Consider the following 72,089-nt stretch of genomic DNA (forward strand, 5'->3'; position numbering starts at 1 on the left):
AGTGTTGGATTCAAAGACTATTATCATCATCAAACCACTCTGGAACAACAACAAAAACGGTCAAGAGGAAACCAACATCTAACCAAGAAAATATCTACATTAGTCTCTACAACAGAAGACTGGAAAGAGAGCTGCTGTACTTGTAAAGACAGGACAGAGACTGTTTCATCGTTATTATTCACCAGCCCAGTAACTGACCATCATGACACATCAGGCCAGCCGCTCTCCATTCCTCAAGCCCTTCTACACCAGGACCCCGGTTGGTGGGGTCATTCCGCGAACCCAGAGACGCCACACGCTCCCCGCCAGCGAGTTCAGGAACCTGACCCCACAGGACGCCATCAGCGTGTTCGAGATCGAGAGAGAAGGTAAGAATATCTCCAGATTCTACTGGTTACTCAGAAAATGTTGATTGTATAGGATTTGTTGGACTAGAGAGGCTTTTGGGTCTTAACAAAATGTTATCATTTCTAACACATAGCTGTCAGTCTCTACTATATAAATAGCTCAGGAAACTAAACAATGCCATAATACCACCAAATGTGTGTTTATCACAGATTTTTGTCCCAAAAAAATGGATTGTGAATGACATCAATACACTGTGAAAAGAGAACAAGCAGCCTGTAATCCCTGGTTGGTTCATCTTCCAAGATGATTCATCTGCTCACTGACTGACCGTGTGTCTCGTCTCTCCTCCCACCAGCATTCGTCTCTGTGTCTGGTGAGTGTCCTCTCACTCTTGACGAGGTGCTGAACTTCCTAAGTCAGTGTCCGGAGCTCTCCCTGGGCTGGTTTGAAGAGGGCCAGCTGGTGGCGTTCATCATCGGCTCAGGCTGGGGCAAAGAGAGACTGGGGCAGGTGAGACAGACACCACAATTTCCAGTAGCTACCTCCATTGTATATTTGGAATTGTTTTGCCCCCCAAAAAACAGACATATTTTTTTCATAATCTGAAAGGTAACCATCAATAAAATACATCTTTTTACTCTGATCATACCTGGTCATTAACCCTACCTTTGCCTTTCCCTACCCCAGGAGGCCATGACCCAACATATCCCAGAAACCTCGGCAGTGCACATCCATGTACTGTCTGTACACCGCCACGCTCGCCAGCAGGGTAAAGGTTCCATCCTGCTGTGGCGCTACCTGCAGTACCTGCGATGTGTGCCAGGCCTCCGGAGGGCCCTGCTGGTCTGTGAGGAGTTCCTGGTGCCCTTCTACCAGAAGGCAGGCTTCAAGGAGAAGGGGCCTTCTGCCATCACTGTGCCCAACCTCACCTTTCAGGAGATGGAGTACCATATCGGCGGAGCGGCCTACGCACGGCGGAACAGCGGCTGCTAGTCACTGCCGGCCGTCACCACCCCACTCATAATCACATCAACCCTAGCACTGGAACTCATCCACCATGTAAACATAGACTCTGGTCATCACAGGTGACCGTCCAGACCACACTATAGCATACAGACAGATCCACGCACCAACCTGGTCTCAGAGCATTTCATAATATTCTGTACGTAAATTCGAGACACTCCATTTAGTATGATAGGTTACATTTGGTGTGGTTACATAAGACAGATGGTTACTTAAGGAGGGTGGGCATGTAAAACGAACATCTAGCAAAGATTGCGAGTTCAAATCTCCTCACGGACAACATTAGCGACTTTTCAACGACTTACTACTTTTTAGCTACTTTGCAACTACTTAGCATGCTATCCAAAACTTCCCCTAAGCCTAACCTTAACCCTTTATGCAAACCCTTCACGTTTAGCTAACCTTTCACGTAACTCTAACCTTAAACCTTTTAGCTAATCTTCCCCTAAACCTAACCCTAACCTTAACACTTTAACTTAACTCATAAACTTAACCCTAACCCCTAACCTAGCTAATGTTAGCAAGCTAGCTAACATTAGCCACCTAGCTAGAATTTGCAACATATTACACGTTTTGTAAAATCCTAATATATTGTATGTTTTGCAAATTCTGAACATATAATACGAATTGTAAATCGTAATATCATACTAAATGGATTATCTCAGATTTACATACAGAATCATATGAAATGCTCTGAGACCAGGTTGCAACCACAGGTGCTCCATGAGAGAAGGCACTGCCCCATCAATCTCAGCTGCAGCACCAGCAGGCTCCGAGACACCATCTTTCAGTACCTCACAGACAGCATCCCGACCCCCTGCAACATAGAGAGGGGACATGCACCATCGCATGAAGGGGACAAGAATGGGTTTTCTTAGAAAACAGCAACAGAAAGAAAAACCAATTGTTCGTGATAGAAGACAGAATCAGAATGTTTGAGATGCAATGTCGAGTTTCTGCATACTTTGTGTATACGTCATTGAATTATCAACAGTTCGAATTTTGCAGTCCCAAAATTCTTCATTGTAATTATGCTTCGTTTTGAGAGTATTTAAATGAAATGTTCCTTGCCACAAATCGTACTTTGTAGTACTATTCTTGTTTGAGGTTTGTATTACTACTAATACTACTATTAATACTACTATACTATTAATACTACTAATACTACTATTGTTATTGAGATACTAACTCTACTATTGTTATTGAGATACTGTTACTGAGATACTACTATTATTGAGTTCTCTGAGTGTGATGTAAATACCATTTTATTTTTCTAAACCCTATTAGTCCTCTAGTGTGTTGAACTCTTTGGCTGTTGCTCATCTTTTCGTATTAACACTATGATGTACTAAGGCAACAAAGGGAAACGATGCCACTGATTTTATAGCTCCTCATACTCCCTTTAACATTGACATACATCACGAAAACAGTGGTGCCTTCAACAAAGCTGATGGTTAGCGAACGGTAACTAATGTTCATGTCTGAAAGTAAAGGGCAGCATCAGTCACCACAGAAAATCAGACAGACTTCACTGACGGATTTCTTTTCGAAATTTTTTTTTTTTTACTGTTGTATTCAATTACATATGAGTAGATAGGTAGCTAAAACACTACCTTGTTTCAATCAATCATTACTTCTTAAGAAGCAACAAACCAATAAAAGGATAGCATTTGAGTGCTCAACGTATTTGTAACAAAAATATGGCAGTAGTTGGTACATTTATCAGCAAGGCACCAAAGGTATTAATGTCTGATTTGTTTGTCCCTGGTTGTTTTGAGAGGTTGCCTGAATAATTACAAAACCTACTCCTGGATTGTGAGTGTTAAAAACATGAAAATAAAAATTAAAAAATTTGAAAAACATACAGAAATATTTCCTTCTGTCTATTGTACCAGTGATGACTCCTCCAAACCCTGCCTTATACGTGAAGAGAGAGAGAAATGTGTGAAGGGCTTAGATAAGGGGATAGACCATACCCTTCTCTCATTGGTCAGTGAAGGAGAGAAGATGGTGTGTGTGGGGGGGGGTGAAAAGAATGTGATTAATGCAAGTCCTCATGACGAGTGCAGTGGCATTCCTACTTATTCATACAGACAGACCGAGTAAAAAACACAAGCATATTGTCATCAGAGTTCAGTTCACAGAGCCAGAGGAGAGGGAGCTCCGCACAGGACCCCCCCCCTCCTCTTTAGCCACACGATAGGGCAGAACAGAGACAAGGATTGGTTGATAACACCTGCCAATCGATGCCTCTTGACCTGACGCCCCTCCTCTGGCGCTACCTTCCCACTCCTCAGTGGAGGTGGGCGTTGAGGTCATACTTCTCACAGAACTTGTCTGTGAAGGGGATGCAGGTGAGCAGTTCACACCAGTCACACTTGATGGGGTAGACATAGAAAAGCACCACGAGGCCGGCGAACAGCCCCAAGAACACCACCAGGAAGACGATGATCTGCAGCCGCTTGCGGTACATGTCCATGCGTCCGAAGCTGATGTAGGGCAGGAAGGCGAAGGACAAGAAGAAGCCAGAGATGAAGCCAAAGATGTGGGCAAAGTTGTCGATCCAGGGCAGCAGGCCGAAGGCGAAGAGGAAGAGCACCACACACAGCAGCTTGATGAAGGCCCGCCACGGCTGGGCCAGGATCTGCCAGCTCTGGAACAGCTCCACAAACAGGCAGGCCAGGATGCCAAACTGGGAGCCTGCCGGACCCACCTGACGGAGGGAGGGGGAGAGAGAGGGACCGGTCAGTCAGTGGAAAAGGTCAACATAGAAATACTCAGCACCTAGACACATTCTATTAGACACATTCTATGAGCTGCACAAAACAATGAAAGACCCCCCCCCCAGTCTGAACCATACATCTAGTCTGTCTCATCTGACACTATTACCAGTCATGTGTTCTGAGCTGTCCAAATTGAAGCCTACATATTGAGGTGTGTGTGTTAGTGTGTGTTATGGGGGAGACCTCTGCTCTGTAGGGCAGGAAGATGGCGCTGGCTAGGTTGCCGGTGATGCCAGACAGGATGTATACGATGGAGATCCTCAGCCAGCCTGCCAGCTTCTCCAGGTCTCTCAAGATGGTCATCTGGAAGCACACTGACACCATGCAGTGAAGGATCCTACAGGGGGACAGAAAGACACGTTACACCACGCAGTGAAGGATCCTACAGGGGGACAGAAAGACACGTTACACCACGCAGTGAAGGATCCTACAGGGGGACAGAAAGACACGTTACACCACGCAGTGAAGGATCCTACAGGGGGACAGAAAGACACATTACACCACGCAGTGAAGGATCCTACAGGGGGACAGAAAGACACACTACACCATGATGTGAAGGATCCTACAGGCAGTGAAGGATCCTACAGGGGACAGAAAGACACGTTACACCATGCAGTGAAGGATCCTACAGGGGGACAGAAAGACACACTACACCATGATGTTAAGGATCCTACAGGGGGACAGAAAGACACGTTACACCACGCAGTGAAGGATCCTACAGGGGGACAGAAAGACACATTACACCACGCAGTGAAGGATCCTACAGGGGGACAGAAAGACACACTACACCATGCAGTGAAGGATCCTACAGGGGGACAGAAAGACACACTACACCATGATGTGAAGGATCCTACAGGGGGACAGAAAGACATGTTACACCACGCAGTGAAGGATCCTACAGGGGGACAGAAAGACACGTTACACCACGCAGTGAAGGATCCTACAGGGGGACAGAAAGACACGTTACACCATGCAGTGAAGGATCCTACAGGGGGACAGAAAGACACACTACACCATGATGTTAAGGATCCTACAGGGGGACAGAAAGACACGTTACACCACGCAGTGAAGGATCCTACAGGGGGACAGAAAGACACGTTACACCACGCAGTGAAGGATCCTACAGGGGGACAGAAAGACACGTTACACCATGCAGTGAAGGATCGTACAGGGGGACAGAAAGACACGTTACACCACGCAGTGAAGGATCCTACAGGGGGACAGAAAGACACATTACACCATGATGTGAAGGATCCTACAGGGGGACAGAAAGACACGTTACACCACGCAGTGAAGGATCCTACAGGGGGAACAGAAAGACACGTTACACCATGCAGTGAAGGATCGTACAGGGGGACAGAAAGACACGTTACACCACGCAGTGAAGGATCCTACAGGGGGACAGAAAGACACACTACACCATGATGTGAAGGATCCTACAGGGGGACAGAAAGACACGTTACACCACGCAGTGAAGGATCCTACAGGGGGACAGAAAGACACACTACACCATGATGTGAAGGATCCTACAGGGGGACAGAAAGACACGTTACACCATGCAGTGAAGGATCGTACAGGGGGACAGAAAGACACGTTACACCACGCAGTGAAGGATCCTACAGGGGGACAGAAAGACACGTTACACCACGCAGTGAAGGATCCTACAGGGGGACAGAAAGACACGCTACACCATGATGTGAAGGATCCTACAGGGGGACAGAAAGACACGTTACACCATGATGCGAAGGATCCTACAGGGGGACAGAAAGACACGCTACACCATGATGTGAAGGATCCTACAGGGGGACAGAAAGACACGTTACACCATGATGCGAAGGATCCTACAGCGTGTATGCGTGTGAATGTAAGAGTATGTCCTCTGCATGTGATGGAGGGATCCAGCTAATCCGGCTGCTGTGAGAAGACACCTCCACAGCCAGCCAACCAGAGATCTCTAGTTTATCCAGCATCGATATGTCACTGCTGTCTGTCTATCTCCTCAGGCCTAATGAGGGCTACTGCCTGCAGAGAGGACATTTCCTTCAATTACCCCGGGGAGGAGAGAGGAGAGAGGAGAGAGAGAGAGAGAGAGAGGAGAGAGAGAGAGAAGAGAGAGGAGAGAGAGAGAGAGAGGAGAGAGAGAAGAGAGAGAGGAGATAGAGAGGAGAGAGAGAGGAGATAGACAGAGGAGAGAGAGACAGAGGAGCGAGAGAGAGGAGAGAGAGACAGAGAGAGAGAGAGAGAGAGAGAGAAAGAGAGAGGAGATAGAGAGGAGAGAGAGAGAGAGGAGAGAGGAGATAGAGAGAGAGGAGATAGAGAGGAGAGAGGAGAGAGAGAGGAGATAGAGACAGAGAAGAGAGAGGAGAGAGAGGAGAGAGAGAGAGGAGAGAGAGAGGAGAGAGAGAGGAGAGAGAGAGAGGAGAGAGAGGAGAGAGAGAGGAGACAGAGGAGAGAGAGGAGAGAGAGGAGACAGGCAGCAGAGAGATGGAGGACTGCTACTCTGCTCCCTCCTCTTCCTCCGGGTGGCACGTTAGTGTACACACTCAGCTTCTTCTACTAATATAAGCTCATGACATCTGCGCTGTGGGACCACTGACATTCTGACTGAAGAAGTCAAAGACATTAATGAGGTGCTTGAAGAAGGAGTTATTGGAGAAAGTGTACATGACACATAATGAATCAGTGAGAGGACACATAATTGGTCACCCAATGGAACGAATCGTAGGCCACCCTTCTGCCTCATTATAATACAGCTGCTCCAGGGATGTCTAACAGTACAGTCCCGGTCGAATGTATTAAATGCTGCTAAGATGGACAGAGGATTTGTGATGAAATGGCAGAGGCAGGCAGCCACTTACCCAGCGTGCAGGAAGAGAGAGAGCCACAGTCTGTAGAACTGGTCTGGGATCTCTGGGTTGAGGAAAGGCAGCAGGCCACACACATCATCCATGCAGTGAACCTGGGGGAGAAAGACACGGGGAGTAGGTAGACTACATCACATACAGGACACCATCTCTCTCTTTGTCTCTGTACACACACACACACACACACACACACACACACACACACACACACACACACACACACACACACATAGCATACAGATACCCACCGGATTTACAATAACTTATTTTACTGCCATGCTGTTCTAAGACAAACATGTCGCTGCAAGTACCAGTAGTAGAGGATGGATTTTCATTTGACACATATTGTGGAATGAATACATCCTGTTTATAATGAAGAGCCTTCTGTGTGAATATATTTACTTGTGCCCTGGATATTCTGTAGCTCAGAGCAGAGGGGATTACAGTGAGGACAGTTTGCCTACTCAGTAGGGTATTGTGTGGCACCCTGGTGGGTGATTAAACACTATCCACTCTGACAGCTTAGATCTTCCTCTGCTCCTCAACGGCTGCCTCCGACTCAGCCTGTCTCATTAACCTAGTCGGAACGGGGCCGGGGTTATGGTCCGCGTTATGTATTTTGTAGGACTCGGGCTATCGTATCCATCATACTAGCTAGCCACTGAAGATGACTTGGCAATATCCTAACGCAACGTAATAGTCCGATATTCATGGGGTAGAGAGATGCTTACTTACTTGGGAGCAGAGAGTAGCCTCCTCGTGGAAGTAGCCCTTCATGAAGTCACAATACTCCCTGGACGTGATCTCACACCTGAGGAACGGGAGAACCACAGCATGACCTCGAGGCCACACACTCCCTTGACTCCTCCCCTTCATGTGCACTGACAGGTCATGAACAAGACACATGGTGACCACTACACTGCTTACATATTGCTGCTTTACCAGATCAGTGCAGATGAAGGCAAGAGGGGAGAGGAAGTCCATGTAGATTATTGAGATGCAGCCCCCTGCCTTGTTTAAGCATCCATCTACATGTACCACAGACACAGGCAAATCAACACCACAGTGTCTATAGTAAATAGACCCCCAGGAATGTGTGTGTGGTGTCTGGCGTGACTGTTTGCATGTTTGGTTTTGTATGTAGGCTCTCCTCACCTCCCTTTTGTGCCGATGCAGCAGGGCCGGCCTGTGATGGTGCAGTCTATGTGAGGCAGGTTGGTGTGGTTCCCTGTGTTGTACCTGGTGCAAACCTAAAAACACAGCCAGAGGTAACAAGGAGACACTGACTGATTGACAGGTCCTCTGACCTCTCACCCTCTCATCGTGACCAACGGGGTTACACAATACTCACTGGCCACATGGTGATGTCGTCAGGCCATTCATGCGGTGCCACCGATGCTGGCTCGAGACAAATCCTGTTGTGGGGTGAAAAATATTGATGAAATATTAGTATGGATACACAGTTCAGTCCGTGGTCCCAATAAGCACACAGTGCAACAACAGTAGCATGAGGAGTGTGACGGCGTACTGCTGAATGTCAGAGTGGTTCTCTCACCGGGGGTCCTGATGGCACACTGAGCCGTACTGCCTGTCTCTGCCCTCCAGCTGAGGGGTGCTGGGATGACCAGGCCACTTCACCCACACGGCCAGAGTACTCTGAGGCAAAACAAAGATCGAAAGGAAAAAATATTGACCCCTAAATAGCTCTTTCGTGGAGGTAGAGTACAAAAGAGTGAGAGAGAGAGAGAGCGAGAGAGAATAGGTCGGCTCAGGGACTCACGACTCACCGAACACTCCTCCTCTGAGGTCTGTAGACAGCCGGAGCGGTCGTTGCGCACACAGCAGGCAGAGTCTCTCTCTATGTCTCTCTTGTCCCGGATCAGGTCGTGCACCTGCTGGTCCTGACGCATGCAGGGAGAGTACTTGGCCCCCAGGTGGATCAGAGCCTCCTAACGAGGGAGACAGATGGCATGCAGACAGTGAGGAATAGACACATAGAACACCATCCCTTTATCAGGCCTAGTTAAAGCGCTCAAATAAGTACCTTCCAAACTGAAAGGATAGGACATATCTGGTCATGGAACAGAATGTTTGAATGAACAAAAGGGGAGCAATGTGAATGTGCTTACTGAACTGGGCCCGACCCAGAAGTTCTCTTGTTGTACAAACTTGACATTTTCATATACACCTTTGTTTCTTAGAACCTGCGGAGGAAAACATTTCACATTTCAAGTTGATCCTGGAAGGATGGAATAGAAGGTCATAACGACTGTAAGGCCATTGTAAAGCTGTAATGATTCGTTCAGACGTTTCTTGATTTTAGTTTAGGATTATTTGATTGAAATTTTACTGCACGGTTAGGAGCTAGTAACACAAGCATCTCACTGCACTGTTAGGTGCTAGTAACACAAGCATCTCACTGCACTATTAGGAGCTAGTAACACAAGCATTTCACTGCACTGTTAGGAGCTAGTAACACAAGCATCTCACTGCACTGTTAGGAGCTAGTAACACAAGCATTTCACTGCACTGTTAGGAGCTAGTAACACAAGCATTTCACTGCACTGTTAGGAGCTAGTAACACAAGCATTTCACTGCACTGTTAGGAGCTAGTAACACAAGCATTTCACTGCACTGTTAGGAGCTAGTAACACAAGCATTTCACTGCACTGTTAGGAGCTAGTAACACAAGCATTTCACTGCACTGTTAGGAGCTAGTAACACAAGCATTTCACTGCACTGTTAGGAGCTAGTAACAGAAGCATCTCACTGCACTGTTAGGAGCTAGTAACACAAGCATTTCACTGCACTGTTAGGAGCTAGTAACACAAGCATTTCACTGCACTGTTAGGAGCTAGTAACACAAGCATTTCACTGCACTGTTAGGCGCTAGTAACACAAGCATCTCACTGCACCCGCAATAACACCTGCTAAACTGCGTACGCGACCAATAAACTTTGATTTGATTTGACTAGGGAAGTGAGGTGGTACTCACAGAATCAACCGTCTCGTGCTGGGAGAAGCCCACGGGGGCGATGCCATAGATGCAGACAGCCAGGATGGTGATCAGCAAGTGGACAACGGTGATCCAGTACGTAAAGAAAGGCCTGATGGAAACACAATGTCCATATTAGAAAACAACGGTTTAAACACAGAAGTGCTCTACTCTACACCGATGGTCTCATGTATTAAACACGCTGAGCCTCAGCATGGTCTTAGAGACCATTACCTATGGTCATCCATGTCCTCTATCTGCCTCTTCACATAGCTGTCGATGCGCTTGCGGTAGGTGCGGTTGGTGAGCTTCCCCACCATGCCCAGCCCGTAGGGCCTCTTCTCCCGAGCGAACAGCTTCTTGACGGGCACAACGATGCGCTGACCCCGTCGCTGTCCGTTCACACTCACCACCTCCTGCCGCAAGGGCACCTTGGGCGGTCCTGGGGTTCCCTCTTTGGCCTTACGCCACCCTCGCTCCAGAGGCCTGGGAGGGGAGGGGAGACAGAGAGGAGGGGTAAAGCCAGTTTAAAGAGGAACCCACCACAGAAACACCCGTGGGGAGAGTGTAGGTTCTCTTTAAACCGAAACACTGTGTCATCACAACTGAATGGTTCACTGAGATGCTCTGGTGTATTGGATATTGGCAACAGGAAACCAAAGATACTCTAGTCATTTCAGATGTTTCGGTGTACTTGTTGTCATGATGAGTGTGCCTGACTCACAGCATGAGATGGCTCCTTTCCAGTTCACTCTTGTCCAGAGCGCTGCCGGTCAGCTCCGTCTCGTCCAGCTTACTGCCCTCCTCCTGCACCACATCCATCACAGCCGCGTCCGACGGAGACTCAAACACCTCGTCAGCGTACGTGGACAACTCCTCCTGCATCAGATAGTCCTGGGGGAGGGATTGGGAGGGGGTAGGCCAGGTCTGAGAACAGTAGTGGGTGGGAACTAGGCACAGGAGAGTTCCCTGGTCAGCTCACACATGGTTTAGGAAGAACTCCTGGTCCTAATGAAAACACACACTAACTGGTCGGCCAATCACAGGCCTTTAGACTCTATCCCAGGTTGCAACTCTGTTAGAGACCTCCAGGGGGTGCTGTATGCCTGAGATGAGTTTCTAACTACAGAGTAGACGAGGACATGTCCTTACTCTGGCGAAGAAGGATGTGTCCAGCTCATCAGGTAAGTCCACCTCGTCCTCCTCCATGAAGCTGGCAGGGGTGAAGCTGCGTCTCTGCATCCGCCGCAGGGTGGCGTTTTCCCGCAGGGAGCGCCCCTGAGATGCACACACACACACTATAAGCTGTCACCTAGCACAGCAGGACGATACGGAGCTGACCGGTACACACACACACACACACACACACACACACACACACACACACACACACTAACATTGAGTTGAGTGTATTTTTGCATGTCAGAAAATGTTGGAGACAGTACCTCATAATTATAACACATGCATAGTAGGCATATCAGAGCTTGAGGAGCCATGTTCGTTCATTCCTCCACGTCACTCTTGCACTTCCAAAACGGTAAGCTCTTTCATAACCGTAGTCCTAAGCACAGCACTGCTGCTCTTGAACATGCAACACAGCACATATCGTGGTCTCCCTCAACACTGAATGACACAACACAACACAGAGATAATGTCTCCTTTAGAAAAGAAATGTGTCCGCCCCCGATGGAACTCGGTGTTGTTCTAGAACGCCGGAGGCCGACTGATTCCACACAACTGATCAGGCCATGCTGTTTCACCGAGGGTACCTTATCGATTAAGGGAAGAGTTTGGTCATAGTGGTACTGGGTGGGTATGGTTTGGATCTGTGTGTACAGTACAGTAGAGGGCTTTAGCAGCTGACAGTCTCTAAAAGAATGAATCACTTCCTTCAATAGAATGTCTCGTCACACAGCAAGCTCACCTTAACCAGAGCTGCTGCTGCCCTGAAGCTCATCTTGGCGACAGACTCCCTCTTGCGTCGCCGCGGCAGCCGGTTGAGGCCTGAGCGGGAGGAGGTGAAGGAGCAGAGGGAGGCGGCGCCGGGGGTGACGGGGGTCTGGGGCACGCTGTAACCGTCCACCTCCTCCACCATACGGAACGCACGCCCCCTCGCCAACGGGTCCACGATCTGAAGATGACAGACACATCGGTTAGGAGCGGGCTATCTAGGACTGAGTGTATATTGTGAAACTGGATTGTGGTCGAATAATCTACCGAGATTTTAATTGAGAAAATACTGTGGGTACCACAGGAGACAAATATTGATACATCCAAACATATGTTGTCAAAGATCCACAATGAAACCCTCACTGAAGTACAAAAGTACTATAGGCATTATGACCCAAATATATAGATGACAGAGGTATCATACCTTCTGCATGCCAAAGGCGTGTGCTGAGGAGGGTACGTAGAGGGGCGGGGGCGTCTCGGTGCTGGTCAGAGAGATGTTGTCCTGACTGGACAGGTCCATCTGCCGGATCACCTGGGGCTTCAGACGGCCATAGCGCATGCTGCAGTGGCGCAGACTCTTCCTCTGCCATTTCTGAGTGGCATCGCCGTCCTTACTGACCCCGAACCAGTCCGCTGTGCCCCTGACACCACAAACACCAGCCACTCAGTCCGCGGGAAGCACACATCTCATCTCATAAACTCCACCCTACCCACAGAACTTTCTCTGGTCAGCTAGTTCCCCAGTACTTCTCTCATAGAGGGAGTCTGTCAACTCCAGCTATCTAACACAGAGTGCATCAGTAAATGGCCAGAGAGATTTAGAGCTGTTATTAGATGTCCCTCCTCAAAGCCCTGTTCGGAAGACTGGGTGGGCAAACATGCAATGGACCGATAACGCCACACTTCTCAGGAAAAGAAAAAATGACTAATTGTTCTTGACTGCACTAGTGATAGACCATCAGCCAGAGAGAGGGAATAAGCCCGGACATGTTCCAGTCCAGGCACACACCCACCCACACACACACACGCACACACACCCACCCACCCACACACACACACACACACACACACCGTCTCTCTCATGGGTCCGGTGTATATTGTATTACTTTGCCTGCCTTTGCAGCATTACAGCACAGTAATAAAGTTAAACATTTGAATCAATGTAAAAGACTGAACTTTCTCGACTCTCAAAGCATGCTGGAGGCATTCTGTTGCTGGAAGAAAATCTGTCCATTTCCTCCAGATGACTAACTTTAGAATAAAGACATTTTTGGAATGGACTATTCTATTACAATTTGAGTTTTACAACTATTTTACAACCTGGTTCCTTGCACTGAAAGTAGTCTATGGGCCAGGATAAACTCATCTACAGTTCAGTTCTCTTTAAATATCCACTACAAACTTCAGCTAACTTTAGCCGCTACGGACTTTTTTCTTTTAACGAGTCGGGCTCCCGACGTGAATGATATACTGCTCTCCCGGGAACAGACCCAGATTCTTCGGAGAATTTGTAGGCGACCGAACTTCTACGAGCAAACGTGCAATCTTTGGAAAATAAAATTGTCGTCCTACGTGGAAGATTAAACTACCAACAGGACATTCAAAGCTGTAATATCTTACGCTTCACGGAGTCGTGGCTGAACGACGACCTTATCAACATACAGGTGGCTGGCTATACGCTTTATCGGCAGGATAGAACAGCGGCGTCTGGTAAGACGGCGGCAGACTATGTCTTTTTGTAAATAATAGCTGTTGCACGATATCTAAGGAAGTCTCACGGTTTTGCACGCCTGAGGTTGAGTATCTCATGATAAGCTGTAGACCACACTATCTACCTAGAGAGTTTTCATCTGTATTTTTTGTAGCTGTCCACATACCACCATAGACTGATGCTGCTACTAAGACGGCACTCAATGAGCTGTATTCAGCCATAAGCAAACAGGAAAACGTTCACCCAGAGGCGGTGCTCCTTGTAGCCGGGGACATTAATGAAGGGAAACTTAAATCTGTCTTACCAAATTTCTAGCAGCATGTTAAATGTGCAACCAGAGGGGGGAAAAAGTCTGGACCACCTTTAGCCACACACAGAGACGCATACAAAGCTCTCCCTCACCCTCCATTTGGCAAATCTGACCATAATTCTATCCCCCTGATTCCTGCTTACAAGTGAAAATAGCAGGAAGTACCCGTTACTCGCTCAATAAGGAAGTGGTCAGATGAAGCAGATGCTAAGCTACAGGACTGTTTTGCTAACACAGACTGGAATAATGTTCCTGGATTCCTCCGATGGTATTGAGGAGTACACCACATCAGTCATTGGCTTCATCAATAAGTGCATCGATGACGTCGTCCCAACAATGACTGTACGTACATACCCCAACCAGAAGCCATGGATTATAGGCAACATCCGCACTGAGCTGAAGGCTTGAGCTGCTGTTTTCAAGGAGTGGGACTCTAGCTTATAAGAAATCCCGCTATGCCCTCCGACGAACCATCAAACGGCAAAGCATCAATACGGGACTAAGATCGAATCGTACTACATCGGCCATGACGGATGTGGCAGAGCTTGCAAACCATTACAGACTACAAAGGGAAGCACAGCTGAGAGCTGGCCAGTGACAGGAGCAGCTAGCAGACTAGCTAAACTACCTCTATGCTCGCTTCGAGGAACATAACACTGAAACATGCATGAGAGCACCAGCTGTTCCGGAAAACTGTGTGACCACGCACTCTGCAGCCGATGTGAGTAAGACCTTTAAACAGGTCAACATTCACAAGGTCAGAGGGATTACCAGGACATGTACTGCGAGCATGCACTGACCAACTGGCAAGTGTCTTCACTGATATTTTCAACCTCTTCCTGTCCGAGTCTGTAATACCAACATGTTTCAAGCAGACTACCATGGTCCCTGTGCCCAAGAACACTAAGGTAACCTGCCTAAATGACTACCGACCCGTAGCACTCACGTCTGTAGCCATGAATTATCCCAGAGACCCACTCCAATTTGCATACCGCTCTAACAGATCCACAGATGATGCAATCTCTATTATACTCCACACTGCCCTGTTCCACCTGGACAAAAGGAACACCTATGTGAGAATGCTATTCATTGACTACAGCTCAGCCTTCAACACCATAGTGCCCTCAAAGCTCATCAATAAGCTAAGGACCCTGGGACTAAACACCTCCCTCTGCAACTGGATCCTGGACTTCCTGACTGGCCACCCCCAGGTGGTAAGGGTAGGTAACAACACATCTGTCACGCTGATCCTCAACACAGGGGCCCCTCGGGGGTGCGTGCTTAGTCCCCTCCTGTACTCCCTGTTCACTCATGACTGCACGGCCAGGCACGACTCCAACACCATCATTAAGTTTGCCAATGACACAACAGCCTGATCACCGACCACAACGAGACGGCCTATATGGAGGAGGTCAGAGACCTGGCCGCGTGGTGCCAGGACAACAACCTCTCCCTCAATGTGATCAAAACAAAAGAGATGATTGTGGACTACAGGAAAAAGAGGACTGAGCACACCCCCATTTTCATCGACGGGGCTGTAGTGGAGCAGGTTGAGAGCTTCATGTTCCTTGGTGTCCACATCACCAACAAACTAGAATGGTCCAAACACACCAAGACATTCGTGAAGAAGGCACGACAAAACCTATTCCCCCTCAGGAAACTAAAAAGATTTGTCATGGGTCCTCAGATCCTCAAAAGGTTCTACAGCTGCACCATCGAGAGCACCACTGCCTGGTTTGGCAACTGCTCGGCCTCCGACCGCAAGGCACTACAGAGGGTAGTAAGGACGGCCCAGTACATCACTGAGGCCAAGCTTCCTGCCATCCAGGACCTCTATAACAGGCGGTGTCAGAGGAAGGCCCTAGAAATTGTCAAAGACTCCAGCCACCCCAGTCATAGACTGTTCTCTCTGCTACCGCACGGCAAGCGGTACCAGAGTCTAGGTCCAAGAGGCTTCTTAACAGCTTCTACCCCCAAACCATAAGACTCCTGAACAGCTAATCAAATGGCTACCCAGACTATTTGCATTACCCCCCCCTCTTTTACGCTGCTGCTACTCTCTGTTATTATCTATGCATAGTCACTTTAACTCTACCTACATGTACATATTACCTCAATTACCTCGACTAACCGGTGCCCCCGGTACCTGTACCCCCCTGTATATATTATCTCGCTATTGTTATTTTACTGCTGCTCTTTAATTACTTGTTACTTTGATTTCTTATTCGTATTTTTTTTTTAACTGCATTGTTGGTTAGGGGCTCGTAAGTAAGCATTTCACAGTAAGGTCTACTCCACCTGTTGTATTTGGCGCATGTGACTAACACAATTTGATTTGATTTGACAAGCTAACAATCAATGGAAGTAATGTTTTTTTTTGTTTTTTTAAATCTCCTTTAAGTAACATCAAACCAAACATGGAGCTGATTTGATTGTATTGTGTTTCGACGTTCCGAACATATTGCTCACCATTTGTCTTCTGCGGAGGTACAAGGGAAAACGAGCTTGGCTCAGTCATGGAGATAAAAGTGCTGAAAACACAAAGTCTCCCTGTTTGAAAAGAAGATGGAGAACCAGCTGTGAAGGACAAATACTTGGAACTTTGGTGTAAAATAATATTGCGATAGTTGATACGATATATCGTCAAAAATGGTATTCCGGTTAGTAACTACAACTGCCCACTGAACTTGTTTTCTCATGGCTCCCTCTTGTCCCTCTGCAGAAGACATATGGTGAGCAATATGTTCGGAACATCGAAACACAACAAAATCACAGTATCAAATTGCAATACATATATTATTGTGAGAATCATGATAATATCGTATCATGAGGTCCCTGGCAATTCCAAGCCCTACTCCCTAGCAACAGTTATTATAGCCCACTATACACCTACTGTACCTGTTGCATGAAGGATTATCCTGGGTAATATGGACAGATCATTTGAAATACTGTGTCCTGTGTTCCTCTGGGTTGTGGATGGATGTACTATCTCTATCAATCTGTTAGTGACATGATTGAATTTCTGGCATTCCAGACCAGCTGCCCTGTCCTCCAGGTCGTGGCGTGTCATCAGAGTGTGTCAGCCTGGCATCCGTGACCTCAGAGGCTATAAATAGACCTCTGCCTGATGGAACATCTGGAGCACCTCTCTCCCTCTCCCCCTCTACCTCTCCGGCTCTCTCTCTCTACCTCTGCCCCTCTCTCTCTCTCTCTCTCTCTCTCTCTCTCTCTCCCCCTCTACCTCTCCGGCTCTCTCTCTCTACCTCTGCCCCTCTCTCTCTCTCTACCTCTGCCCCTCTCTCTCTCTCTCTCTCTCCCCCTCTACCTCTCCGGCTCTCGCTCTCTACCTCTGCCCCTCTCTTGCTCTCTTCCTCTGCCCCTCTCTCGCTCTCTACCTCTGTCCCCCTCTCTCGCTCTCTTTCTCTGCCCCCTCTCTCGCTCTCTACCTCTGCCCCCTCTCTCGCTCTCTACCTCTGTCCCCCTCGCTCGCTCTCTACCTCTGGCCCCCTCTCTCGCTCTCTTCCTCTGCCCCCCTCTCTCGCTCTCTACCTCTGCCTCGCTCTACCTCTGCCTCGCTCTACCTCGGTCTCTCTCTCTCACTTTTTAGTTGCATGGGAAACATATGCTTATCAAATTAGATTTGTTTTCAAATTCTTTGTGGGTCTGTGTAATCTGAAGGAAATGTGTGTCTCTAATATGATCATACATTTGGCAGGAGGTTAGGAAGTGCAGCTCAGTTTCCACCTCATTGTGTGGGCAGTGAGCACATAGTCTGTCTTCTCTTAAGAGCCAAGTCTGCCTTTGGCGGCCTTTCTCAATAAAAGGTCTCTCCCTCTGCCCCTCTCTCTCTCTCTGCCCCCCTCTCTCTCTGCCCCTCTCTCTCTCTCTCTCTCTCTCTCTCTCTCTCTCTCTCTCTCTCTCTCTCTCTGCCTCTCTCTCTCTCTGCCCCTCTCTCTCTCTGCCCCTCTCTCTCTCTGCCCCTCTCTCTCTCTCTCTGCCCCTCTCTCTCTGCCCCTCTCTCTCTCTCTCTCTGCCCCTCTCTCTCTCTCTCTCTCTCTTTACCCCTCTCTCTCTCTCTCTCTCTGCCCTCTCTCTCTCTGCCCCTCTTTCTCTCTCTGCCCCCTCTCTCTCTCTCTCTGCCCCTCCCTCTCTGCCTCTCTCTCTCTCTCTCTCTCTGCCTCTCTCTCTCTCTCTCTCTCTCTCTCTGCCTCTCTCTCTCTCTCTCTCTCTCTCTCTCTCTCTCTCTCTCTCTCTGCCCCTCTCTCTGCCCCTCTCTCTCTCTGCCTCTTTTTTTCCGTGAGCTGTTGTTTTCTATTGAATCATATAATCTGTACATTCAATAAGGATAACAATACAATGTTCTCTGCCTCTGCCAGTCTAATCTAATCAGGTGCTGCAGAAGGCCACGCTAACCCAACCCTGCCGCAATACACAAACTAACCAGAGTGGCTTAGTTTAAAGAGCAGCTCAGGTTATTTTAAGACTCAGTCAAACGCAATTATGGTCTTTTAGTGACTGTAACATCAAATCAGTGGACATGTATTCTATGGTCCCTAACTCAGACAGAGATTCATAAAGTCTGAGGCGACATTATTGTTGCTTAGTCTTTGGCCTGACCACAATGGTGGTTGTTGTGTATTCCAGGAAAATGTCAGGTCCCTGTGTTAGGACCCTTTATTATGACCAATTCCGTGTGAGTCAGATGTGTCAATGTGGTGAGTCATATAACAACACCAGTCATAGCACAGAGAGAAAACAACAGCCCCCCTGAAGAGGCTTATAGCTATAGGCAATGGAAGACAGTTCATTCAAGCTGTGCCTTTATGCCTGATGCAGTATTCTGTCTTACAGAGAGCCTGCACTCTGTTGATAATTCTCTCTGTTCTGAACTTCATACTCTTTGTACTCTCCAGATCTGAGCCACCACCAACATAACCTAGGACACAAACACTGGTGGGGTAAACACTTAGCTAAACCTTCCCTCTCCCCCCCATCACAAGATGTTCTGGCTCCTCATGGTTGCACACTGTATGTTACTGTATGCTACTGTAATGTAATCAGACAGGAAGTGCTGTCCTCATTGGCCAGTGTACTGTGGGCCCAGTCTGACCTCTGACCCCTGACCTCTGGCCTGCAGTACCTGAGCAGGGTTCTGGAGAGAGAGTGATGCTTCCTGGGGCCGTGGCGAGATGCCCGCTGACCCTTAACGGGCACTGTGTTAATCCGCTCAAAGTGCACCCTCCTGCTGCTGGAGACGGGCAGGGGTGGGGGGAGAGGGTAGGGAGGTGAGAGGAGGAGGAGGACAGGGGGAGAGGGTAGGGAGGTGAGAGGAGGACAGGGGAGGAGGGTAGGGAGGTGAGGAGGAGGAGGAGGACAGGGGGGAGGGGTAGGGAGGTGAGAAGAAGAAGAGGAGGACAGGGGAGAGGGTAGAGAGGTGAGAGGAGGAGGAGGACAGGGGAGAGGGTAGGGAGGTGAGAGGAGGAGGAGGACAGGGGGAGAGGGTAGAGAGGTGAGAGGAGGAGGAGGACAGGGGAGAGGGTAGGGAGGTGAGAGGAGGAGGAGGACAGGGGAGAGGGTAGGGAGGTGAGAGGAGGAGGAGGACAGGGGAGAAGGTAGGGAGGTGAGAGGAGGAGGAGGACAGGGGAGAGGGTAGGGAGGTGAGAGGAGGAGGGAGGACAGGGGAGAGGGTAGGAAGGGTGAGAGGAGGAGGAGGAGGACAGGGGAGAGGGTAGGGAGGTGAGAGGGAGGAGGAGGACAGGGGAGAGGGTAGGGAGGTGAGAGGAGGAGGAGGACAGGGGAGAGGGTAGGGAGGTGAGAGGAGGAGGAGGACACGGCAGGGGGTGGGGAGAGCGTAGGAAGGTGAGAGGAGGAGGAGGACAGGACGGGAGAGAGGGTAGGAAGGTGAGAGGAGGAGGAGGACAGGGCGGGGAGAGGGTAGGAAGGTGAGAGGAGGAGGAGGACAGGGCAGGTCGGAGAGGGTAGGGAGGTGAGAGAAGGAGGAGGACAGGGGAGAGGGTAGGGAGGTGAGAGGAGGGAGGAGGACAGGGGGAGAGGGTAGGGAGGTGAGAGGAGGAGGAGGACAGGGGGAGAGGGTAGAAAGGTGAGAGGAGGAGGAGGACAGGGGGGAGAGGGTAGGGAGGTGAGAGGAGGAGGAGGACAGGGGGAGAGGGTAGGGAGGTGAGAGGAGGAGGACAGGGGGAGAGGGTAGGGAGGTGAGAGGAGGACAGGGGAGAGGGTAGGAAGGTGAGAGGAGGAGGAGGACAGGGGGAGAGGGTAGGAAGGTGAGAGGAGGAGGAGGAGGACAGGGGAGAGGGTAGGGAGGTGAGAGGAGGAGGAGGACAGGGGAGAGGGTAGGAAGGTGAGAGGAGGAGGAGGACAGGGGGGGGAGAGGGGTAGGAAGGTGAGAGGAGGAGGAGGACAGGGCAGGTCGGAGAGGGTAGGGAGGTGAGAGAAGGAGGAGGACAAGGCAGGGGGCGGGGGAGAGGGGGTAGGAAGGTGAGAGGAGGAGGAGGACAGGGCAGGGGGTGGGGGAGAGGGTAGGAAGGTGAGAGGAGGAGGAGGAGGACAAGGCAGGGGCGGGGGGAGAGGGTAGGAAGGTGAGAGGAGGAGGAGGACAGGGCAGGGGGGGGGAGAGGGTAGGAAGGTGAGAGGAGGAGGAGGACAAGGCAGGGGGGGGGGGAGAGGGTAGGAAGGTGAGAGGAGGAGGAGGACAGGGCAGGGGCGGGGGAGAGGGTAGGAAGGTGAGAGGAGGAGGAGGACAGGGCAGGGGAGAGGGTAGGATGGTGAGAGGAGGAGGAGGACAGGGGGAGGGGTAGGAAGGTGAGAGGAGGAGGAGGACAGGGGGAGAGGGTAGGGAGGTGAGAGGAGGAGGAGGACAGGGGGAGAGGGTAGGAGGTGAGAGGAGGAGGAGGACAGGGGGAGAGGGTAGGGAGGTGAGAGGAGGAGGAGGACAGGGGAGAGGGTAGGGAGGTGAGAGGAGGAGGAGGACAGGGGAGAGGGGTAGAAAGGTGAGAGGAGGAGGAGGACAGGGGGAGAGGGTAGGGAGGTGAGAGGAGGAGGAGGACAGGGGGGGGAGAGGGTAGGGAGGTGAGAGGAGGAGGACAGGGGAGAGGGTAGGGAGGTGAGAGGAGGACAGGGGAGAGGGTAGGAAGGTGAGAGGAGGAGGAGGACAGGGGAGAGGGTAGGAAGGTGAGAGGAGGAGGAGGAGGACAGGGGGAGAGGGTAGGGAGGTGAGAGGAGGAGGAGGACAGGGGGAGAGGGTAGGAAGGTGAGAGGAGGAGGAGGAGGACAGGGGAGAGGGTAGGGAGGTGAGAGGAGGAGGAGGACACGGCAGGGGTGGGGGGGAGAGCGTAGGAAGGTGAGAGGAGGAGGAGGACAGGACGGGGGAGAGGGTAGGAAGGTGAGAGGAGGAGGAGGACAGGGGCGGGGGAGAGGGTAGGAAGGTGAGAGGAGGAGGAGGACAGGGCAGGTCGGAGAGGGTAGGGAGGTGAGAGAAGGAGGAGGACAGGGGAGAGGGTAGGGAGGTGAGAGGAGGAGGAGGACAGGGGGAGAGGGTAGGGAGGTGAGAGGAGGAGGAGGACAGGGGAGAGGGTAGAAAGGTGAGAGGAGGAGGAGGACAGGGGGAGAGGGTAGGGAGGTGAGAGGAGGAGGAGGACAGGGGGAGAGGGTAGGGAGGTGAGAGGAGGAGGAGGACAGGGGAAGGGTAGGGAGGTGAGAGGAGGACAGGGGGAGAGGGTAGGAAGGTGAGAGGAGGAGGAGGACAGGGGAGAGGGTAGGAAGGTGAGAGGAGGAGGAGGAGGACAGGGGGAGAGGGTAGGGAGGTGAGAGGAGGAGGAGGACAGGGGGAGAGGGTAGGAAGGTGAGAGGAGGAGGAGGACAGGGCGGGGGAGAGGGTAGGAAGGTGAGAGGAGGAGGAGGACAGGGCAGGTCGGAGAGGGTAGGGAGGTGAGAGAAGGAGGAGGACAAGGCAGGGGCGGGGAGAGGGTAGGAAGGTGAGAGGAGGAGGAGGACAGGGCAGGGGGTGGGGGAGAGGGTAGGAAGGTGAGAGGAGGAGGAGGACAAGGCAGGGGCGGGGGGAGAGGGTAGGAAGGTGAGAGGAGGAGGAGGACAGGGCAGGGGGTGGGGGGAGAGGGTAGGAAGGTGAGAGGAGGAGGAGGACAAGGCAGGGGGCGGGGGGAGAGGGTAGGAAGGTGAGAGGAGGAGGAGGACAGGGCAGGGGGCGGGGGAGAGGGGTAGGAAGGTGAGAGGAGGAGGAGGACAGGGCAGGGGGAGAGGGTAGGATGGTGAGGAGGAGGAGGAGGACAGGGGGAGAGGGTAGGAAGGTGAGAGGAGGAGGAGGACAGGGGGGAGAGGGTAGGGAGGTGAGAGGAGGAGGAGGACAGGGGGAGAGGGTAGGGAGGTGAGAGGAGGAGGAGGACAGGGGGAGAGGGTAGGGAGGTGAGGAGGAGGGAGGAGGACAGGGGGAGAGGGTAGGGAGGTGAGAGGAGGAGGAGGACAGGGGAGAGGGTAGAAAGGTGAGAGGAGGAGGAGGAGGACAGGGGAGAGGGTAGGGAGGTGAGAGGAGGAGGAGGACAGGGGGGAGGGGTAGGGAGGTGAGAGGAGGAGGACAGGGGGAGAGGGTAGGGAGGTGAGAGGAGGACAGGGGAGAGGGTAGGAAGGTGAGAGGAGGAGGAGGACAGGGGAGAGAGGGTAGGAAGGTGAGAGGAGGAGGAGGAGGACAGGGGGAGAGGGTAGGGAGGTGAGAGGGGAGGAGGAGGACAGGGGGAGAGGGTAGGAAGGTGAGAGGAGGAGGAGGGAGGACAGGGGGAGAGGGTAGGGAGGTGAGAGGAGGAGGAGGACACGGCAGGGGGTGGGGGAGGCGTAGGAAGGTGAGAGGAGGAGGGGAGGACAGGACGGGGAGAGGGGTAGGAAGGTGAGAGGAGGAGGAGGACAGGGCGGGGAGAGGGTAGGAAGGTGAGAGGAGGAGGAGGACAGGGCAGGTCGGAGAGGGTAGGGAGGTGAGAGAGAGGAGGAGGACAAGGCAGGGGCGGGAGAGGGGAGGAAGGTGAGAGGAGGAGGAGGACAGGGCAGGGGGTGGGGGAGAGGGTAGGAAGGTGAGAGGAGGAGGAGGACAAGGCAGGGGGCGGGGAGAGGGTAGGAAGGTGAGAGGAGGAGGAGGACAGGGCAGGGGGGCGGGGGGGGAGAGGGTAGGAAGGTGAGAGGAGGAGGACAGGGCAGGGGGAGAGGGTAGGATGGTGAGAGGAGGAGGAAGACAGGGCAGGGGAGAGGGTAGGATGGTGAGAGGAGGAGGAGGACAGGGCAGGGGAGAGGGTAGGATGGTGAGAGGAGGAGGAGGACAGGGCAGGGGGCGCGGAGAGAGGGTAGGATGGTGAGAGGAGGAGGAAGACAGGGCAGGGGGAGAGGGTAGGAAGGTGAGAGGAGGAGGAAGACAGGGCAGGGGAGAGGGTAGGATGGTGAGAGGAGGAGGAAGACAGGGCAGGGGGAGAGGGTAGGAAGGTGAGAGGAGGAGGAAGACAGGGCAGGGGGAGAGGGTAGGATGGTGAGAGGAGGAGGAAGACAGGGCAGGGGGAGGGTAGGATGGTGAGAGGAGGAGGAGGAAGACAGGGCAAGGGGAGAGGGTATGATGGTGAGAGGAGGAGGAAGACAGGGCAGGGGAGAGGGTAGGATGGTGAGAGGAGGAGGAAGACAGGGCAGGGGGGGAGGGTAGGATGGTGAGAGGAGGAGGAAGACAGGGCAGGGGGAGAGGGTAGGATGGTGAGAGGAAGAGGAAGACAGGGCAGGGGGAGAGGGTAGGATGGTGAGAGGAGGAGGAAGACAGGGCAGGGCAAAAAAGAGAAGGAAAGAGGAGAGAAGAAGAGGTGGTGAGCAAGAAACAGCATCTAGAAAAGCGATAAAAACAGAAATAGTGCAAAATGGAGTAAAGCTTTGCAAGCATTGAAATTGTAAAGGGAAATCAAGTTTGAACATGCATTAGAATCATACACACTGACCAGACGAAGAACCAGGCATGCAGAGGGATTCCCAACTCATTCATTCAGACTGTTGAAGAATCAATGCACACAATCACAGCCACAGTGATTTCAACTTTTATACACTGTAATATGAGCCCATCTGCAGACCCAGACAGGCACTGATAAAACACACCACAAACAAGCACCTACAAATACCAGTCTGTCCTGTCAAACAAATACAGGTGTCTGGTAAAAATCAATATGCAATCAAACCGCCAAGCTGAAGTGGGTGGCAGCAATCAGGCAGAGAAACGGACATTATGGTCTCATGCCTTGTTACTGGCATCACACAAGTAGCCTACAGTAACACAAACTGGTCAAAAACATGCCATCCCTGACTAAAACATTGCTTACTTCACACCATCATGACAATTTCATCATCAAATATTTTCAGTGGGCCCACTGCTCAACACCAAAGATAACCAAATCCCATGGAGGCCATACGATTCCGGGTCACAACCATGATCTAACCAATCAAGGTGTCCTTCAGTAGCTCCAGAGCGTTGATATGTTCCCCTTACCTCTTGATGGTCTGTGTGATGGAGGACTGGCGTAGCAGGGGCGGCCGGCGAGGGTCAAAGAGGTCGCGAGGCGGGGACCGGAGGTGGGAGGGCTCCACTGGCATGCTGATACTGCGGAGGAAACCCTGACGCTTCACCGGCTGCAGTGGGGGGGGGGCATGGGAAGAGACAGAGATGAAGTACACACGATGAGAGCCATATTGCATGCAGAGATTCACATACAGTTACAACAGACCACAACACAACTCTGTGGGAGAGACAATGAGAAAGCAGGGAGAAGAATGGAGACAGAGACCCAGAGAAGAAGTGTGGGATACAAGGAAAGGCACACAGAGGGAGAGACAAATAAAGAGAGTGATTGAATGAGTGAGTGAGTGATATGGATAAAGAGTGAGATAGAGACAGGGAGAGAGAGAGAGAGAGAGAGAGAGAGAGAGAGAGAGAGAGAGAGAGAGAGAGAGAGAAGAAGAAAGAGAGTGTGTGTGCTGTACCTGGACGAAGGTGGGTGGCTCATCCAGGGACACCTGAGCAGTGGGAATGTCCAGTTTGAGCCATGGAGGCTTCTTCCTCTGCAGGCTGCTGGTGCTCTCATGGCGTGGTTCAGCCATGCTCCCAACCCCACCCCACGCCTCCCACCTACAGGGAGAGAGACAGATGAAGGGGAAAATGAGATTGATACATATCCATCCATCAAATGTAATCACATCGTCCCTCAGGAGTTTCATTTTAAAAGACTAATCAACAATTCGTAAATGAAAGCCTGAGAGCATCCCGCTAATGATTTGATTTGAAACTTTGATTTGAATAGCTTGTGTTGCAGAGTCATTACACAAGATGGTGCTGAAGAGCCTTGAGTCGCCCCATGTGGACAGGGTCTGCACTGCTATCGTAAAACCAGTTAGAAGAGCAGAGAGCGATTACCAGACCACAGCTGTTTGCTCTTACCCAGAAAGAAACACACGGAACCACTTAACAAAGCAATAAATATTTGTGCGGCGGGAGTGGGGAAGTTTATGATCTAAGGACTAAAAATGCCAGAGATTTAACTGAACTTAATCCCACCTTGTTGTTATATATTGCCCTATTCTAGGCCTATCCCCCGCCAGGCATTTGTGGGAGAGCCTAAATTGCTAGGTCTCTTCCCATGACGCAGCCTCGACGCCACGGGTGGTGCAATGAACCTCGCCGGCCTCCGTCAGAGAAACCTCCTCATCCCTAAAGCATCGTTATCAACAATCCTTCACTTCAGCTTGGGTTCTCTCACAGTCTCACTTATCTCTCTGTTTGTAATATCCTGTTATTATCCTCACTGCTGATTACGGTAAGATAGTACAGTGTCCTTCAAACACCAGGGTGGCAGTCTAACACCAGCGGACATTCTCCCCAGGGGCATCATAGGAGGACTGAAACCATCATTCCCGCGGTGAGATACATGAACGCGTAAATAAAGACTATTTCCACCAAGAAAAACACTGAAGAGTGCGCCATTGGGTAGTTCCTTACCAGAGAAGCTGTCATTAAAAAAAAAATGTAAACACTCTCCTCACTTGTCACATGATAATTGTCTTTCACAGACTCTCATATTGCTCAAATGCCCCACAAGACGAGGGATGAGGGCCCTAATGTGGTCTTGTGCCTTCACTTCAGCAGCATCAGAGGGCTATGAGCGGGCTGGCAGCAGTCATACAGGGTCACGCATCCCCCTTCTATGGTTACAGAGCTTTAGGTCCTTGGAAAGTCCACGGCAATGTCAAGCACATCTGCTTTGCGTTGCATTTTAACACACTGCAGGCTCCTGTTTTAGCCCAAGTGATGATGGGAGTGTTCATGTGAAACATAAATCCTGCCACAGAGCCAGCGAGGCTGACAATGGAGGGCAGTGGAGGGAGGCAGGAGTGAAACCCCAGGCCGGAGGCCCTGTCCACGGATAGAGAGGAGAGGAGAGAAGGTGAGGTCAACCACACTGCTAGTAACAGCAGCCTGGTCCCAGTCAGCCAAGCCATCATTGACGGCTGGTGTTCATGAGCCATCGGTTCACAGCAGGACACACATGCAGTCAGTCCCATCCTGACCTGTCCAATCATGTGTGAAAATGGTCTGCAACACACAACTGGGTTCAAGTAGTATTTGCTTTATGTAAATACTTTAACTGAGTTTGATTGAGCTCGCCTGGTGCAATGGAACCAAGGGAATAGTACCAAAAGTGCAAACCCTGCCAATATAGCACTCCGTGTAGCCTCAATCAAATTCAGCAAATATTTGAAAGAAAACACATACTATTTGAACCCAGGTCGGACACAGAGAGCGCGTACTGAACAAGTCCATAAGCTTGTGGTAAATAGCTAGCTACTGTGAAGACAGAGCCAACTAGAGGTCGGTCACTTCACCCATGGACGCCATACTGAGACATTCTGCCCCGCTGCACAGAGTGTAGAGAGGGCTCTGTGGTGGAATGCTGTCCGACCACCCCAGCCTTTATGTCTGGTCAGGAGCTCTGGGCTGTGATGACTGGCCAGGATTAGCTGTTAGCTGAGCCATATGGGAACCAAGCAGGCCAGCCTAGGGTGTGAGGGAGGGAGGTGTGAGGGAGGAAAGAGGGTTTGACCACCCTCACTAACTTGCAACCAGGTTCTTCTGTGCAGAGAAAATATCACAAGATTACACATTTCGAAGCACGGTCACTAGCTTAGACTTCTAGTGACGGTACAGGTCATGACTGTAGGTTTCTGACCGGGGGTATAAGGCGTAGTGACAGCCTCCCCTGGTCTCCTACTGGGGTGAGTCATGGGCCAGGTGAAGCTCTGTTAGAACAGCTAGCAACCAACGCCTGGAGGAGGGAAACTTCAGCCTGTCTGTCTTCAGCCTTTGCACTTGTACAAAACACCCACTACAACATTGCTGCCAGAACCACACACACAAACCCTCTCTTCTATAGCCCAGACAGCCCTGAAGCCACAGCTCCCATAATTTGCTTTTAACGACAAACTCTAGGGATCTTAGTGCTTAGTGATCCAACACAGCAGAGGCATATGCCCTGGTTCTACCGATTGTATCGAGGGATGGGAGCCTAATTGTCTCATTTGATTCCAGGCCCTGGAGCCGTGACTGTAGTGTGTTTGACCTGGGACTCAACCTCTGTCTCCTGCTGAATCTACGCTCCACTATCTCCTGGGTTTGTAGCGAACACTGGGGGCGTTGGCGCCTCAGATTCTCCCCACGGTTTTCCTACGGCCAACCCACTTAAATCCTCCTGCCTGTTGCCTGGCTTTCCTCTCATCCTTACTACCCTGTGTACACACTCTTGAGTGTAACTCTGAGAGAGGCCAGGTGGTTGACGCGACTGGCACACTGAGACCTATGAAAATCTGAAACCTTAAGACAGACCTACTTACATACTGACAGACACAGACCTACAGACAGACAGCTGTCTCCTTTCTCTCTTGTCCTTCAGTCCAGTCCAAAGTCAACATGGCAGCTGACTTGGCAGAGTTCTGAGGCTTGTGTCTGGGGAGGAGGATGGGAGGATGGCGGCAACCGCCAACCGGATACTAGGTCTGCAGGCTCCAGGACACCCAGCATGGACACAGGCTGTGGTTATGGCAGTCATCTACCACGGGTCAGTCTTTAACATGGCAGTCATCTCCTCTCACCAGGATAATGAATGAGTACAGTGCATTAGGCCTGCATGAAGGCCAAGGGCCTAGCTAGGATTCAGGATCATCCATCCCAGTCTGAGAGGCACATTGACTTGACTTCATAGGGAGGAAGTCCTTGAGCAATGGAGATGTCCTTGAGGAGAAATGATGTTGATTGAATTCTACATTTTGGACCCCATCCAAGGACACGGGATTATCATTTTCCCTGACTCCTTATAGTTTCAACTCACATTCAAGTTCCAAAAGGATTGAAGGCAAGTGGCTCAACCATTTATTTATTTGATACTATCACATTAATGCTTATTACTGCTTAATATTATTAATTGAGTCGAAGACTGTCTGATCTAAAGGTTAAAGGTTAAAACTGAACGTTGCGTGGCAACAATTTCATGCCTGGAGATAGCAACAGTTTTCCCACCATGATAACTACTCTGTCTGTCTGTCTGTCTGTCTGTCTGTCTGTCTGTCTGTCTGTCTGTCTGTCTGTCTGTCTGTCTGTCTGTCTGTCTGTCTGTCTGTCTGTCTGTCTGTCTGTCTGTCTGTCTGTCTGTCTGTCTGTCTGTCTGTCTGTCTGTCTGTCTGTCTGTCTGTCTGTCTGTCTGTCTGTCTGTCTGCACTCAGCATTCTTAAGGTTAACCATAGCCGCGGGAAGTAGTTTGGGGGTGGGGCTGGATAAATCTTTTTGCCCGCGCTGGCACTGCAAGTGGATATATTTTTTTATTGATACTTTTTAAAATTCTGATTTTTCAGGGGTTGCTGCAGCAACATCAGCACCCCTACTTCCCACGACTATGAGGTTAACGTGATTTAATCTGTGGGCCCTTTAAAGAGATTTGTTTTAACTTCCAGATCCACATCCGAAGAAGGAAAACACCCACTCCCATCCTTGCAACATGCACACTGCAAGATTAGCTTCCTGCTGACGCTTCAACTCCTGGCTAATGCATTTGAGAAACGAACGCTTCCTACTCAACCATGAGATGCATTTACAACAAACTCGATTGACTGTGTTTTTACGTTCTGGTGTTGCTGTTGCTCTCCATTAGCGGGGAAGACTGACAGGCAGACTAAGCCCAGAGGACAGACCCGGGTCTCTCCAGGTGCAGGGTAGGACAGAGACGTCCATGAGGCTTTCAAGTTATCAAACTGACTCAACCACAGTGCTTTACCTCCCTGGGAGCCATGTAGGTCTATTGTTGGTGTATGTGCAAGCGGCACCAACAATATGCCCACGCACACACACACACACACTCACACACACACCCACACACACACGCACACACACACGCACACACACACACACACTCACACACACACACACACACACACTCACACACACACACACACACACACTCACTCACACACACTCACACTCACACACACACACACGCACACACACACACACCCTGGATGAGGTTTTTAGGCCATCTATTAATATAATGACTTGGTAAATGGGTGCCAGTCATGCACAGGGAGGCAGTGAGTATTGACAATGGAGGACCCAGCTGTAACAGGTAAAGCTTGAAGACAAACAGTGGTGAGGAGGGCTGGGGGCTGCAAGGAGCTTTGTAGATGTGACTGCCTTCCTTCACTACTGCCTCTTTCAGATGCCTGTCTGAAAGGGTTTTAGGTGTGCGAGGGCAGGGGTTCATTCTCACGGTTCACTTTTCAACAGGACCTGGTTCTCCTGCTGCGATCTCACAACAACGCTTCCTTAATTGACACATCCTGTTTGACGTTACCCACGTTCTAAATATAGCCCTGTTTTGATGCCTGCTAAGCAGAAACAAATGTTCCACTGAAAAATCTTCATGTTATCTGTTCAAACTGGTAGCCCTAACTTCCTGATACTCAACACCCCTCGACATAAGATCTAATCGATAGAAAATGACAACATGATCCATCCATTTCATTATCCATGTGTGCAGGAATGCATTTGTCAGCAGCCTCTCTCATCTAATGCCAGCCCAGATTTGGAAATAGAAGTGAAACATTATACATTTATAAAATGGGTATTGTACAGTATGTTTCCCAAGACCTCCATCCAGGGACATAACCTGAATTCATAATAAACTGTCACTGGAACATTCCATAGCAACATTCCATATGATCTTCAGTTGAACAGCCCCCACCATCTCTCCCCCTCGAGATCGCTGGCTCAGCTGTTAGCAGGGCCGAATCATTCAAATTCCTGGGGAACATCATCTCCCCGCAACCTTAAATGGGAGGACATGATCACAGCGGTCACCAAGAAGACACAACAGTGGCAATCCTGATCTGGTTTAACACATCAATCGTTGAGTCCATTCTCACCTCCTCCATCACCGTCTGGTTTGGGTCTGCCCACTGCAAGGGCAAACCGCCACGCATTGTCCGCATGGCGGGTCATAGCTGCCACCTGCCCTCCAGGACAAGGAAGCGTGCAGGAAAGATCATCGCCGACTCCTAACAACCCCGGTCCCCCCCACTCCAAACATTCACATCTGGCAGGCGGTTCAGGTCACTCTTGATCAAAACCTCCCGCCACAAAGTTTCTTCCCCTGGACTGTGGCCCTCACCAACCAGCCATCTGGCGCATAGAGACTAAAGGACTGTGGCCCTCACCAACCAGCCATCTGGCGCATAGAGACTAAAGGACTGTGGCCCTCACCAACCAGCCATCTGGCGCATAGAGACTAAAGGACTGTGGCCCTCACCAACCAGCCATCTGGCGCATAGAGACTAAAGGACTGTGGCCCTCACCAACCAGCCATCTGGCGCATAGAGACTAAAGGACTGTGGCCCTCACCAACCAGCCATCTGGCGCATAGAGACTAAAGGACTGTGGCCCTCACCAACCAGCCATCTGGCGCATAGAGACTAAAGGACTGTGGCCCTCACCAACCAGCCATCTGGCGCATAGAGACTAAAGGACTGTGGCCCTCACCAACCAGCCATCTGGCGCATAGAGACTAAAGGACTGTGGCACTCACCAACCAGACATCTGGCGCATAGAGACTAAAGGACTGTGGCCCTCACCAACCAGCCATCTGGCGCATAGAGACTAAAGGACTGTGGCCCTCACCAACCAGCCATCTGGCGCATAGAGACTAAAGGACTGTGGCCCTCACCAACCAGCCATCTGGCGCATAGAGACTAAAGGACTGTGGACACTAAAGGACACCCTATGCTGCACACCGAATCAAGCCATCTCTGAACTGCACATAAAATAACTGCACTAAAATAACTGCATTGCACTCTGTCTATCTCTCTGCATTTAGATATATTCATACTGATAATGTAAATGTGTACATCCACTGTATATCAACGGTATACCCACTGTATATCAACCGTATACCCACTGTATATCAACCGTATACCCACTGTATATCAACGGTATACCAACTGTATATCAACCGTATACCCACTGTATATATACCGTATACCCACTGTATATCAACCGTATACCCACTGTATATCAACCGTATACCCACTGTATATCAACCGTATACCCACTGTATATCAACCGTATACCCACTGTATATCAACGGTATACCCACTGTATATCAACCGTATACCCACTGTATATCAACCGTATACCCACAGTATATCAACCGTATACCCACTGTATATCAACCGTATACCCACTGTATATCAACCGTATACCCACTGTATATCAACCGTATACCCACTGTATATCAACCGTATACCCACTGTATATCAACCGTATACCCACTGTATATCAACCGTATACCCACTGTATATCAACCGTATACCCACTGTATATCAACCGTATACCCACTGTATATCAACCGTATACCCACTGTATATTTATACATCTGCTCATTCTCTTACAGCGCTATGCTCACTCTACCTAGTTGTATATAATGCATGTAAACTTCGTATGAACTCAGTTGCCTGTATTCTGTCTCTAAATGTTGTCTATCACTAGCAGCACCATATCACCAAGTCAAATTTGGAGTTATGTGTAAATGTACCTGGTGAATAAAAGGTGATTCTGAAAGTGAGCAGCATTGCTGGAGAAAGCACATCAAGTCTAACCAATCTGTTCAGCCAGTGTCTGGGCTGGGTGGGGGGTTTCCTCCCTGCTGCTTCTGTTTGCTCACTCCCTGCTCCATGTACAGGACAGGATGTCTATGTCCCAAATTGCACCCTATTCCCCATAGAGTGCACTACTTTTGACCAAAAAGTGGGGTGTCATTTCAGTAGGCCCTGTGTGCAGACAGTCACAGGAAAATGATTTGTCTTATTGTAAGTGACAGAGCTGAAGACAGTGCAGCTGGCTGCGGGGCAGAGCTGAGGCTAAGGAGGCAGGCTGGGTAGATGAGGGTGGATGGGTAGAGGAAGGCAGGCTGGGTAGATGAGGCAGGCTGGGCAGAGGAAGGCAGGCTGGGTAGATGAGGCAGGCTGGGCAGAGGGAGGCAGGCTGGGTAGATGAGGCAGGCTGGGCAGAGGGAGGCAGGATGGGTAGATGAGGCAGGCTGGGCAGAGGGAGGCAGGCTGGGTAGATGAGGCAGGCTGGGCAGAGGGAGGCAGGCTGGGTAGATGAGGCAGGCTGGGCAGAGGGAGGCAGGCTGGGTAGATGAGGCAGGCTGGGCAGAGGGAGGCAGGATGGGTAGATGAGGCAGGCTGGGCAGAGGGAGGCAGGCTGGGTAGATGAGGCAGGCTGGGCAGAGGGAGGCAGGATGGGCGTAGGGAGGGAAGAGGAAGAGAAACAGAGAGTTCATGCTGGCGTGCAGGCCGAGGCAGGCGCCATGATGGATGATCTCATTAATCTGGGTATTGAGAAGGCTGGACACTTCCTTCCTGAGAAACTGAACATCCTGACCCAAGGCTCTGCTTCCTCGCTCTCTCATTCTCTCTCGCTTCCTCTCTCTCTTTACCCAGCATTTCTCCAAATATATCTTTATCTTTCTCTCGTCCTTTGTTGCTGAACCTCAATCACTTTATTTTGGTTTTCTCTAAATGTCTTTGTGTATAATTGTATTCTTCCCTCTTTATGAGTGACACACTTGCCTACTCATGACCCAAGATAAACTATGGAAAACTACAAGACAATGACTTCGCTTTAGTACCGCATATCATGACCCTTTCGACCTAACAGAATATGCACCATAAATACCGTAAACCTGGATAAAAACAGAGATTCTTCTTGGTATTGTTGACCTTCCCCATGCTGGAGTTGTCACAAACAACAACACAACCTATCCATCATGGCTGCAGTCCGCCTGCCTCACTACATGTTGAAAGCAATGCAAAGCCTGAAATAAAGGAAATAATGGGAGGAAAATATGCCATTGAGCAGCTCACTCTCTTACCCAAACACTGACCTCACACCTCATATGACTCTATAGCCTTACTATGCTGCAATCTGCATGCACCGTAGGCAACAACAATCCCACAACGTCGTTACTGCCAAGGAGCCCAACAAGACCTCATCCTTCAAGTGTGTTTGGATGGATAAGGAACGTGCTAAGCAATTGGAACACGCATCTGATCTGGCAATGGAACTAGATGGGAGATCTAGAGACCGTGAATCAATTGCACTTAATAACAACGGCCTCAGTGTTGTGTAACACCTGATCCATCTGAGGCCCATCTGGACATTTATTACAGCATGGTGCTGCTTTTTATCTTTAAATAGCACACACACACACACACACACACACACCACTGTCAAGCGAGACCCATTAAGAAGCTGACAGAAACTGCAGTCTCTTAGTTTGGGAGCCTGTGGATGACTTCTGAAACAGACGCAGATTAAAGGACTAAGAATATCAACACAGCGTTCGTGTTGGAGGAGCGACAGGAAGACCAGGTGACCACGCTGATTGTGGAAGCAGAGTTTGGACTCAGACGAGAGCTGCCTCTGTGACTTAACCACGGGTGTAAACGCAACTCTCTGTTTCTCTTTCCCTCCTTCACACCTTCTCCCTGATGACTAACAGAGCAGTGTGACTCTCAACCACGTGGTTTCCATGCACACGGCGCTGGGATGACAAGGGGATTTTCACCAGGGTTTTTTAAGGGGAAAAGGAAGGAGGGTTCAGCTCCGGTTCCTCTCCTCAGTCTGGGCGTATGGCCTGGCGGTATACTCCTCTTACATGGAAGGAAATACTCCACATAGCTGCAGACCAGGCCTGGGTAGTGGAGGCCAAGGAGCCGCCCTGTGTCCGGCCCGCTCCGCACCATTAAGATTCATTGTGTGTCTAGTCTGAGGCAAACCGACACAGTGACAGGCTGTCACCCCGAAACATCCTCGTCTGACATTAAAACACAAACACAACAGGAATACCCTCTGCAGCTGACCCAGGGATCCAGTGTCATGGCTGGGGAGGGGCCAGAGGGGAGGGGGGAACTGGCATGACAGGCCTATCTGGTGGAACCTCATTCCATTCCCCATGTTTGCTCACTCAGACATCAGGGCCAGCTCGCCCTACCGTCCGGGAAAACACACACACACACACACACACACACACACACACGGGGGATTTTATAGTGCAAAGTCAACACTTGGAAGTGAGTGGCTTTCAATCCAAAGTGAGTGTGAACGTGCTACATACGGTGCATGGGAAAAACCTCTGCTACTGCTGTCCAAACAGTATTGACTGCATGCTAAGATCTAGTGCCAGAGGTACTATGTATGAGAGGATAAGTAAGTCTCTGACGCTGTTCTGTGTGCATACAGTCTATTTATAGAACTTCAATGGCCAACATCCTGCTGGAGATAGACTATAGACAAGCTTACATAAAGGCAGACATGCTAGATATCAAGGCAGTAGAAAGTACTGTAGGATGATATAACGGCAAATGCTACTACTGTAACTGGCAAAATGATGTCCGCATCCTTTTAACATCTCACGAGTGACTTCACAGTACGATGTGCACTGTACTGTACAGTGACAGTGTTATGCAGTTCATCACTCTCATAACACCCTCCTGCCTCATATACAGCATATTTAACCGCCAGTTAAAAAGTTGAGCAGGCAACATCCCAATGAATACATTGAGAAAACAGTGCATATATCTTCCTCTGCAAATCAACTTGAAAAAAAGGGTGAGATGTGTTTTATATCAGGGAGAGGAATTAGCTCTGAATTGCCACGTCTACTGATTCAGTTCACTTGAAGTTGAGTAAGTTCTGCCCAGGCAAAATGGTTTTTCCACTTTTCTTTAGGGGGTGAAATATTATTGCAAGGGTGGATAATTCAACAGATAAATTATTAAACCATTCTACACTTGTGAATAATTCACGGTGTATTTCCCATTGGAGCTGGCATGGCACACACACACACACACTCTCAGAGCGACAGAGAGAGAGAGAGAGAGAGAGACCGAGAGAGAAAGAACCACTTGGCCCATAGCACTCTGTGACTACAGTAGTACACTTACTGTCTCTTTTCTCAAAACTCTTTAACGTGCCCCTCTTAGCTCAACTCTTTAGCATGCTCTTCTTAGCTCAACTCTTTAGCATGCTCTTCTTAACTCAACTCTTTAGCATGCCCTTCTTAGCTCAACTCTTTAGCATGCTCTTCTTAGCTCAACTCTTTAGCATGCTCTTCTTAACTCAACTCTTTAGCATGCTCTTCTTAACTCAACTCTTTAGCATGCTCTTCTTAGCTCAACTCTTTAGCATGCTCTTCTTAGCTCAACTCTTTAGCATGCTCTTCTTAGTGCAACTCTTTAGCGTGCTCCTCTTAGTGCAACTCTTTAGCGTGCTCCTCTTAGTGCAACTCTTTAGCGTGCTCCTCTTAGTGCAACTCTTTAGCGTGCTCCTCTTAGTGCAACTCTTTAGCGTGCTCCTCTTAGCTCAACTCTTTAGCGTGCTCCTCTTAGCGCAACTCTTTAGCATGCCCTTCTTAGCGCAACTCTTTAGCTTGCACCTCTTAGTGCAACTCTTTAGCCTGCTCCTCTTAGCTAAACTCTTTAGCGTGCCCCGCTTAGTGCAACTCTTTAGCGTGCCCCTCTTAGCGCAACTATTTAGCGTGCCCCGCATAGCGCAACTATTTAGCGTGCTCCTCTTTGAGCAACTCGTTAGCCTGCCCCTCTTAGCGCAACTCTTTAGCGTGCCCCTCTTAGCGCAACTCTTTAGCGTGCCCCTCTTAGCGCAACTCTTTAGCGTGCCCCTCTTAGCGCAACTCTTTAGCGTGCTCCTCTTACCGCAACTCTTTAGGGTGCTCCTCTTAGCGCAACTCATTAGGGTGCCCCTCTTAGCTCAACTCTTTAGCGTGCCCCTCTTAGCTCAACTCTTTTTTTTTAAACCTTTATTTAACTAGGCAAGTCTGTTAAAAACAAATTCTTATTTACAATGACGGCCTACCAAAAGGCAAACGGCCTCTTGCGGGGACGGAGCTGGTATTAAAAATATATAAATATAGGCCAAAAACACACATCACGACAAGAGACACCACAACACTAGATAAAGAGAGACCTAAGACAACAACATAGCAAGGCCGCAACACATGACAACACAGCATGGTAGCAACACAACATGACAGCAACATGGTAGCAACATAACATGGTAGCAGAACAAAACATGGTATAAATAGTATTGGGCACAGACAACAGCACAAAGGGCAAGAAGGTAGAGACAACAATACCTCACGCAAGCAGCCACAACTGTCAGTAAGAGTGTCCATGATTGAGTCTTTGAATGAAGAGATTGAGATAAAACAGTAAATCTGGGGAGGGCCCAGCTGAGTATAAGACTGTATCATCTGCATATAAATGGATGAGAGAGCTTCCTACAGCCTGAGCTATGTTGTTGATGTAAATTGAGAAGAGCGTGGGGCCTAGGATCGAGCCTTGGGGTACTCCCTTGGTGACAGGCAATGGCTGAGACAGCAGATTTTCTGACTTTATACACTACACTCTTTGAGAGAGGTAGTTAGCAAACCAGGCCAAAGACCCCTCAGAGACACAATACTCCTTAGCCGCCCACAAGAATGGAATGGCCTACCGTAATCAAAAGCTTTGGCCAAGTTAATAAAAATAGCAGCACAACATTGCTTAGAATCAAGGGCAATGGTGACATCATTAAGGACCTTTAAGGTTGCAGTAACACATCCATAACCTGAGCGGAAACCTGATTTCATATGAGAGAGAATACTATAGACATCTTTAGCTTGCCCCTCTTAGCTCAACTCTTTAGCGGGCCGCTCTTAGCTCAACTCTCTAATGTGCCCCTCTGAGCTCAACTCTCTAATGTGCCCCTCTGAGCTCAACTCTTTAGCGTGCCCCTCATAGATCAACTCTTTAGCGTGCCCCTCTGAGCTCAACTCTTTAGCGTGCCCCTCATAGCTCAACTATTTAGTGCGCCCCTCTTAGCTCAACTGTCTAATGTGCCTCTCTGAACTCAACTCTTTAGTGTGCCCCTCTTAGCTCAACCCTTTAGCGTGCTCCTCTTAGCTCAACTCTTTAGCGTGCCCATTTTACTGAAGCTCCACTCCTAACCCACAGCAGCACTTGAGATGGTTGGTACATATCCTGTAAATCTGTACCTTGTCTGGACACATGCCAGTGTTTGTACATCTCATATAAAGAGAGACGACCCTAAACTTGCCTCGTGGGCCAGATGCCTTATACTATTCTAAGACAAGTAAATGTAATTTGATTTAACACAATCAAATATTGTGTCTTCTTGTGCATGGACAGTGATTACATCAGCTGATTCTTAGGGAATGCACACACACACACACATACAACCTCCTCAAGTCTGAGATGTGGTGGGAATAGAGAGGGTGTTTTATCCGAGCCTGAAGTCCCTGAGATTGCTGCTATCATGCCAGGGCACCAGATGGTACTTTTTCGCATGGAAACTCTTCTTATCTCCCCCAGCAGACAACCCAGTGTGCCCACGCAAAAAGGCCTGTCACCTGGGGAGAGAGTGGGAGTAGAGATCCACCTAGATTCAGGGCCCCTCTGACATCCACCCCCCCAGACCACTGCAGCCTGGAGGACAGTGTGTGACCATGACAACAGCTTCTCCATGTAGCCTGTATAACAGCCTTGTAATAGGTATATCTATGAGTTTCCAGTATTTAACAGCCTGGAGATGGGTAGGAATGCTGTGGGGACAAAGAGCAGAGTAAAGAATGGAGATAATAAAATGAACATGAGCATGACACTTACAAGGACGTGACCTCATCTTATAGGGACATGACCTAATTTTAACGGGAACTAGGAGATCTGGGTCAAAGGTTGAAAACACAGAGGAGGTGTGTGATTGGACTATCATCCAGAAGGCGAGGTCAGTACAGGTGCATCAAAGCTGGGACCGAGAGACTGAAAAACAGATTCTATCTCACCACTAACATTGAGTGGCTGCTGCCAACACACTGACTCAACTCCAGCCACTTTAATAATGGTAATTGATGGGAAATTATGTCAAATATATCACTAGCCACTTTAAACAATGCTACCTAATATAATGTTTACATACCCTACATTATTCATCTCATATGTATACGTATATACTGTACTCTATATCATCTACTGCATCTTTATGTAATACATGTATCACTAGCCACTTTAACTATGCCACTTTGTTTACATACTCATCTCATATGTATATACTGTACTCAATACCATCTACTGTATCTTACCTATGCCGCTCTGTACCATCACTCATTCATATATCTTTATGTACATATTCTTTATCCCCTTACACTTGTGTCTATAAGGTAGTAGTTTTGGAATTGTTAGCTAGATTACTTGTTGGTTATTACTGCATTGTCGGAACTAGAAGCACAAGCATTTCGCTACACTCGCATTAACATCTGCTAACCATGTGTATGTGACAAATAAAATGTGATTTGATTTGATTTGACCATTTATCAACATGAACCTTTTAAGCTGGGTTGGTTTAACTGAGGTTGAGTGGTTTAACAAGATAACGTCTATAGTAGAACAATGCTGACACCGTCTTCTGTCAAACTAAATATTAGCCTACATAACGACAATAGCATAACTTGTTACTGAAAATGCCAAAGGGTTATCCAAGTAATAACATTACTCAATATTACATGATATATTAACATGACACTTTTACACTCCATAATAAATCACAGTAATTACATGTGTATAAATAAAATACTGTCTCTCCGCTCTCTGTACTGACAGTTTACTTATTCACAAATTCAAAACACTGCTGTGAAACCGGCCTGACAGGGCAAGGGAAACTACTGGGTGAGCCACACCATGCAAATCTGAAACAGCCTTGACCTCTCACCGTTGGACATAGAAGTGTCTGTTTGGATTTACATCCTCTTGAGAGACAGGGTAGCTTTAAACAAAACAAAGGAAAACAAACTCAAAGCAGAATGTCTCTCCTCCACTACTATCCCCTGTAGAGAGGCTCCCAGATGCATCCCCAAACTAGCTAAACAAGCGCCTTATTGTCTGTAGAAAGCAGAAGCTGCCCTTCCTGTTAGCCAAGTGAGCTAAGAGGGGACTCAGCAGCAGCATGACCAAACATGTGATCCCCATCTAAATAGTTTCCAGCATGATATCAGCCTGAATCGCTCCCGCCTACAAAAGGCTGCATTATGTGCTGGGCATCAGGCTGATGATGCGCATGGGGCTGAAGGAGGGTCATTGTTGTGGAGACTGATCCAAAATTCTTCCTCAACGTGAGGGAAGGAAGGGGAAAACCAGGCTGACTGAAGGATTCATTCCTTTATCAATCAAAACTGGGGTGTCAGCAAGTTCTGTGTTAAGCTAATGACCTTTGTGTGCCCTGAGTTCGTTAACCCCATCATGGTTAGGAGGGAGTAAATGTGGACAGACTCCAGCTGTATCGGACAGACAGCGTATCTTGTTATGAAGTCCTTCAGACTGGTGTATTCTGGAGGTGATACGGCCTGTCACCACCATATTACTCATTGTGGGCACTCCTAGGTTTATTTACACGCTCTGGCCAATCAACACGAGTAAAAATACTTCACAAAGAGACGCCATCAACAGTGTGACCTCACATCCTCCCTGAAAGACCACCAGCACGGAGAGGTCAGATGACTGCTTATTTAAGACGTGCTGGGAGGAAGTGGAGAGGAGAGGAGGAGCTGAAGAGACCTCCGAATGGGAAAGCAGGAAACACACTGCTGTCTGGGAGGCTTCCCCACAACGTTCACTGCGCACAGCCACAGAAACAACACACACACACTAATCAATTTCATACCATCACCGGCTATGAGGCATCCCTCCCCTCCAAATACCACAGTAGAGAACAACAGCCACCCCTCCCTCCTGCCTCTGTCCTGTCCCGTCAGCGCCATCTGGCATCTCCATGGAGTGTGAAATCTAAGCTGTTGTCTCTATTGAGAAGAGCAGACGAAGTGTGGCCTGTTGCTCTGGGACAAAGGAATTAGCCAGACTACACACGGATTTAGCCAGGGGAAAGAATGGGCATTTGGCCTGTCCAAATCAGCCCTCTGATCTCCAATCAAAGCCAATGAGGTCAAACCTCCTGATAAACTGGCCAGGGAGGGACTGGCAGGAACACCCACCCTCTGTCTGTATGTCTGCTGGGGTGAGGGATCAACTGCCACACCATCAGACCAAACAGTATTTGTTTACTAAACTCAGGTTTAGTCTTTGAATACTATTTGAACCCAGGTCTGACAAACCGCCAGAGAAAATTAGCTTCACCATTATGTACTAAAAACATAGGCATATACTGAAAGGTTCATTTAATGACATTCATAATCCCATGGATTCATTAATTTATCCATTTACTACTAAATCTTTCATTCATATATTATATTAAAACGTTCACTACTTGGTAATTAGTTTTATTCCGAAGGGAATTCTACAGTGATTGTAATATGATTGAAAGCCTCTTCTAATCCCTTCATACAGATTTGCTTGACCTTTATGGTTAATTAACAATTCTCTATTCTCTCTATTTTTCATTCGTTTTGGGTTTGGAGTGAGTCAAATATGTATTGGGTTTGGAGTGAGTCAATTATGTATTGCGTTTGAAGTGAGTCAATTATGTATTGGGTTTGGAGTAAGTCAAATATGTATTGGGTTTGGAGTGAGTCAAATATGTATTGGGCTTGGAGTGAGTCAAATATGTATTGGGCTTGGAGTGAGTCAAATATGTATTGGGTTTGGAGTGAGTAAAATATGTATTGGGCTTGGAGTGAGTCAAATATGTATTGGGCTTGGAGTGAGTAAAATATGTATTCAAGGACACCGTACTCTTCACGGTATCACTTCCTCAAACCAAGAACATTCTTGTATGGAAGGAACTGACCTCAACTGGTTCAGCAGACGGGCGGCTTCTGGTGAAACGTGTACACAAATGAGAAATAACACACAGAATACACACAAGCAGATCGAAGGAATTGATTTCCTGACCAGCATCACAACAAACAGGGTCTGTAATCCCCATCACAGCAGGGGCCATAGATGAACCACTGACTACTACAGCACACTGTTGCTATGCAGTACCCGTCTCCATATGGCAACAAGGCAATTCAACAATTGGGGGCAACAATCTGAGGTCTCAATCTATTCAACACATGTACAGTCACTTACACAGTAGCTGTTGAGGATGTGTACTATGGATCTTTAATCTTCTACACAGAGTGACTCCAACCAGACAAACCCATTTACCTTTGACATATACACTACCGGTCAAAGGTTTTAGAACACCTACTCATTCAAGGGTTTTTCTTTATTTTTACTATTTTCTACACTGTAGAATAATAGTGCAGACATCAAAACTATGCCAAGAGTGCAAAGCTGTCATCAAGGCAAAGGGTGGCTACTTTGAAGAATCTCAAATAGAAAATATATTTTGATTTGTTTAACACTTTTTGGGTTACTACATGATTCCATATGTGTCATTTCATAGTTTTGATGTCTTCACTATTATTCTACAACGTAGAAACTAGTAAAAATAAAGTAAAACCCTTGAATGAGTAGGGGTTGTAAAACTTTTGACCGATAGTGTATATATATATATATATATCCCTCTGGTATTATGTCTCTCTGTCTAACCCAGACACAACAGGGTGAGTTTCATAATCCTCCAAGGTTTAAATCCCTTTCATCTGTACTAACTCGCAGATATCCAGGGAGATGAGAGGATAAAAGCGGAACAGGTGAGACTCAGCAATATAGTCAAATCCAAAGGTAGAAAGAGGAAGTGAGGTTCTTCCTGTGGTTGATTGAGTCTTCGAGGTGTATCGCTGTTGCCATGCGGTGTTCTAAGACAGGTGCTCCACTTCCACCTTGAACATGTGCACTGATTCCCACGGCCAGGCAGCCAGCCACCCAGACTGCCTGTTTACAAGTCCCCACATTCATCAACTTCAACATGTACACTCTGCCCAAACTAGTTGCTGTGTGTGTGTGTGGGGGGGGGGGAGCAGCACTCTCAACTATACTGCTGCTATGCTGATATGATCTCTTTCTCTGAACTTCTGACCCGTATAGAGTAAACCTCTAAGCCTGGAGTTCATGACAGTTTCTTATTAAAGCCTCTACTAAAATATTGGTGTCCTGTGTAACTTTGCATTAATAGAGATAAATAGCACAAGTGAGTATTTTTGTGGTTGATACACTGCATCATAGTCTCCTGAGCACCGTCAACAGACCGTGAAAATAAGATACAAACGTTACACTGACAATGTCGAAGCGGTTTAGACGCTATGTCTGTATTTCATATGTGCACTGTATTAGATGAAGAGGAGAAAAATAAGTTCATCATCTCTGTTTTAGTTCTTTAAAAAAAAATGTTGCTACATTTGGTCATTCTCTCAGCTCTCACATGCCCTGGAATCTCCCCCACACAAAACATTTGATTGACCTGTTTCAGACAAGCCCCTCACCTGTATCTTTACATCTTATTCCCTAATCTAACAAGGTGCCATAGGATTCTCTATCATCTCTGAGGAAGTGAAGCTGGCCCTGGGGGATCATCAGAAGGGAGGCCCGCCAGGGTTCAGGTCTGAGGGGTCGGGGAGAGAGAGCAGGGGCGGGCGGGCCTGCTGCAGTCAGCTGTGCTGCACAGAGAGTCGTGGAAACTCCCAAACACAGGCACAGGAAGGCTGGGGCAGACCCCATGGGAGATACAGTAGGCTGAAGGGGGCCTCCTCGGTCCTCACCCTGTAGATTGGGCTGAGGAAAACACAGACTCCTCCACAGAGATGAGCGTAATGTGTTGACAGGGGAGTTAAGGGGGGACAAGGGAATGACACATATCCCAGCTTCCCAGGTGTGCTCGTCATTGTGAGATAATCCAAATAAACCCTCATCAGTCAGGTAACAGGTTATGGTGTGACAGAGTAATTTGGAGAGACAGAGTGGTGGTGATGAGTGTGCATTAGTCAACCCCTACAGCAGCAGAACCAACTTGACTCACTGTATCTGGGTTACGTCCCCAGACTGAAGAACCTGACAGACTCTATTCATTGATTTCTTTTTCTGTTGAATCGCTGCTCTACATGCAAATGTCCTTCACTACAGTGCTCGCAACCAGAAGAATCCAGAAGACGGCTTTATTATTGCAGTGCGTGACGTGATCAACTGGGTGGCAACACTGGCAGGCTTTACATCATCTTCCTGGCACAAGGCAATGCCAAGCACAACCACTGACAACTGGCCAATGGATGGAAAAGTTGGCATGGATCTGAAGTGTAGCACAGGCAGCTGTAGCGGTTGTCATAGGTGGAAGAAGGTGAAGAGGACCAAGGTGCAGCGTGGTACGTGTTCATGGTAGATTTAATAAAGAAACTGAACACTAGAACAAAAAAACAGTGGAAACAAACGAAACAGTTCTGTCTGGTGCAGACACACAAAGACAGAAAACAACTACCCACAAACACAGGTGGGAACAGGCTACCTAAGTATGGTTCTCAATCAGAGACAACGATTGCCAGCTGCCTCTGATTGGGAACCATACCAGGCCAAACACATAGAAATACAAAACCTAGACTACAAAACATAGAATGCCCACCCCAACTATATGTATATTATATGTATACTATATTGTATTTACTTTGCCACCATGGGCTTTTTTTGCCTTTACCTTCCTTATCTCATTTGCTCACATCGTATATAGACTTGTTTATACTGTATGTTTGTTTTACTCCATGTGTAACTCTGTGTCGTTGTATGTGTCGAACTGCTTTGCTTTATTTTGGCCAGGTCGCAATTGTAAATGAGAACTTGTTCTCAACTTGCCTACCTGGTTAAATAAAGGTCAAATAAATAAAAAGTGACATAAACTCACGCCCTGACCAAACTAAAACAGAGACATAAAAAAGGAACTACTGTCAGGACGTGACAGCAGCAGACAAGAACAGGAGAGCAAACTGGGAAGGACAAGCAGAAGTACAGGATGACTTCATTACCAATTTCAATCGTTGTGACACAAAGATCTTAAAACACAACAGAACAGTTCAACTACAGAACCTTCCTGTGCTGTAGCACTTGGACGACTTCACTACTTCAGAGTGCTTTAACAAGAACAGCCAAGGCACACACTCCCTTACAACAAGTAAGGGACCATGATGGTCCATTGAAACTGGAAATGTCAAACCTTCTGTCCAAGGTTAGCAGTGTGCTTCAGGTTTCAGTACAATGTGAAGTGCACTCGGAGTGATCCAAGTGGTCTCCCTGTCAGTTATCATTAGTCATTCCTGGATCCACCTCCTCCCATAGGGCCAGGCAAGGCCAAGTCACAGAGCTGTTCCAAAAGCACACCCTCATTTCTTGGAAACTCCGTTACAGAGTGAGTTGGGCCCAAGGTATGTGATGGAGGTGGTGGTGTGGACTGTTGGTTGAGACTGTCCAGATATTACTGTGTATGACTCTGTGTGCTCTTCCATGCAGGGGAACAGTCTACTTGAGTTTACCGCATGATACACTAATAGGGCAGGTTTACCCAACTGGTGGCCCATGGCCCGAATTTGGTCCTTGGTTGATTTTCTTTGGGTTAGGGTTAGGGTTAACCCTTTGGTTAACCCCCCAAGTTGACCAAGCAAAAAAGTAGTTTTTGCTGTTGGGACATAAAAGACTGTAAAAACACCAGCAAATCAGCTCCAAGTGATCTTCATTATGGAAATCTGTTCCAAAGTATTCCCACGTACAGTAGAGAGTAATACAGTCCCTCTGAAATTATTGGGACAGTGAAGAATTGTGTCTTCTTTTGAATCTGTACTCCAGCACTTTGGATTTGAAATGATACAATGACTAAGGGCAAACTGTCAGCTTTAATTTGAGGGTAAACGGTTATGACAGCATTGTTTGTACATAGTCCCCCCATTTTAGGGGACCAAAGGTATTGGGACAAATTCAATTATATGTGTATTAAGTTAGTCAAAAGTTTATTATTTGGTTCCATATTCATGGCACGTAATGACTACTTCAAGCTTGTGACTCTGCAAACCTTTTGGATGCATTTGCTGTTTGTTTTGGTTGTGGGTTGTGTTTCAGATTATTTTGTGCCCAATAGAAATTCATGGTAAATAATGTATTGTGTCATTGGAGTCACTTTTATTGTAAATAAGAATAGAATATGTTTCTAAACACTTCTACATTAATGTTGATACTACCATGATTACGGATAGTCCTGAAGGTATTGTGAATAATGAAGAGTGAGAAAGTTACAGATGCACAAATATCATCCCCCCGCAAAAATGCTAACCTCCCCTGTTATTGTAATGGTGAGAGGTTAGCATGTCTTAGGGGTATGATATTTCTGCGTCTGGAACTTTCTCACTCAACTTATTCACGATAGTGAAACTCATGGTCATTGTATCATTTTTGTTTGGACTTTCTTGCGGTCAATTTGCATTCTACAAATGATTTGTAATTATGTTCCGCCCCCCCTGACCATCCGCTCAAGACAAAAATCGTCCTGTGACTGAATCTAGTTGATGATCCCTGCACTAGGGTCTGGCGGCTTGCTGTGCCAAAGATAGGGTCGGAGAAGGCAGACCGCCCTATTTAAAAAAGATGTGCTCTCAACTGTAACAGTCCTGGGATAGTAACTATAATTGTCCCTCTCCAATCCTTGTGTGTCTGGCCATTCAGTCTTTTAAAGAGATAGTGAGTGTAGGAATCTAACACTATGGACAGTCTGACAGTAGAGACCTGTACTAATGGGCTCTAACTGAAAGCTGAAGAACAAAGATTTCTCTTGAGGATTTTGCAATAATGGACGTTGTCGGTGTACATTAGAACAGCCACTTCCTAGCAAAAAGGCGAGGAAAAGTGCTGAATGTGGTATACGTTATTTTTAGTCCCGCACTCAAGACTCCTGTCGAAAAAGAACAAGACTGACAATAGTTCCACTAACTGTCCACTTGACAACCATTAAAAAAATCAGGCCTATATTTTATCTGTTTTGAGTGGCAGGATCTGAATTGGACTAGAGATTCTGACTTGTTGTGTAAACTCTGTGATATGAGATACTACACAGGTCAGGATCTGAATTAGACTAGAGATTCTGACTTGTTGTGTAAACTCTGTGATATGAGATACTACACAGGTCAGGATCTGAATTAGACTAGAGATTCTGACTTGTTGTGTAAACTCTGTGATATGAGATACTACACAGGTCAGGATCTGAATTAGACTAGAAATTCTGACTTGTATAAACTCTGTGATATGAGATACTACACAGGTCAGGATCTGAATTAGACTAGAGATTCTGACTTGTTGTGTAAACTCTGTGATATGAGATACTACACAGGTCAGGATCTGAATTGGACTAGAGATTCTGACTTGTTGTGTAAACTCTGTGATATGAGATACTACACAGGTCAGGATCTGAATTAGACTAGAGATTCTGACTTGTTGTGTAAACTCTGTGATATGAGATACTACACAGGTCAGGATCTGAATTAGACTAGAGATTCTGACTTGTTGTGTAAACTCTGTGATATGAGATATTACACAGGTCAGGATCTGAATTAGACTGGAGATTCCAACTTGTTGTGTAAACTCTGTGATATGAGATATTACACAGGAGCTGCACTATCCACATGCCAACAGCTATGGAACAATCCTTTGGACCCCTTCTTTTTATCTGTGAAAAAGAATAACACCCTTATAGTTTCTGTCTACAGACACAGAGCCAGAAGGTGAAAATACACAGAGCAGTTCCTCCTCCTTGGAGCTCTGGTCTGCTTGGTGGGAGCACCCACAACATTCCCATAGTCCTGAGAATGACGAGTGCCGCCGGGTAAACCAGTCTCAGACCAGACGCCACCCCATTGAGAACAACAACCAATGGAATCCGTAAAAACCCCAGCAGCAAGGACCATGCCCTAAATATCATCTCATCAGACTAAGCCCCACCTAAAATCAGCTTAAAACAAATAATAACATAAAACAATCTATATTAATCCCTATATTCAGTTAAAGCAAGTTCACATTCTGCCCTGTAGTCATAACAGGAGACATGGGTATTTGAGTTTCTTGGGATTCCTGACTGTGGATCCCAACATAGGCCATGGCTGAGTTTTGATAGATGAGGTGGTAACATGGGGACTAAGAGAGAGAGAGGAGCAGGCAGAATGGCTTGCTGGCAGACAGAGCCTTGGAGACCAGAGGTAGACCTGAAATAGCATTACATCACATCTGACTGTGTTTGCAGTCCCGTCTGTTGGCCGGGCCTAGCCTCTGCAGCACAGGCCCTACATGCCACCTCCAAGATGTAATGGGAGGGTTACAGTTAGCTGCTTCACGGCTGCTTTCCTGGGACACATAATCAAGGCCTGAACACTGACAGGAAACTCACAGACCAAAGCAATGTTCCATTTATCCATACACGGCCAAACTCAAGACACCCGAGGGAGGACCATGGCCACGCCAACTCCTCACACGATACAAAATGGTGGGGGGTTGGTTTTGATGAGGCTTTTTCATTGTGACTGTTGGGAACTAATGTGAAGGTTTGTGTATTTGCTTGCATGTATAGAAAGGCTTTCTGACAGTCTGACAGCATGGGGAAAACATCTTCCTGTTCACAAGTATTCCACATAAAGCGTAATCACCACGGCATATTCTCCACGGTTCATAGATTGACGCGACAAATTATTTTTGCAATGTCTGAAAAGAGTGGTCTGTTTTTGATTATCAAGCATTCCTGAAGCCTTGACACAATCTGACACAAACCCCAGGCCGACTACAAGCACATCAAAGTTATTGACGGTAGTGGTTGAGCAAGCACCAATGGGGCCCAGATCAAAGAGAGCGCATAGGCAGTAAATAAGGTGAAAGCACCAATTTGTAAGTCGCTCTGGATAAGAGCGTCTGCTAAATGACTTAAATGTAAATGTAAATGTAAATTGTTCTTCCCTCGCCATTATTCTTCAGTGCCACTATACCTGCCATGCTTGTAAAGCCCCGTCTATCTGTCTGCCGTAGTGGGAACACTCTTTACTGATCTGCTGAGCAAGAACACTCCGCTTATGTCACGTTCGTTATAAGGATCGGACCAAGGTGCGGCGTGGTGTGCGTACATTCTTATTTATTAAAAGAATGAACACAGGGCCTCCCGGGTGGCGCAGTGGTTAAGGATGCTGTACTGCAGCGCCAGCTGTGCCACCAGAGACTCTGGGTTTGCGCCCAGGCTCTGTCGTAACCGGCTGCGACCGGGAGGTCCGTGGGGCGACGCACAATTGGCCTAGCGTCGTCCGGGTTAGGCTGGTAGGGAAATCCTTGTCTCATCGCACACCAGCGAGTCCTGTGGCGGGCCAGGCGCAGTGCGCGCTAACCAAGGTTGCCAGGTGCACTGTGTTTCCTCCGGCACATTGGTGCGGCTGGCTTCCGGGTTGGATGGCGCTGTGTTAAGAAGCAGTGCGGCTTGGTTGGGTTGTGTATCGGAGGACGCATGACTTTCAACCTTTGTCTCTCCCGAGCCCATACGGGAGTTGTAGCGATGAGACAAGATAGTAGCTACTAAAACAATTGGATACCACGAAATTGGGGAGAAAAGGGGGTCAAATTTAAAAAATTAAAAATAAAAAGAATGAACACTGAACAAACTAACAAAATAACAAAACAAACTGTGAAGCTATACAAACGAGTGCTGACAGGCAACTACACATAGACAAGATCCCACAAACACCAAAGGGAAAATGGCTACCTAAATATGATCCCCAATCAGACACAACGATAAACAGCTGCCTCTGGTTGGGAACCATATCAGGTCACCATAGACATACAAATCACCTAGACCTACAAAAACTCTAGACATACAAAAAAAACTAGACAATACAAAAACTAGGGTACCCACCCTAGTCACACCCCGACCTAACCAAAATATAAAGAAAACAGAGATATCTCAGGTCAGGGCGTGACAGCTTATTGTTTCTAAAGCTGTTCACCAAGTTGGTTGACATGTTTAACTGCAAGACAAGAGATACTGTTGCTTTGCCCTATATTTTACAACTGCAAGCATGCTTCCACAAACACAGGACTCCTCAATTGAGATATGGATACACATACATACTCTACAATTAACCCAAAAGGGTAAAGAATTTTCAACCACAGATATACCTGTAGTTGAAAATGTCTTCTCTTCAACAATTGATATTACTTTGATTAATACTAACACTATAATTACAAATAAGAGAGCAATTATAATTAGCTATTACATCATCCCAATGGCATTATAGCACGCCATAGTCATCACTACATGATTATAATCTCTGGGTCTCACATGATGTAGCGAGGCCTTTTGAAGCCGCAGCAGCCAGCCTGGGGTGATTTAGAAAAGTATGTGCTCAGCACACACACACACACACACACACACACTAGAGGTCGACCGATTAATCGGAATGGCCGATTAATTAGGGCCGATTAGGGTCGATTGTATTTTTGGACACCGATTTTGCCGATTTGTAAAAGAACAAACATTTTTACACCTTAATTTCATCTTTATTTAACTAGGCAAGTCAGTTAAGAACACATTCTTATTTTCAATGATGGCCTAGGAACGGTGGGTTAACTGCCTCGTTCAGGAGCAGATGACAGATTTTCACCTTGTCAGCTCGGGGGATCCAATCTTGCAAACTTACAGTTAACTAGTCCAATGCAATAACGACCTGCCTCTTGTTGCACTCCACAAGGATACTGCCTGTTACGCGAATGCAGTAAGCCATGGTAAGTTGCTAGCTAGCATTAAACTTATCTTACAAAAACAATCAATCATAATCACTAGTTAACTACACATGGTTCATGATATTACTAGATATTATCTAGCATATCCTGCGTTGCGTATAATCTGACTGAGCATACAAGTATCTAAGTATCTAACTGAGCAGTGGTAGGCAGAAGCAGGCGCGTAAACATTCACTCAAACAGCACTTTCCTGCCTTTTGCCAGCAGCTCTTCGTTGTGCATCAAGCATTGCGCTGTTTATGACTTCAAGCCTATCAACACCCGAGATGAGGCTGGTGTAACCGAAGTGAAATGGCTGGCTAGTTAGCGCGCGCTAATAGCGTTTCAAACGTCCCTCGCTCTGAGACTTGCAGTGGTTGTTTCCCTTGCTCTGCATGGGTAATGCTGCTTCGAGGGTGGCTGTTGTCGTTGTGTTCAAGGTTCGCTGCCCAGGGAGGAGCGAGGAGAGGGACGGAAGCTATACTGTTACACTGGCAATACTAAAGTTCCTATAAGAACATCCAATAGTCAAAGGTTAATGAAATACAAATGGTATAGAGGGAAATAGTCCTATAATTCCTATAATAACTACAACCTAAAACCTCTTACCTGGGAATATTGAAGACTCATGTTAAAAGGAACCACCAGCTTTCATATGTTCTCATGTTCTGAGCAAGGAACTTAAACGTTAGCTTTCTTTCTTTTTTTCCTTTTTTTTTTTACCTTTATTTAACTAGGCAAGTCAGTTAAGAACAAATTCTTATTTTCAATGACGGCCTAGGAACAGTGGGTTAACTGCCTGTTCAAGGGCAGAACGACAGATTTGTACCTTGTCAGCTCGGGGGTCTTACATGGCACATATTGCACTTTGTTTTTGCATTATTTTAACCAAATTGAACATGTTTCATTATTTATTTGAGGCTAAATTGATTTTAATAATGTATTATATTAAGTTAAAAGAAGTGTTCATTCAGTATTGTTGTAATTGTCATTGTTACAAATACATTATTTTTTAAATCGGTGGATTAATCGGTGCCGGCTTTTTTTGGTCCTCCAATAATCGGGAATCGGCGTTGAAAAACCATAATCGGTCGACCACACACACACACACAAAGAGAACAAGAGAGAGACAGAGAGAGAGAGAGAGAGAGAGAAAGAGAGAGAGAGAAAGAGAGACAGAGACAGAGAGAGAGACAGAGAGAGACAGAGAGACAGAGAACTGTACAGAGGCTAGAATAAATGTTCTCTCCCATGGCCTTCAGGTAATGTAGTTTCATAACAAGACAGACTGGTCTTATAGACTAGATGTAACATAGTAAACGTATGATATGTTATGTTTGGTATGGTTACATAAGATAGAAGTTACTTAAGGCAAAAACGAAAGGAGGGTGGTTGGTCGGTGATAGGTAGGTGGGCCCAAAGGTTGCGCGTCGGTAACATATTTGTAACATATTGTACGTTTTGCAAATTCGTAAAATATTGTACGAAATGGATGATGGACATCCACAAATGAATACATACCATATGCAATGTAACATATCATACTAAATAGAGTGTCTTGGGTTTACGTACAGAATCATACGAAATGCTCTGAGACCACGTTAAACAAGAAGATCATTCCAGGAACTGCTTTTTTTTTCGTACCAAGGGGCTGCATCATCTCATCGACTGGACGGACCAGCAGAGGATCTGACATGACCATGACACATCTGAAGTCTGGTCAGCTTTTCATCATGATCATCATGAGGTGATTAGAACAAACACCTACACAGAACACAACCTCATGGCTGCCTTAGAAGGCCTTACATATGATAGAGATGCATGCACACTACCATGCTAGTGTCCTTAAGGGTAAAGATTTTAAAAAACAAGACCGAAACAAGTCTGGCACCGTCTGGTGGTTTCAAAACAGGACTCCTGAGGGTGAAACCGGTTCAACCCAGTAACCCAAGTGAAAACAACACCACATGGAGAGAGAGAGAGTGAGTGTTGCACACTTAGCTAGACTGATTGATAGATAGACAGATACTGCACCATGACTCATGTGGGCATGACTACAGTCCAGTGTGCCCCCTCAGCAACTCCCTGCTACACCCACATACCAACCAACCAACGCAGGCCTGGCTAGCCCCATTCCCACCTGCTCCATTCAATGCCAGCTCCAGAACCCCTCGGTTTTTCCAAGCAATACTCTCTCCCGATTGAACGGCACAGAAAATGCCACACACCTTCCTCCACACATGCCTCACACTGTACACACACACAGGCAACCCCCCCACATACTGTACACACACATACACACACACAGGCAACCCCCCACATACTGTACACACACATACACACACACACAGGCAACCCCCCCCCCCCCCCCACATACTGTACACACATACACACACACAGGCAACCCCCCCACTGTACACACACATACACACACACAGGCAACCCCCCCCCCCCCCCCCCCCCCACATACTGTACACACACACAGTCTCTTTCTCAGTGGAAACATTCCCTGTACCTCCAGTCCAGTTGGACCGGTTAGAGAGGATGAACATGACCGTCACTATCACACATCATGGCTCTGCCTGCTGTATCTGTGTCATGACATCAGCCCTCATGATGATCCTCTGGGTGGCCATGTGCTGCCTGCCTGGCCTGCTGCTCCTCTCACTTTGCCAAAATAACTCAGCACATTTGAATACATCTCTCATTCCTGTTGCAGACAGGGGGCTAGAGTACAGTGTCCATTGATCTGTGCTATATTGTGGAGTCTAAACAGTGGCATTACATTCACATGAAAAATGTTAACAAAGCAATCAATTACCTAATGATAGCTATCAATAGTTCATAACAGAATATTGATAATGGGCATCATGAACAATCCTTGGAGTACAAGGTACAGCCATAATCATTTTATTCCAATGATTTTTGCTTAGAAAACACCTGAACCCACTTATTCCAGGAGAAACATTATCAGAGGAGATCTGTTACATTCATCACCTGACAAAATACCTCAGGTGTAAGCCTGCGTAATAGCAGTCATATTATGTAGTAATACCTTGCTATGTGCTCCTTTACAGACCAGGCGGGTTACTATGCTACAAATGAACATGCCGGACTATCGTGAAGCCTATAGGCGCTCGCGGAAATGACAAACATTTATAGAATAGAAGCACTGGTATTGAGGTGATGACAAGCTGTCATTCACAATCACAAATATGCAAAACGTATGACAGGTCTTATATTGTATAGCGATACACGTAGATCTTTGCAACCTACAGCACAGATGCATGTGAACCAGGAAATTCAAAACAGGTTCCAATATCAAATAGTACAATTCGTTCGATACATTCCCTTTGGATCGAGTAGGCTATGGATCTCGGTGTAGGCTATCGATCATACTGTGCGTACACGAGACTGAGGGACAGATTGCCTATTCCGGATCGTCTTCTTAACATTCTATTTCTGATGTTTTAAATCCTATATAGCCTAGCACTCTAAACCCAGCATATTCATGTAGTATACAAATACACTTACCCTTATCAAAATCAAATCCTATGTTTCCCGTTGCGGAGAAAAAAATCTGGTTGTAAAGATTTCAGATCTCAGTTACTGAAATGTGATGTCACTTCATTCTGAGAAGGAAAAATAATAATTTATTTCGAGTCAAACAAGAGTCATTTTCTATATCCTGGAACTAGTGACAAAACGTTCAAACATTTCCAGATATGTCTATTGGGATCCTATTTTCACAGGCAGTGTCCAGCGCATTCCCACACCGCAAAGCTCAACAAGGGTAAGTTTTCTTCGGCCGGTAATTCAGTTTCACCGACCGAGAACCCCGCCCTTGAGCATAGGACAAGACTGTCAAACCCACCAGCCAATCGGTTTACATGGGCAGCCACTGCCGCGCTCGGCGCTAACCGGCTGACGCGCGTGACTAAGAAGAGATCGGGTTTAAAAATATTAAAGAGACAGGATCGTAACAAATCATGTACGCTCTCATTTGGCACTACTCAGACATTGGCCCATCCAGAGAAATCATATGACATGACATCATAGGACATACCTGACCAGTAGTGATCAATAAATAGTTTAATCATGTGTCAACTGTAACTGAAGGTTATTAGCATACTTATTAGTACACCCCTCTTCATACCTTTGTAGGCTAGTGATTTTGTAGTTAAAGTAAAGCCATGATCATTTCAACAGATCTGTTCAATATCTGTTCTTTATATCCCAGTCATAACATCTTTATTTGTAAAGCATGTTTCAAGCCTTAATCAAACTGAAATAAAACAATGGTCCTAAAATGTTAACGAATAACAGATGTGGACAGAATGACTCTGCGTAGACATGCATGGTCCCTTGTCTCAGGGGTCTCTGTTGTGAGAGCAGTCATGTGACGTTGTTTCACATCCTTTTCGATAACTGAACCTAGAAGCTGACTCAAACCACATCCTATCTGTGTTTGGTAAATTCCATGGACAAGTGCCTAGACACCTCTAAAAATAGATACATAAATGACTATCTTAGGCAGCCTGTCCTATAATAACCTACTGTAGCCTAATGAATTCCCACGATAATTGTATAGAATAACATCTGTACTGTCGACTGCGTAAGGTTCTAAAGTATTCTATCACTTGAGTTTTAGTTAGGCATTGATGGGCATACGAGCATGTCTTCGTGATTACTCACTCTACTCTCCAAGCCTCGTGTGCCTTCCTTTCCCAACCCACGGACCCTGTTCCCATACGCCACTCCATTTCCTCCTGAGAGAGACACATGAAAACCAGAAAAACACACAAGTTTGTTAGACAAAATTGGTCTTGTTCTTTCATATTTTTACAGCCCTGATTCAAATCAAATCAAATTGTATTTGTCAGATGCGCCGAATACAACAGGTGTAGACCTTACAGTGAAATGCTTACTTACAGGCCCTTAACCAACAATGCAGTTTTAAGAAAAATAAGAGTTTAGAAAATATTTCCTAAAATAAACTAAAGTAAAAAAAAATAAAAGGGCAACAATAAAATAACAATAACGAGGCTATATACAGGGGGTACCGGGGGTACAGGTTAGTCGAGGTAATTGGGGTAATATCTACATGTAAATAATCCAGGTAGCCATTTGATTAGATGTTCAGCAGTCTTATGGCTTGGGGGTAGAATCTGTTACGAAGCCTTTTGGACCTACACTTGGTGCTCTGGTACCACTTGCCATGCGGTAGCAGAGAGAACAGTCTATGACTAGGGTGGCTGGAGTCTTTGGGGATTTTTAGTGCCTTTCTCTGACACCGCCTGGTGTAGAGGTCCTGGATGGCAGGAGGCTTGGCCCCAATCATGTACTTGGCCGTACAAACTACCCTCTGTAGCGCATTGAGGCCGGAGGCCGAGCAGTAGCCATACCAGGCAGTGATGCAACCGGTCAGGATGCTCTCGAAGATGTAGCTGTATAAATCCTTTTGAGGATCTGCTGACCCATGCCAAATCTTTTCAGTCTCCTGAGGGGGAATAGGTTTTGTCGTGCCCTCTTCACGAATGTCTTGGTGTGTTTGGACCATGATAGTTTTTGGTGATGTGGACACCAAGGAACTTGAAGCTCTCAACCTGCTCCACTGCAGCCCCGTCGATGAGAATGGGGGCGTGCTCGGCCCTCCTTTTCTTGTAGTACATGTTCATGTCCTTTGTCTTGATCACGTTGAGGAAGAGGTTGTTGCACTGGCACCACACTGCCATGTCTTTGACCTCCCTATACGCTCTCATGAATGCATTTGTTTATAGAGATACTTCCATTTTCCTCCAAGAGTGGCTGAAACTCTTATGTAGACTCTTTTAAGCAGCCATGTGTTTTCCCTGTTTCCAGGTCGGATTTGTTTTTCATGTCAGCTGTTAACAATCTGTAGCAGACCATCACCTACAATTACAGTGTGGATCAAATGAACAACTTGATATTCAAAGTTCTCTCTGTTCTTTAATTCAATCCAAGGGAGGTTTTTGTCCTGGAATAGTTGTTTGGAGCTTCTAAGTGCTCCTCAGAGAACAAAGTCTGTTGGTTCTAATGTAAAGACCATTCAATTCCATGTTCTCAGTGAAAGCTCATATCCACTCTGGGCCTTTAGAGTGGGGAGTCTGATACGGGGGCAGGAGGTTCCAGAGATAATGACAGCCCTAGCAGGTTTCTGTAGATTGAGACTGCTGGGTAAAAACACTGACTCACTAGCTCCCAGAACTGACCACAAGACACACATGGCTGGTGTCACGCCAGGAGAGTGGCAATGAAACCTTGCAACACCTCGAAAGTTGCAATGACTACTGAACATTTTTGCCCTTTTCCGCCTATAAAGAAAAATGTTTAGTTCTGAAGAAAATGTCAGAAACATTGGCAAACATACTGTATGCTTCTGAGCCTCTATTAGCATTGTGCCGGCAGGTAGCCTAGCGGTTAAGAGCGTTGGGCCAGACACCGAAAGGTCACTGGATCGAATCCTTGGGAAAATTTGCCGTTTTGTCTTGATCAAGGAAGTTAACCCTCAACAATAACTACTCCCTGGGCACAGATGACGTGGACCTCGATTAAAACAGCCCACCACACCTCTCTGATTCAGAGGGGTTGGGTTAAATGCGGAAGACACATTTCAGTTGAATGCATTTAGTTGTGCTACTGACTAGGTATCCCCTTTCCCACTGTATATGTCCGGATATGTAACGGCTTTCTATATGTCCGGATATGTAACGGCTTTCTAATGGTGAAGGAGAGTCGGACCAAACTGCAGCGTGTATTGTGATTCATCTTTAATAAACAAACGTAACACACAAAAAAACACTAACACTACAAAACGAAAACCGAAAACAGCCTATACAAGTGTCTACTAACCTCTAACCAGGACATCAAGACACAATCACCCACAATACAACCAAAGAATATGGCTGCCTAAATATGGTTCCCAATCAGAGACAACGGTAAACACCTGCCTCTGATTGAGAACCACTTCAGACAGCCATAGACTCTCCTAGAACACCCCACTAAGCTACAATCCCACTATACACACATTCTAAAATCCCAAGACAAAACACACCACAATACAAAAACTCTATGCCACACCCTGGCCTGACCCAATACATGAAGAAAAACACAAAATACTTAGACCAGGGCGTGACAGAACCCCCCCCCCTAAGGTGCGGACTCCTGAACGCACCTCAAAACAAATAGGGAGGGTCCGGGTGGGCGTCTGTCCATGGTGGCGGTTCCGGCGCGGGACGTGGACCCCACTCAATTAATGTCTTAGTCCCCTCTCCTCGCGTCCCTGGATAGTCCACCCTCGCCGCCGACCATGGCCTAGTAGTCCTCACCCAGAAACCCACTGGATTGAGGAGCAGATCGGGACTGAGGGGCAGCTCGGGACTGAGGGGCAGCTCGGGACTGAGGGGCAGCTCGGGAGTGAGGGGAGCTCGGGAGTGAGGGGCAGCTCAGGCAGGTGAGGGATCTAAGATCCTGGCTGGCTGAGTGGAGGATCCTGGCTGACTGGGATCCTGGCTGACTGGCGGATCCTGGCTGACTGGCTGGTTGATGGATCTGGCAGATCCTGGCTGACTGGCGGATCCTGGCTGGCTGGTGGATCTGGCAGATCCTGGCTGACTGGCGGATCCTGGCTGACTGGCGGATCCTGGCTGACTGGCGGATCTGGCAGATCCTGGCGGATCTGGCGGATCCTGGCTGACTGGCGGATCCTGGCTGACTGGCGGATCTGGCAGATCCTGGCTGACTGGCAGATCCTGGCTGACTGGCGTATCCTGGCTGACAAGCGGATCTGGCAGATCCTGGCTGACTGGCGGATCCTGGCTGACTAGCGGTTCTGGCAGATCCTGGCCGACTGGCGGATCCTGGCTGACTAGCGGATCTGGCAGATCCTGGCTGACTGGCGGATCCTGGCTGACTAGCGGATCTGGCAGATCCTGGCTGACTGGCACTTCTGGCGGATCCTGGCAGACCCTTGCTGACTGGCGGATCCTGGCACACTGGCGGATCCTGGCTGAATGGCGGATCTAACTGATCCTGGCAGACTGGCGGCACTGGTGGCGCTGGGCAGACTGGCGGCGCTGGGCAGACTGGTAGCTCAGGCGGCGCTGGGCAGACTGGCGGCACTGGCGGCGCTGGGCAGACGGGTGGCTCAGACAGCGCTGGGCAGACTGGCGGCGCTGGGCAGACTGGCGGCGCTGGGCAGACTGGCGGCGCTGGGCAGACTGGCGGCGCTGGGCAGACTGGCGGCGCTGGGCAGACTGGGAGCACTGGCGGCGCTGGGCAGACTGGCGGTGCTGGGCAGACTGGCGGTGCTGGGCAGACTGGTAGCTCAGGCGGCGCTGGGCAGACTGGCGGCACTGGCGGCGCTGGGCAGACTGGCGGCGCTGGGCAGACTGGTAGCTCAGGCGGCGCTGGGCAGACTGGCGGCGCTGGGCAGACGGGTAGCTCAGGCGGCGCTGGGCAGACGGGTAGCTCAGGCGGCGCTGGGCAGACTGACAGCTCTGGATGCTTCATGCAGGCTGACAGCTCTGGCTGCGCTGAACAGAGGAGTACTGGTGCCTCTGGAATGAGGGGCTCTGGCGCCTCTGGCATGAGGGGCGGTAGCTCTGACGGCGCCGGACAGGCGGGACGCTCCGGCAGCGGCGCCGGACAGGCGGGACGCTCCGGCAGCGGCGCCGGACAGGCGGGACGCTCCGGCATCGGCGCCGGACAGGCGGGAGGCTCCGCAGCGGCGCCGGACAGGCGGGAGGCTCCGGCAGCGCGCCGGACAGGCGGGACGCTCCGGCAGCGGCGCCGGCAGGCGGGGCGCTCGGGGCGCCGGACAGGCGGGAGGCTCCGGCAGCGGCGCCGGACAGGCGGGACGCTCCGGCAGCGGCGCCGGACAGGCGGGAGGCTCCGGCAGCGGCGCCGGACAGGCGGGAGGCTCCGGACAGGCGGGACGCTCCGGCAGCGCTGGACAGGCGGGACACACTGTAGGCCTGATGCGTGGTGCTGGCACTGGTGGTAATGAACCGAGGACACGCACAGGAAGCCTGGTGCGGGGAGCTGCTACCGGAGGGCTGGGGTGTGGAGGTGGTACTGGATAGACCGGACCGTGCAGGCGCACTGGAGCTCTTGAGCACCGAGCCTGCCCAACCTTACCTGGCTCGATGCCCACTCTAGCCCGGCCGATACGAGGAGCTGGAATATACCGCACCGGGCTATGCACCCGCACTGGGGACACCGTGCGCACCACTGCATAACAAGGTGCCTGCCCGGTCTCTCTAGCCCCCGGTAACCACAGGAAGTTAGCGTAGGTCTCCTACCTAGCGTAGCCATACTCCCTGTGAGCCCCCAAGAAATTTTTGGGGCTGACTCTCAGGCTTCCATCCGCTCTGCCGTGCTAGCTCCTCATAATGCCGCCTCTCTGCTTTTGCTGCCTCCAGCTCGGCTTTGGGCGACAATAATCTCCAGGCTGATCCCAGGGTCCTTTACCGTCCAGTACCTCCTCCCATGTCCATTTCTCCAGGTAGTGCAATCTCTCCCACTGTAGCTGCTGCTGCTCCTGCTGCTGCTGCCTCTGTTGCTTCTCCTGTGGCTCCTGCCTGTTGACACGCTGCTTGGTCCTGTGGTGGGTGATTCTGTAATGGCTTTCTAATGGTGAAGGAGAGTCGGACCAAACTGCAGCGTGTCTATTGTGATTCATCTTTAATAAACAAACGTAACACACAACAAAACACTCACTACAAAACGAAAACAGCCTATACAAGTGTCTACTAACCTCTAACCAGGACATCAAGACACACAGGACAATCACCCACAATACAACCAAAGAATATGGCTGCCTAAATATGGTTCCCAATCAGAGACAACGGTAAACACCTGCCTCTGATTGAGAACCACTTCAGACAGCCATAGACTCTCCTAGAACACCCCACTAAGCTACAATCCCACTATACACACATTCCAAAATCCCAAGACAAAACACACCACAATACAAAAACTCTATGCCACACCCTGGCCTGACCCAATACATGAAGAAAAACACAAAATACTTAGACCAGGGCGTGACAGGATATACCTTGTGAGTAAGTAAAATACAAACGACAGAACTCTCTTCAATACATACATTAAAGGCCTGTGAGGTAGCGTAGGGAGTTTCTGATTGATATACCATGAAGTAGCTGTGATTAACGGTGAACTCTCACCGGGGTCCAGGAGAAGGGGGAAGTGCAAAAGAGGTGAGGCCAGGCCAGGGCATAGGCAACTAGCGATTAGACAGCCAACGCCAGACCTCTAAGAGCACTCCAGCTCCCCTGAAGCTCCATCAATCACACACAGATTAAAGGGTTGAGCTACAAAGGCCATGTTTAAGCAAAGGAACACTGTCAGTCGGATAACACAACTATTTCCTCCTGTGTCAGCCAACCACAGAAATGGAGGGAAGGACCATCGTTTCTGAGGCTAAGCTAAAGCAGCGAGAAAGAGAATAATTCCTGGGCTACACAAGCAGTACGATGAGGATATGGTTCATTCATGGGTTAAAGCCATTCTCATTCAGGTAGGGAAAACGGATACATACAGCAGGCTGGGGGAGTGGAGGCATCGGAGAGACAGGCAGGCTGACAGTCTTCAAAGCACCTACACCACCCGATGTCACAGGAAGGTCAAGAAGATCATCAAGGACAACAAAATTGGATGTAATACATTTATCACTGGTCACTTTAAACAATGCCACTTTATATAATGTTAACATACCCTGCATTACTCATCTCATATGTATATATTGTACTCTATACCATCTACTGCATCTTGCCGATGCCGCACGGCCATCGCTCATTCATGTATTTATATGTATATATTCTTATTCATTCCTTTACACTTGTGTGTATAAGGTAGTTGTTGTGAAATTGTTAGATTACTTGTTAGATATTACTGCATGGTCAGAACTCGAAGCACAAGCATTTCGCTTCACTCGCATTAACATTTGATTTGAGGGTAGAGCCTGTCAAAATGACTTATTGACAATCTACTCTCAGTGGCTGTGACGTTCAATGTAAAGCCACAGCCTCTGCTCCATCAAGTCCCAAAGTCAGCTCACTTGTCAAATGTTTCACCCTCCATGCGCCCTGTAACCCATACACCAGCTGCCACTGAGACATCTCAACAAGTACCCAATACAGTGATACTCTGCAAAGTTGACTTTTGTATATACAGTACCGGTCAAACGCTTGGACACACCTACTTATTCCAGGGTTTTTCTTTATTTAACAATTTTCTACATTATAGAATAATAGTGAAGACATCAAACTATGGAATCATGTAGTAACCAAAAGAAATGTATACATATCCAAATATATTTTATACTTGAGATTCTTCAAAATAGCCACCCTTTGCCTTGATGACAGCTTTGCACACACTTGGCATTCTCTCAACCAGCTTCACGAGGTTGTCACCTGGAATGCATTTCAATTAACAGGTGTGCCTTGTTAAAAGTGAATTTGTGGATTTTCTTTCCTTCTTAATGCGTTTGAGCCAATCAGTTGTGTTGTGACGATTAGGGGTGGCATTTAGAAGATGGCCCTATTTGGTAAAAGACCAGGTCCATATTATGGCAAGAACAGCTCAGATAAGCAAAGAGAAACGACAGTTCATCATTACTTTAAGACATGAAGGTCAGTCAATACGGAAAATTTAAACAACTTTGAAAGTTTCTTCAAGTGCAGTCGCAAAAACCATTAAGCGTTATGATGAAACTGGCTCTCATGAGAACCGCCACAGGAAAGGAAGACGCAGAGTTACCTCTGCTGCAGAGGATAAGTTCATTAAGTTCATTAGTTAACTGCACCTCAGAATGCAGCCCAAATAAATGCTTCACAGAGTTCAAATAACAGACACATCTTAACATCAACTGTTCAGAAGAGACTGCGTGAATCACTACTAAAAGGACACCAATAAGGAGAAGAGACTTGCTTGGGCCAAGAAACATGAGCAATGGACATTAGACTGGTGGAGTCCAAATTTGAGATTTTTGGTTCCAACCGCCTTGTCTTTGTGAGACGCAGAGTAGGTGAACAGATGATCTCTGCATGTGTGGTGCCCACCTTGAAGCATGGAGGAGGAGGTGTGATGGTGCTTTTCTGGTGACTGTCTGGGATTTATTTAGAATTCAAGGCACACTTAACCAGCATGGCTACCACAGAATTCTGCAGCGATACGCCAACCCATCTGGTTTGCACATAATGGGACTATCATTTGTTTTTCCACAAGACAATGACCCAAAACACACCTCCAGCCTGTGTAAGGGCTTTTTGACCAAGAAGAATGATGGAGTCCTGCATCAAATGACATGGCCTCCGCAATCACCCGACCTCAAACCGATTGAGATGGTTTGGGATGAGTTGGACCGCAGAGTGAAGGAAAAGCAGCCAACAAGTGTTCTGCATTTGTGGGAACCCCTTCAAGACTGTTACTACATGATTCCATATGTGTTATTTCATACATTTGATGTCTTCGCTATTATTCTACAAAGTAGAAAATAGTACAAATAAAGAAAAACCGTTGAATGAGAATGTGTGTCCAAACTTTTGACTGGTACTTTATACTGTATATTGAATTCCAACCCAATGAAATCTCACATTCTCACAGTTTATACCACATTAATAAAAGACCTAAAGAACACAAACTAAGCAGCCGCAGGTTGCATTCAGATCAAGCAACCAAACAAGGAGAAAACCATCCATCCCATTCTCACATTGAGCAGCTGGATAAGTAGAGCAGAGTGAGGCCTCCAAAAGGTCAAATAAAGAACAAACAAAAAACAGTTTTGGCTGCAGGCACACAGAATGTGATGATTCCCCAGCTATGATCAGAGCATTAGCAGCCGACTGTGGGCTGGGCTGTGATGATTCCCAGGATCAGAGCATTAGCAGCCGACTGTGGGCTATGATCAGAGCATTAGCAGCCGACTGTGGGCTGCAGGCACACAGAATGTGATGATTCCCCAGCTATGATCAGAGCATTAGCAGCCGACTGTGGGCTGCAGGCACACAGAATGTGATGATTCCCCAGCTATGATCAGAGCATTAGCAGCCGAGGCACACAGAATGTGATGGCTATGATCTGCAGGCACACAGAATGTGATGATTCCCCAGCTATGATCAGAGCATTAGCAGCCGACTGTGGGCTGCAGGCACACAGAATGTGATGATTCCCCAGCTATGATCAGAGCATTAGCAGCCGACTGTGGGCTGCAGGCACACAGAATGTGATGATTCCCCAGCTATGATCAGAGCATTAGCAGCCGACTGTGGGCTGCAGGCACACAGAATGTGATGATTCAGCTATGATCAGAGCATATGAGGCACACAGAATCAGCTATGATCAGAGCATTAGCAGCCGACTTAGGCAGCCGACTGTGGGCTGCAGACAGAATGTGATGATTCCTTGATCAGAGCATTCCCCTGTGGGCTGCACCACAGAATGCCTGCCTGCCTGCCTGGCACAGAATGATTCCCAGCTATGATCAGAGCATTAGCAGCCGACTGTGGGCTGCAGGCACACAGAATGTGATGATTCCCTAGCTATGGTCAGAGCATTAGCAGCCGACTGTGGGCTGCAGACAGCCTTGCTTCCCCCACCTGCCTGCCTGCCTGCCTGCCTGCCTGCCTGCCTGCCTGCCTGGCCTAATGGCTGTTGTTTAAACAGGAGGGCTACAGGTGTGACTGGAGACAAGGACGCTGTTATCAGGCTACACCAAGAAACTCAATGGTAAGGGGGAGAGGCCCCTTTGTGTGAAAACATCCTCCTTGTAAAACTATGGCCTCGCTCACTCAATCAATGACACATACAATTGCTATTATCCCTGAGCAACAGATACGTGTGTGCTTTGCTTATAATATTGTTTGAGAAGCTTGCGAGGTGATGTTAATATTTTGTCGTTATTGAGCCCGGTAGGCAAATAAACCTGATTTAAGCCATATCTGCACATACAGCTAAGTTGTAAAACCACAACCACATGTTAAACAGTGACTAAGGGTCAGTATTATGCAGCTACAGTGACAGCATAGGGTCTTTAGTCATTTCCTTTGTCTTTTTCTCCTCTTTCATTATAGCTCTTTCAACCTCTCGATTCCCCATCAGAATCTTGACCCGACTGAAAATACCTCCCACATCCCAGTTTCTGTATCTCTAGTTTGATCAGAATAGGCCGCTTTCTTGAGAACCATACAAAGTTGAGTGACTAAATGTGAGCAGGTTGGACAGATGTTTCTGATCAAGCGTGTCTCTGACAGTTAGGCGGAGCCAGCCGGGGGCCTCTCGGAGACTCTTGTTGAGCAGTAATCCTGCCTCTCCCTCCCACTGAGGACCTGCACCCACCTGACACCTCGGTTGCATCACACAAGAAAGGAGTCGCGTGAAACATTCATGATCCTCTATTAAATATTAATCCCATCAAACAGAAAGGAGGCAGATGAAGATTAGGCTCTGCCGTCATCCAAAGGCCTCGCATATGGCTTCTTCTCATCAATTAGTAACAAGAGACCTCAGTGACTGTTTTTCATTAACAGGTGAAAGATCAACTCATGGCTGGATTGCTGATGAAGGTGATTGAGCGCTGTAGAGAACACCTGGGCTAGAATCCATGTAATGTTCTGAAGAAGAAGTCTGATGCCAACTGAAACAAACAGGTAGCTGTAGATATGATTATGTGCCAAAATCACTTGGGTAGCCGCAACTGCTTCTGTAGCTGATGAATAACAGCATGGAGAACCACTTCAAACACAGAAAACAGACTATGATCCTAAACAAACAGTATTTGTGAAAGACATACAGCGGTTTTTGGAAATATGTCAGATGTAGTTTAATTCAGTAAAACATGACACCACCCGTTCAATGTAGAATCAATGTACCTATTTAATGGAGAGAAACCTAAATACATTACTGCTCAAGTGCTTGAGCAGAGGGAAGAGAATATTAAAGAATTAAATTAAATGTTTATAGCATTTCTCTCTGAAGCACTGATTCACTCAGCTGCAGTTTTGTCCTCTGAAAAAATGCAAGTCTATCCATTGCCATTGACCTGCCACTGGAGCAAAATACCCTTTTTAAGCCACTACTAACTGAATGAAACCACCAATACTCTGTGATTTACAATATTCAAAGAGAGGCAGCGCGCGAGAGCGAGACAGCGCGCACGAGAGAGAGGAGGGAAAACTAGAGTACAGTAGTGCAGGACTATGGAGCCTCTGATTAGTAACGCTTGGATCTGCTTGTCAGCTGACAGAGATAGGTTAAATTTAGCAAAAGTTCAGTGAGGTGAACAGAAGGGGCAGTGTCAGAAAACACTGTGTTCTAAAGTTGTGGCTACTTGCTTTAAAACTTCATGTTGGGGTTTAGTTATGATTTATTTACATTGTGTGGTACTGCAGCAGCTATTTTCATCATAGTTCCTTTGAGTCTAACGTTGGACTCAAGTATGTATACTGTTAGTTCTCGGCTCTCTGCTCTTCTAAATGGGTTATGGCCGTGCTTAATTCATGGTGTTTGTCCGTAAAGAGTAATGTGAGGGATGATGAGCTGCTGTGGAGAGAGTTAATACACTGAACAAAAATATAAATGCAACCATTTAAAATATTTCATGTAAGGAAATCAGTCAATTAAAATAAATGCATTAGGCCCTAATCTTTGGATTTCACATGAATTGGTCACAGATACCATTTTTAAAAAGATAGGGGAATGCATCAGAAAACCACCATGTAGCCAATAGCCTTTGCATGAAAACAAAAGAGTCGCATAGAGTTGATCAGGCTATTGATTGTGGCCTGTAATGTTGTAACAGTCCTCTTCAATGGCTGTGCAAAGTTGCTGGATATTGGAACACACATCGATCCAGGGCATCCCAAACATGCTTATTTTGTGTGAGGATGCAGGCCATGGAAGAACTGAGGAGATTTTCATCTTCGAGGATTTGTGTACAGATCCTTGCGACATGGGGCTGTGTATTATCATGCTGAAACATGAGGTAATGGCGGCGGATGAATGGCACAACAATGGGCCTCGGAATCTCGTCACGGTATCTCTGTGCATTCAAATTGCCATCGATAAAATGCAATAATGTTCATTGTCCGTAGTTTATGCCTGCCCATACCATAACCCCACTGCCACCATGGGGCACTCTGTTCACAACGTTGACATCAGCAAACCACTCACCCACACAATGCCATCTGCCTAGTACAGTTTAAACCAGGATACATCTGTAAAGAGCACACTTCTCCAGCGTGTCAGTGGACATCGAAGGTGAGCATTTGCCCACTGAAGTCGGTTACAGTCAGGCCAAGACCCTGGTGAGGACAACGAGCATGCCGATGAGCTTCCCTGAGACGGCTTCTGACAGTTTGTGCAGCAATTCTTCAGTTGTACAAACCCACCGTTTTATCAGCTGTCTGGGTGGCTGGACTCAGACGATCCCGCAGGTGAAGAAGCTGGATGTGGAGGTCCTGGGCTGGCTTGGTTACATGTTGTCTGCAGTTGTGAGGCTGGTTGGACGGACTGCTAAAATCTCTAAAATGACATTGGAGGTGGCTTATGGTAGAGAAATTGACATTCAATTTTCTGGAAACATCTCTGCAGTCAGCATGCCAATTGCACGCTACCTCAAAACATGAGACATCTGTGGCATTGTGTTGTGTGACAAAACTGCACATTTTAGTGGCCTTTCATTGTCCCCAGCACAAGTTGCACCTGTATAATGATCATACTGTTTAACTAGCTTCTTGATATGCCACACCTGTCAGGTGGATATATTATCTCCTTTAGCCAAAGGAGAAATGCTCACTAACAGGGATGTAAACAAGTTTCTGCCCAATTTGAGATAAGAGATAAATAACCTTTTTGTGCGTATGGAAAATGTTTGAGCTCATGAAACAACACTTTTACATGTTGTATTTATATTTTTGTTCAGTGTAGTATGAAGATAATATACATTTGGCATAGGGGGAAGCCTAATGAAAAGCATGCAGGATTTAATACTCCCAAACAGTATGGCTTTGCTCCTTCTTCTTGGTGTGGTACACTGAGCACACTAAGCCAAGCAGGTGCTCCACTGAAACATGAGATGGTTGCCATCTGTCTGTTTAAAACATTTAATAGGTAAATCATTACATGTCGCACCATGTGAAAGCACAGTTAATATGTTGTCTTACAGAGATGCCTGCATCGACAGCTTCAGGGGATTTCTATGAGAGCAATACATCTTCCAAACACCTTTTACAAACAGCAAGCAAATGATTTCCTAAATGCTGTGTCAGAAGTCACTGGTGGGTCAGAGTGAATTCCTATTGGGTCATGTTAAGTAGGGAACACCGTAGCAAAACCTTTTTCAATGGAAAACAAAAATGTATTTGTATTCTTAATGGAGTAGAATAAAACCCTCATGTTATGGCTTTATGATTGGTTAGTGGCTTCAAATATGCTTGAGTAAATCCTAAGTATACTGAACAAAAATATAAACGCAACATCTAAAGTGTTGGTCCCATGTTTCATGAGCTGAAATAAAAGATCTCATCCCATCCCATGTGTTCACATCCCTGGCAGTGAGCATTTCTCCTTTGCCAAGATAATCCATCCACCTGACAGGTGTGGCATATCTAGAAGCTGATTAAACATCATGATCATTACACAGGTGAACCTTGCGAAGGGGAATATTTTTGTGCATACAGTATGAAACATTTCTGGGATCTTTTATTTCAGGTCATGAAACATGGGACCAGGACTTTACATGTTGCATGTATATGTTTGTTCAGTGCAATTAGGGGGCTATGAGTCACAGTGCTATTAGATATTTAGACAGCCTGTGCTGACTTGCGCTGGCTGATACATTCTAGTTGTTGTACGGAGACCAACCATCTGTGCATCACAGACAGGTCATTGGCATCCCTGCAAAGAAGCATCGTCATAGCTATGTTCACTTCAGAGATGAAAGAAGGCCAGAATTCAAAAGGACAGCCAAGCTCTACCCACCACTACCCACCCAGCCCATTTAACTCATCAGTGGCACTGCCAAGCTGCCAGGCCCGGCCCAGAGCCCATCCACACTGCTGACAGTCACAGGAAACACAGATAACCGAGCCAACAAATAGAGCCAGAGCATGGCAACGATGGCCTCAGCCAGACCATCAGATCAGATATATGACAGAGTCATCAAACCATCCCTGGCCTCTACTACCAGAGCTGCCCTGGGGGTTTGTGTCTGGCTCCCACCTCAGCTCACCATCAGTCAATCACAGACTTGTCGCCAATAGGAATTAAATGACACCTGGTTTCCACATTGGCCACACATGATGTTCCAATAACTTCAACATGCTGCCCTCAAGGCATAGAAGTGTTTGATTTGCAATGTTGATGTACTCAAAGTACTAAAGTAAGGCAAGGAATTGACATACTCAAAATGGTTGTGCTCTCTGTTATTTTTGGATAATGACCAGCTACCATTTTCTCTATCGCCACATAAAAATGTAAGGCATTTCCATGTAACGAGGGAGGGAGAAGGGCCTTGGTCAGGGAGGTGACCAAGAACCCGATGATCACCCTGACAGAGCTCCAGAGTTCCTCTGTGGGGATGGGAGAACCTTCTAGAAGGACAACCATCTCTGCAGCATTCCACCAATCAGGCCTTTATGGTTGAGTGGCCAGACGGAAGCCACTCCTCGGTAAAAGGCGCATGACAGCACACTTGGAGTTTGCCAAAAGGCACCTAAAGGACTCTCAGACCATGAGAAACAAGACTCTCTGGTCTGATGAAACCAAGATTGAACTCTTTGGCCTGAATGCCAAACGTCACGTCTAGAGGAAACCTGGCACCATCTCTACGGTGAAGCATTGTGGTGGAGCGTCATGCTGTGGGGCTGTTTGGGAGACTAGTCAGGATTGAGGGAAAGATGAACAGAGAAAAGTACAGAGAAATCCTTGATGAAAACCTGCTCCAGAGTGCTCAGGACCTCAGACTGGGGAGAAGGTTCACCTTCCAGCAGGTCAACGACTCTAAGAACACAGCCAAGACAACGCAGTAGTGGCTTCAGGTCTGAATGTCCTTGAGTGGCACAGCCAGAGTCCAGACTTGAACCCGATCAAACATCTCTGGAGAGACCTGAAAATAGCTATACAGCAACGCTCCCCATCCAACATGACAGAGCTTGGTAGGATCTGCAGAGAAGAATGGGTGTGCCAAGCTTGTAGCGTCAAACCCAAGAAGACTCGAGGCTGTAATCGCTGCCAAAGGTGCTTCAGCAAAGTACTGAGTAATGGGTCTGTATACTTATGTAAATGTCATATTTCAGTTTTTATTTTTAATAGATTTGCAGAAATTTCTAAAAACCTGTTTTTGCTTTGTCATTACGGGGTATTGTGTGTAGATTAATGAGGGGGAAAAACGATTTAATTCATTTTAGAATAAGGCTGTAACGTAACAAAAATGTGAAATAGTCAAGGGGTCTGATACATTTTTGAATGCACTGTATATACATTTTTCAACCATTGTCATTCTAATGAATTAGGAATAATCAAAGGCTTTTAAAGGGGTCTTAGGAAACATCTGACAGAACAAGTCTTTAAATGTATCAGAAGTACCTTAAAACACAACAATGTTGAAGTAAAGACCCCCTGCCATCATTCTCTAACCAGATGTTAATCAACTTAATTTACTGTAGTTCAATAACCAAAAGGTGTTTTATCATATCTGACACCCTATTCTTTCTGCAGACATCTTTGCATCCTAATTCAGAGTAAACATTTAACAGGGAGTTTGGAAAACGTCACATAAACTGAGGAAAATGTTATCGTCATTCTGTTACTCAAACAGTTCAGATGTAAAGTTTGGTAAGTCTGTTTTTGTACAATTTGTCTGTGGAAATTGAACTAGTCCTTGTGCATAGAGTTGTATGGTTTGTTTAACTTTTGCAATCAATGGTTTTTGTTTGGCGCACTATTAAAGTGAATAATCAGTCTCATTCTGTTATTCCATTACCGTGGAATAGCCCAGTATACATTCCCAAATTATTGAGAGATAATAAAATCAAAGCTCTTGATAACGATGATATCTTCAATAAAACCAATCAGATCTCCACATATCTTCTAACTCTGGACAATTTGATCACTTGGTCACACAAGAGCAAGTGATAAAAGTACTACAGGACAGCTGCCATGACATCATAAAAACGAGCCATGCAAATATTAGATCTGGGAATGTTTATGCCATCCTTAAGTTACTGATATCAACTTACCCCCACTGGCAACTTCCTGTATGCCCTTCACCTATTTCTGCCATGCTTACACATAAGACCACCACCCCACAAGCACACTGCTGTCTCTGGCAGGCCTCCAAAACGTTTGACTGACTGACTGATCCACACAGGGAGGCACTGCTGGGGTGCAGAGATCAGCAGTTAGTACATCACCACCCAACCATGCATTGCATTTCTCCGATTGAAATATACAGTATCATCTTTTCTCAGCAGTGGCAACAGACCAAAACTAGAGAGAAAGGCCAGCCTTAATATGAGGAAAGATGTAATAAAGAACATACACTGCTAGTCCAAGATCACTTAACTCCCATAATTTGATCAACTACGATATGGGCTAGCGTAAATAAACCTAGTCCTTAAGGCCACACATCTCCACATCTCCCAGTCTATCAGCCTCACTACAGATGATGGGCCTGACAGTTGACTGACAACTGATTTAAATTGACTTGTTTTCTAGGAGGTGCAGTAACCGCCTTCAGCTCTGGGTCTTCTCTACCTCTTCTCCAGCTTGATCCTAGCAGCCTGTTGCTTGGTAACAGACTGCGACCACTTCCCTCTCCCTTAAGTGCAAGAGGCCTGCCTTGGAAAGGCTTCAGACGGGCCTGTTACTGAACCATGGGACCCAGGCTCCACCATGTTCCCCTCAACTCCTGTGTTCCTGTGCTGGTTTAAAGCAGCTGAGCAGGCTGTCTTCGGGGAGCAGGAGGAGAAGGTGGTAGACCAGGCGGCTGGGAGCAGGGTCCGGCTGGTGCTGATGACAGAACCGTACAGCAGGGAGAGGTATGGGGGACCAAGCTAGAAACCCCAAAGCGCTGTGTTAAGAAGCAGTGCGGCTTGGTTGGGTTGTGTATCGGAGGACGCATGACTTTCAACCTTCGTCTCTCCCGAGCCCGGACGGGAGTTGTAGCGATGAGACAAGATAGCTACTAAACAATTGGATATCACGAAATTGGGGAGAAAAAGGGGTCAAATTCAATTAAATTCAATTATTATTTTTTTAAATAGAAACCCCAGAGTCTGTCAATCCCATTAGAGTTACTAACCATCACACAATGTCAAGCAAACCTGGCCAACATGGGGCCCAATCTCATCCTGCAAAGTTACGTCCTAGAAGAATGTGAAATCCAAAACGGGAGTGGAAAGTGACCCTGCATCATAATACTGAAGCACCACATCTTTCTCAAATCATCTGCTGTTTCTATTTTCTAGAATTGTTGTTATTGCAGGCAGTTTTCAGTGAGTAATACTGAAAGTGGGAGGTAGGCTGAAAGTAGAATTAATTTCTTCCCAGTACTGGAACTCATAGGCCTGTAACAAACATTTTATGGAGCTAATCATAGAATTACATATAGAATCCCTATTAATTCAATAGGATCTCTGTGGGCCTATTCATAAAGATGAATCATTTCAAATGTATAAACCTTTTATTGTGGCATAAATGGTGTTTTCATCTGATTGTCGAATCATCACTTCAAAGGGCTCCTTTACTAAGC

The 72,089-nt window shown here is 47.6% G+C and overlaps 2 protein-coding genes across 3 annotated transcripts; one reads left to right on the forward strand and one right to left on the reverse strand.

Annotated features, from left to right (window-relative positions):
• Positions 1–202: 202 nt before the first annotated feature.
• On the forward strand, positions 203–1,341 carry LOC115103628 (serotonin N-acetyltransferase-like). The gene is made up of 3 exons (XM_029624472.1): positions 203–368; positions 704–858; positions 1,036–1,341. Exons 1-3 carry the CDS (start codon positions 203–205, stop codon positions 1,339–1,341), a joined length of 627 nt encoding a protein of 208 aa, XP_029480332.1.
• Positions 1,342–2,736: 1,395 nt separating this feature from the next.
• On the reverse strand, positions 2,737–54,154 carry LOC115104212 (inactive rhomboid protein 1-like). 2 transcript variants are annotated; one of them, XM_029625500.2, is made up of 19 exons: positions 53,834–54,154; positions 25,010–25,154; positions 24,519–24,658; positions 19,128–19,235; positions 12,388–12,607; positions 11,938–12,144; positions 11,166–11,291; positions 10,738–10,907; positions 10,248–10,499; positions 10,014–10,125; positions 9,148–9,222; positions 8,806–8,967; positions 8,574–8,674; positions 8,370–8,433; positions 8,174–8,268; positions 7,754–7,829; positions 7,013–7,113; positions 4,338–4,491; positions 2,737–4,084 (listed from the first exon to the last, which is right to left on the reverse strand). In XM_029625500.2, the coding sequence occupies exons 2-19, from the start codon at positions 25,124–25,126 to the stop codon at positions 3,665–3,667; spliced, it is 2,700 nt and encodes an 899-aa protein (XP_029481360.1). In that variant the 5' UTR covers positions 25,127–25,154; positions 53,834–54,154; the 3' UTR covers positions 2,737–3,664. The 2 variants fall into 2 exon arrangements, with proteins under 2 accessions (XP_029481360.1, XP_064862553.1); XM_065006481.1 differs by lacking the exon at positions 19,128–19,235 and having other exon boundaries at positions 53,834–54,152.
• Positions 54,155–72,089: the final 17,935 nt, after the last annotated feature.

This window comes from Oncorhynchus nerka, linkage group LG21, assembly GCF_034236695.1.
Source record: "Oncorhynchus nerka isolate Pitt River linkage group LG21, Oner_Uvic_2.0, whole genome shotgun sequence".
NCBI classification, from domain to species: domain Eukaryota; kingdom Metazoa; phylum Chordata; class Actinopteri; order Salmoniformes; family Salmonidae; genus Oncorhynchus; species Oncorhynchus nerka.

Coding starts and splice junctions, on each gene's coding strand:
- LOC115103628 (XM_029624472.1), top strand. CDS start 203: ATGACACATCAGGCCAGCCGCTCTCCATTCCTCAAGCCCTTCTACACC. Junction 369..703: donor GTTCGAGATCGAGAGAGAAG/GTAAGAATATCT, acceptor TCCTCCCACCAG/CATTCGTCTCTGTGTCTGGT. Junction 859..1,035: donor GCAAAGAGAGACTGGGGCAG/GTGAGACAGACA, acceptor TCCCTACCCCAG/GAGGCCATGACCCAACATAT.
- LOC115104212 (XM_029625500.2), bottom strand. CDS start 25,126: ATGGCTGAACCACGCCATGAGAGCACCAGCAGCCTGCAGAGGAAGAAG. Junction 19,236..24,518: donor ATCACACAGACCATCAAGAG/GTAAGGGGAACA, acceptor GCCCGTCTCCAG/CAGCAGGAGGGTGCACTTTG. Junction 9,223..10,013: donor AGCACGAGACGGTTGATTCT/GTGAGTACCACC, acceptor TTTCCTCCGCAG/GTTCTAAGAAACAAAGGTGT.